General features: G+C 40.0%; 1 protein-coding gene across 6 annotated transcripts; it reads left to right on the plus strand.

Moving 5' to 3' along the window:
- The first annotated feature begins 1878 nt into the window (after positions 1–1878).
- WDR11 (WD repeat domain 11) lies at positions 1879–56274 on the plus strand. Of its 6 annotated transcripts, none has more exons than XM_089898246.1 (29): positions 1879–2060; positions 3043–3154; positions 9400–9553; positions 10521–10694; positions 12885–13071; positions 15674–15839; positions 16266–16380; positions 17231–17426; positions 17765–17865; positions 20916–21092; positions 23855–23939; positions 29688–29794; positions 32157–32232; positions 36701–36809; positions 38707–38831; positions 39530–39677; positions 43853–43959; positions 44386–44500; positions 44881–45052; positions 47390–47498; positions 48440–48502; positions 49631–49696; positions 50491–50668; positions 51298–51393; positions 51916–52081; positions 52598–52695; positions 53137–53282; positions 54011–54132; positions 55330–56274. In XM_089898246.1, exons 1-29 carry the CDS (start codon positions 1975–1977, stop codon positions 55485–55487), a joined length of 3714 nt encoding a protein of 1237 aa, XP_089754372.1. In that variant the 5' UTR covers positions 1879–1974; the 3' UTR covers positions 55488–56274. The 6 variants fall into 6 exon arrangements, 5 of the variants coding, with proteins under 5 accessions (XP_089754372.1, XP_022424300.1, XP_022424299.1 ...); XM_022568592.3 differs by having other exon boundaries at positions 1883–2060; positions 54053–54132; XM_022568591.3 differs by having other exon boundaries at positions 1888–2060; positions 17762–17865; positions 54053–54132.
- The last annotated feature ends 15815 nt before the right edge of the window (positions 56275–72089 follow it).

Consider the following 72089-nt stretch of genomic DNA (forward strand, 5'->3'; position numbering starts at 1 on the left):
AGGATGCTCTGAGCCCACTTTACCTGGCCTTGGAGTTGACGTCATTGGACGTGGAGTGAAATGGTAGTTTTTCAGGCATAGAAGAAGAGCTTAGGTTCCTTCCCATGGAAAGAGCAATTGTCCAATGTGTTTACTCTGTCTTCCACACTGGCCAAGACAGATGCTTCAGAGAAAGCCATAAAAACCCAGGAAACATACTTAATTCACACTCTTGTACCATGGGAGACATATTACTGTTCCAACCCCAGCTGTTCATCCATCCTTTTCCCTGAATATTCAACATTCATGTCCTCAAGGCAGCTTACAGATTCAAACTAATTAATTCCCTTACTATAAGAGGGTTCCCTGCCCCCTTCTCCATCTGTGAGCTTCTGCACTGACTCCTTACTGTCACCTCATGCCTGGTTGACCTTATGCTCAAGGCCATTTAAAACTCTTGCACCATCAGTCATTTATTGAGGACCAGGAAGAGTGTTGGGCGTTGGGGTGAAAGGAATATTGAGATTTGGTTCCTTTCTGAGAGGAGTTCTAAGTCTACTAGAGTGTATTTATTCTGCTATAACACAGTTGCCTAAAAATGTGTTAGTCTCCCTTGCTAGACAAACATATCTGCAGATAACAATAATGTAGGTTATAAATATTGAAATAGCACAGAAGAACAGCACAGAAGAGTGGTTTCTCAGAGGTCACTACACATTTCCATTTACATCTCATTGGCCAGAATTCAGCCTTATGACTTGATCTAGTTGTAAGGGAAGCTGGGGTATGCATTAATTTAATGGAGTGATAATGTGCCTGGAAACAAATTGTGGTTACGTTCCTAAGAAAGAAGAGGGGAATAAATTCTGGGAGACAATTAGCAATCTCTGTCACAGGAGGCACCAATGATTTTTAATAAGGCAGTGGTATATTTAGATCTGTGGTTATGGGTATCTCTGCTAGCCCCAAAGTATCATCAGTAGGGAAGGATGTGGGGCAGGGAAGGCAGGACAGCAAGGGAAGGGAAGCAGCAATTGCCGGAGAATAACTAAAAGCCAAAATGTATTCATTAACTTTAACAACTAAGAGGACGTTGTCGGTAATCGTTGAGAAAGCCGTTTTATAAGAGTGATAAGGTGGACACAACGACCCATGATGACAAAATTACCATTATTTTTGTTCCTTTTGTTGATTAAGGAACTAGCAGTGTATTTGGGGAGAGACAGAAGACTGCAAAAATTGTAAAGAAATCATTGTGTCGAGTGTTAAAGGATAAAAAAAAGTGTGGAGTACAGAGGAGGGAGTCGTTGAGTCTGACTTGAAGGAGAGCAGCAGAGGAGAAACTGGCAAACGAAAGCTACCCCAACAAACAGACACAGGCAAAGGGCACTTGGCCTCAGGAGAAACGCTATTTTGTTGTTGCTTTGTAAGTATTTCCAAGGCCAGATACGGAGTATTCTCCGTATTTGCAAATTTTTTCTGTTCCGGCCATTCTTCTCATTCACTCTCTCCATTCATCCAATTAACTTCACACATGCATTTATTCTATCAACTCCAAGAGGGCGGAGACTTTGTCTTCTTCATCAGCACATCTTCCATGCCTACAACAGTGTCTGTCATTGGTAGTTGCCCTAAGTGAACTAATCCAAGGCAGCAAGGCAAATTGGGGCTTTTAGCTCCTGCTTTTCACCATTTCCACCAGGGCACATAGGTCTACGCAGTCCCAGTCTGAACAAACCGGACGTAACCAGAGTCAGCACCTCTTTCTTCCGGGAACCACCGGCTCCTACGCAGAGCTGCGGGACCGCTACAGCGGCGGCATCCTGAAGTAGCCGGAACATAGGCGTGGCGGAACCTGAAGGAAGCCGTATCTGGGGGCGGTGGAACCAAAGTGCGGCGCCCACGAAGCCACCCGGACTCTGCTTGGAACGGAAGCGTAGTGGCCGCCGCTTCCTGGTTGCGGGTCGGCGCCGAGGGCCGGCCTTAGCCGCAGCGATGTTACCCTACACGGTGAATTTTAAGGTGTCGGCGCGCACCCTCACCGGGGCCCTCAGTGCCCACAACAAGGCGGCGGTGGACTGGTGAGGGCGCGGGGCTCCGAGGTCGCCAGGCTCGGCCAGGAGTTTGTGAGGGGAAGGGGACAAAACAAGAGGTTTCACCCCCCCCCTCCCCGCTTAGTTCGGCCTCGCAAAGACTGGGTGCCGCCCTCACACTTGGAGTTTTTCATTTAAATGCTGGATTTTTGTTGTTACGATAAAAGCTGTAAATGCCCCACGTGGGAACTTTCCCTGTGCGGATATATTTGCCCTCGTTCTACCATCTCTGTTTCTCTTTGCTCTTTTCCCCACACCTTCCTCACCCTCCCAGTCCCGTCTCTTAACCTGTCTCCAGTCTCCAGCCTTCTCTCCCCAATGTCAATTCCCCTGACCACGTTCTCGTCCCCATTCTGTCTTCTTTCTCTTTCATCCCTGTTTCTTACCTTTATTCATTCAACAGTGTGCCGGACCCTGTGCCAGGCTCCGGTGCTCTCGCCGGCACTTCATTTCACCTTTATCGGTTTACTGTGAAATGACACTGCAAATTGACAACTAGACAAATATAACGCAGACTGCGGTAGCTGTGGCTACTGGGAACGTTGGCAAGAGTACCGAAACCTCCTGTTCACTGTTTGTCTTTTTTTTATCTGGTGGGAAGGACCGGGGCTAATCACAGATACCGGGGAGCATGATCCCACGCACTTTGTGGATGCTCAGTATTAAAAGTTGAATAAGACAAGGTATATGCCCTCAAAGACAAATAGGCGACAGGAGTTGCTTTATACGTCTTCACGGCTCTACGTGCATGTCTCTCAGAACCTTCTTTTTTTATCTGAAAGAAAAACTAAACAAGCTTTTTAAAAATTTTATTTAAATGGTATAATGTCAAATACTAGCCTTTGGGCTTAAATAATTTTATTAATGGTGGTGCATGTTAGTTAGATTTCTCACTTATTTAGGCTGCCTCTTGGCAAGAGAGAAGTTGCTTTGCTTTGCTTTTTACTTAAATTTTAACACTTTTTGTTAGGGGCTGGCAAGGTTTAATTGCTTATGGATGTCATTCGTTGGTGGTAGTGATTGATTCCAATACTGCTCAAACGCTTCAAGTTTTAGAAAAACATAAAGCTGATGTTGTTAAGGTAAGTCAGATCCCACTTTGACCCTATAACATGTCTATTCTAAAGTTTTAAATATCGCTAGAATCTCAGTAAGTCATATGTACACATGTTGAATAGGTTTTAAGTATGATAATCTATTTGGGGTAGCCTAGTATTTCCATATATAATGTCACATCAGGATGAGCTAGTATGGCTCAGATGAGCTAGAATGAGCTAAAATGCTAGTTCTTAGGTCATTTCAAAGCTGGTGGAAAACACTAATTCTACCATGTACTGGACCACTCATTCACTCATTAATTTTGAGCACCTAACATGTGCTAAGGATATAGAGATGAAAGCCCTCAAGCAATTCATTGTCTAGCGAGGAAGAATGAAAAGAAAACATACAAATACAGTGTGGTAAGTGAGACCTGCCTAATAATGCTGTGGAAAGACAAAGGAGCTACAGGTCACCTCGTTTTAGGGATCAGAGGAGGGTCTCAGAAGTCTTTTCATTTTAGGGACTGTAAACAGTAGTTGGCCAAGTGAAAATTGGGAGAGGTGCACTGCAGGAAAAAGGGAGGATATACACAAAGGGAAGTAATATGTGTAAGGATGGCTAAAAGATGGGATACACATATAGGAGTGATGAAAGAAGGCAGCTGGAGAAATTCACCTGCCCCAAAAGGTTTGTAAGATTATGAAGGAATCTGGATTTTTAAGTAGGAGATTGATATGATTGTATTTGCATTTTAGAAAAACTCATTCTGGCAGCAGTGGAGGATCTGTTGGAAAAAGGGAAGACAAGGCAGTGGGATCATTTAGGAGAATTGCAGTAGTTTGGGCAGGAAATTCTTAGGGCCTAAAATAAAGCAGAGGCATGAAGGAGTTCCATTTAGGAGCTAAGAGGTAAACTTGATAGCCTTTATAGTAAACAATCTTAAGGGAGAGTCAGAATAGAATGACTCCAAGGTTTCTGTTTGAGTAGTTGAATGGCAGTGTTGCTTTGATGAGGTGAATGTATGAGAAGTCGGTGAGTTTAAGTGTTTAACGTGCAAAGTGTGAGACACCTGGGGCAATTGAATTATACTGATCTGGAATTTTAGGGGAGCTGTTACAATTGGAGATAGAGTTTTGGGGTCTTTTTCATTGTTAACAGGTTTACTGAGATATTCATACCATTTAAATTCACCCGTTTAAAGCATACAATTCCCTGGCTTTCAGTGTATCCACAGAGTTGTGTAGCTGTCACCACAGTCAATTTCATAACCCCCAAAGGAAACCCTGTACCCATTAGCAGTTGCTACCCATGCCTTTTCCCCGTCCCCTTCATCTCTAGGCAGCCACTAATCTACTTTCTGTCCTGTAGATTTGTCTGTTCTAGACATTTCAAATAAATGAGACGATACAATATGTGCCTAGCTTCTCTCACCTAGAATAATGTTTTCAAGGTTCATCCATGCCGTAGCATATGTCAGTACTCTGTTCCTTTTTATTGCTGAATAATATTCCACTGTATGATATACAACATTTATTTATTGATGGACATTTGGGTATTTCCCACTTTTTAGGTATTATGAATAATACTGCTGTGAACATTTGTGCACAGTCTGTTTGTGTGAACCTGTGTTTTCATTGCTCTTGGGTATATGCCTAGGATTAGAATTGCTGACTCATGGCAACTCTATGTTTAACTTTTTGAGGAACTGCCAGACCATTTTCCAAAGAGGCTGTGCTATTTTACATTTCTATAGCAGCGTATGAGGGCTCCAATTTCTCCTCATCCTGAACAACACTTGTTATTATATGTCCTTTTGATTATAGCCATCCTAGCAGATATGAAGTGGTTCTCATTGTGGTTTTGGTTTGCATTTCCCTGCTGGCTAATGATGTTTAGCATCTTTCCATGTGTTTTTTGGCCATTTGTATATCTTCTTTGAGAAGTGTCTGTTCATTCCTTTGCCCATTTTAAAATTGTATTTTTAAAAATTTTGGAGTTGTAAGAGTTCTTTATGTATTCTAGATACAAGTCCCTTATCAGATATATGGTTGGCAAATATTTTCCCTCATTCTGTGAGTTATCTTTCACTTTTTTGATAGTGCCCTATGAAGCACAAAAGTTTTAAATTTTGATGTAGGGATAATGTTTTTCTTTTGTTGCTGTATCCAAGAACCATTGCTCTTCCCAATGTCAATAAGATTTACACCTTTGTTTTCATCTAAGAATGTATGGTTTTAGCTCTTATATTTAAATTTCAGATCCATTTTGACTTAATTTTTGTATGTAATGTGAAGTAGAGAAAAATACAGGTGATTTTTTTTGCGGTACGCGGGCCTTTCACTGTTGTGGCCTCTCCTGTTGCGGAGCACAGGCTCCAGACGCACAGGCTCAGCGGCCATGGCACACGAGCCCAGCCGCTCCCGCGGCATGTGGGATCTTCCTGGACCGGGGCACAAACCCGTGTCCCCTGCATCGGCAGGCAGACTGACTCTCAACCACTGCACCACCAGGGAAGCCCCAGGTGATTTTTTTTTTTATAATACTAACATGTATCTTGTGATCTTGCTAAACTTGTTAGATCTAGTAATTTGGGTGATTTTTTTGTTTGTTTTACATAGACAATCATGTTACCTTCAGATAATGACAGTTTAGGTTTTTCACTGATAATCTGGTGTCTTTTATTTCTTTTCCTTTGTGCTATTGTGTTGACTAGGACCTCTACTACAGTGAATAGAAGTGGAGGGAGGATACTCTTGTCTTATTCCTGAGCCTAGGAGGAAAGCATTCATTCAATTCTGATGTTAGGTATAGGGGGTTTTTTTGTTTTGTTTTTTGGGTTTTTTTTTTTTTTTTTGAGAAAAAATATATTCTCTCCCCCGCCACACAACATTTCTGTCTTTTTGGCATTTCTGGAGTTTTCATTTCTTAGTGTAGATCTGTGTTTCAGTCTGGCATCATATTCCTTTTGCCTGAAGAATTTCCTTTAAGTCCTTGAGGCACGTATCTGATATTGGTTGATCCTTTCAGCTTTTATTTGGCTGAGAAACTATTTCACCAGTTTTTTTTTTCTTTTTTTTCTTGTAGTGCTTTAAAGATATCACTCCACTATCTCCCAGCTTGGGTAATTTTTAATGAGAAATTTTTGTCTTTGTTTCCCTGTATGCATTGTATCTTTTCTCATCTCATCTCCTTACGTTGATTTTCAGCAGTTTGATTATGCTGTGTTTAGGTGATTTTTTTTAACATTTTTATTGGAGTATAATTGCTTTACAATGGTGTGTTAGTTTCTGCTTTATAACAAAGTGAATCAGTTATACATATACATATATCCCCATATCTCTTCCCTCTTGCGTCTCCCTCCCTCCCACCCTCCCTATCCCACCCCTCTAGGTGGTCACAAAGCACCGAGCTGATCCTCCTGTGCTATGTGGCTGCTTCCTGCTAGCTATCTATTTTACATTTGGTAGTATATATATGTCCATATATACACTACCACTCTCTCACTTTGTCCCAGCTTACCCTTCCCCCTCCCTGTGTCCTCAAGTCCATTCTCTAGTAGGTCTGATTTTTTTTTTTAATATGTACACTGCTTGACGTTTACAAAGATGGAATTCAAGTACTACACACTCACACACAGACACACACAACAATAATTCTTATCCATGGTAGTTTTATTCTGTAAAGTTGTTGCAAACACTGAGTTAACATATACTGAAACATTCATGGCTCCTCAGGGAAATACACGGTGTGGTTCCGAGTGAGCCTTTAGTCACAATATTTTCATCAACTGATTGATACATAACCTTGTTTTTTATGTGTTTCTGTTAAAAGACATTTATTATATATTGTTGATTTATTATCATTGAGCTCATGACTGATAGCACTATAATTCATGCCTGGACAAAGGTTATTTCACGTGTCTTTTTTCTGTAAGGCACGTCACAACTTCTTGTGCTTAGGAGCACTAGAGAGCACTTCACCGCTGCGCTTGAGGACCATTTTAAACAGTGAAATCGTCAACAAGAAGCACAAAAATGCAAAAAACATGGTACTTAATAGCCCTCAGAAAAGACATTTGTTTACATTATGAGAACTGGAACAAGAGTGCCTCATTAACCACAGCTGGGATGCGGTTGCATGTTGAGTGACTCAGATTTTTCACTACCCTGCACATGTCCATGAATGACTGCAAAAGCACTGCGAATACTGATTTCGCAAATAAAATCACAAATACATTTTAGCGAGTAAGCAAATTCACAAATACAGAATCTGCAAATAATGAAGAGGGAGAGTATACATACATTCATACATGTGAATATATGTATATACACATTCAAACATATATGCATATATATATGGCTACGCACACATTTTATTTAAAAAATTCTTGCCTGAGGAAAAGATGTGTTGGAGTAGAAACCTAAGGCTTGTTTAACACTGGAGTTCAGAAAACTTTTTGTTTCCATCTTTTTCACGAAGGCTGTTGGAATTGGTTAGCATGCTTCCCTAACCTAGCATTTTCTATGAGTGCTTACTTACAAATACACACATCTGTGTGTCTGTGTACATATGTCTACATAGGTATATATTTGAAGAGTCTGTGGTGTTAAGATCGTTTACTGAACACATACTCGAACGTCAGCTGCAGGCACTGTGTTAAGGCTGGGGGATAGAAATGTGAGCGAGGCCTTGGCCATCCTGCCCTGTGGAGTGAGATTGGTGATAGGGTTGGTGATAGGTCAAAAGAAAGTAAACAGAATAATTACAAAGTGTTGTGTGGGAAATGTTCTGAAGTAAGCAAGTAGGTTGCTGAGCTAGAGGGGAGGGGAGGTTGTATCCAGGGAAGGCCTTGGCTCGGAGTTAGGACTCTGTGTTTTATTCCTTACTCTGCCAGTATTCGATGCTCAGTTAATTTCTTAATTTTGTGCCGGGATTCTTGTGTTTTTTATTTTTTTAAAAAACTGTTCTTAATGATATTACTAAAACTATGATGCACAAATTTGTTTTTTAGAGAAAAAACTGTTAACGTTATTTTCCAATTTTATGAGAGGGATAGCCAGAGTTTTTGTTTGCTTTTGTTTTTTCCTTTGCAAGGTTTTTGTAGCTGTAAGTTGTCTCCTTTTAATTAGAAGAATAGAATGCAGGAAAAGATTCTGCTTAGCGATTTAGGATTTTACATGTTATGTCAGAATTAGGTTTTATGGTTATTACTATGATCAAATGATATACCAATGATCATACCATTTTAAGATATGGTATTCTGGAATTTTTTACCTGAATTCCCCATATTATTAAGGTTGTGCATCATTTTTCATATTTTAAAGGCAGGAACATTGTGATGTTTTCAAAAATATTTTAATTGCAACTTTTAAAAAATATAAATAATAAAAGTCTGACTTTCAAGATGGAAGCTAGTTTCCTTTTTTAAAAATTTTTATTGGAGTATAGTTGATTTACAATGTTGTGTTTCTGCTATACAGCAAAATGAATCAGTTATACATACACACATATCCACTTTTTTTTTTTAGATTCTTTTCCCATATAGCCCATTACAGAGTATTAAGTAGAGTTCCCTGTGCTGTACAGCAGGTTCTTATTAGTTACCTATTTTATATATAGTAGTGTGTAAATGTCAATCCCAGTCTCTCAGTTTATCCCTCCCCCTGCCCTTATCCCTTGGTAATCATAAGTTTGTTTACTATATTCGTGACTCTACTTCTGTTTTGTAAATAAGTTCATTTGTACGCTTTTTTAAAGATTCCGCATATAAGCAATATCATATGATATTTGTCTTTCTGTACCTGACTTACTTCACTCAGTATGACAATGTCTGGTCCATTCATGTTGCTATAAATGGCATTATTTTGTTCTTTTTTATGGATGAGTAATATTCCATCGTAGGTACGTACCACATTTTTATCCATTCCTCCATTGAGGGACATTTAGTTTGCTTTCATGTCCTGCCTATTGTAAATAGTGCTGCAGTGAACATTGGGGTGCATGTATCTTTTTGAATTATGGTTTTCTCTGGGTATATGCCCAGGAGTGGGATTGCTGGGTCATATGGTAGTTCTATTTTTAGTTTTTTAAGAAACCTCCATACTGTTGTCCATAGTGGCTGTACCAATTTATATTCCCACCAACAGTGTAGGAGGGTTCCCTAGTTTCCTATTTTTATAATATAAGTGTAGAATGTAGTTTGGGTTCCAGTTGGCGTTTTATGAAAATTATGTATAGTTTCATCCAGTGCAAGTATTTACTTGATTTGATTTCTTCTCGATACTAGGTTAAATGGGCCAGGGAAAATTATCACCATAACATTGGCTCGCCATATTCCTTGCGCTTAGCTTCTGCTGATGTCAATGGAAAGATCATCGTTTGGGATGTAGCAGCAGGAGTAGCTCAGTGTGAGATCCAAGAGCATGCCAAGCCTATTCAGGGTGAGGAAAGTCTGTACTCTGCCAAGCGTCTGTATTAATACACTTACTCTTAGAGTGGTTGGTTTTTCCCTTTCGTTTAATTTCATCACTTCTCAGTTAACTCTTGATTGTGTTTAGCCTGTTCTGCTGATCCGAATCTAGCTTTCTTTTCCTTATCAATACGCTTCTGGGCTTATTTCCTCAAATCTCAGTTGATTTGTGCTTTGGTAAAATGCATTAATTTCAGTCTTGCCCTCAGTTGAGCATGATGAGAAAAATTAAGCTGCTGTAAACAGTCTTGTAAATGTAAGCTAGAATATAAGTAAGCTGGCCCGAACTGCTCTTTTGAATTAGCCCTCAGTGCTTACTTTCTCTTAATAGAGATAAATTTTTTTCTCATTTTCACATAGATCATTTGTTTGCTTGCTTATGTTACTGACCTATAATCAATACAGTATTCCTGGGCTCTTCAGGCTTTGACTGAGTGGCTCTCTTGACTGAGTGAATCTTTTAAATGGCTATTTAAAAAATACTTATCAAGTACTTACTGTGCTATTGAACTAGATCCTTATCCTCTTTATTGTTATGGAAAAACATGAAATTCTGTAAAGTCCCATTAAGTAATTCCACAAAAACATTAGGAGAGTCTGACATTGATCATGGCTAGGACAGTCTTTGACATAAAGTTTTAAATAATGAATAGTGTAAATTGCTTTGTATTTTCTTTGAAGTAATATTTCAGATTACTTGGAAATTTTGACCTCTAGATTCTAATGTCCAGACAGCTCATTTTTATATAAAATTAGCTTTTCCTATCAATCCTGACACATATATGCAACATTGAAGGGGGGTAGTTAAGATTTTAAGGACTATGTAAACACACACACACACATACACACACACACAACTAGATATCAAGGACACATTAGACAAGTAATTTGAAGTGGGTGATTTCTGAATTTTGCCTTTATTTTTCTGGTCTTTACAGATGTTCAGTGGTTATGGAATCAGGATGCTTCCCGAGATTTATTGCTTGCTATCCATCCACCAAATTATATTGTGCTCTGGAATGCAGATACTGGCACCAGACTCTGGAAGAAGAGCTATGCAGATAACATTCTTTCTTTTTCTTTTGATCCTTTTGATCCCTCACATTTAACTTGTGAGTACTAGTTTCTTGTGGAAAATGAGTTGAGGTGTTTGTAACATATATGGTTAATGCTACACACACACACACCCTTCATACACCTATAATGTTAAAATGAGAAACACATCTAGTTCATATATTTTCAGCTCTTATTAGAGATACTATGATGGTTAGAAATTTAAATCAGCAAGCCAGACCTTCACTGTGTGGAATTTGTGAACAGAATTAGATTAGTCAGAGAAAGAGTAGCTGTGTTACTCTAATTCAGACTTAATTAAATTTTTTTCTAGGAACATCGAAAGAACCTGAGTCAAGGGTTTCATTTAGTCTGTGGCCAAATTCATTTCTTCCTTTTTAAAAAATTGCTTTAATTCATGCCGTATATTTTGAGTGCCATAAACAGACGCATGTCAGGAAAAGACCAAGCCCAAGGGATTTTTTTCTCGTGGAGGCTGTTTTTCCCAGTGTGCTTTTGATATTTTACTAAGCTACTGATCTAAAAATCAGATTCTAGACAGATATTTTTGTGACTAAATTATGTAGAAAATATTTTTTATTCAGTTAGCCAACAGATATTTCTTGAGCTATTGTTATATGCCAGGAGTGTTCTGGGAACCTGGAATATATCAGTGAACCAGGGCAAGAATTCCTTCCTTCATAAAGTTTGCATTCTAGTGAGGGAGAGTCAGATTGTAAACTATGAACATAATGAATTAATAAATTACAACATATTAAGAGGTTATAAGTGGTATAAAAAAGTAAAACAAGGTAAAGGGAGTGGGGGAATGGGAGTGGGCAAGTTGTTGTATTAGATAAAGTGGTCAAAATAGGCTTCATTTTGATATTCGATCAACGACTTGAAAGAGGTAAGGGGATTAACTATGGTAAAGAATGTTTTCCCTGGATTTGAATGACTCAAAATTCTAACATGTATCCACCAACATTTATTGAGGGGTGTGTGTGTGTGTGAGTTGATGGAGGGAGAGTAGGTGTATGTGTGAGTTGATGGAGGGAGAGTAGGACAGACAAGTAGAAATTAAAATGGGAAACACAGCTGTATAAATAATTGTAATACAATGTGTTTAGGCTTTGTATATATAAATGTGTGTATATGAACGTATGTGTACACTCACTCACTCATTCACTCACTAGCTTGCTGTGAAATGCAGTGCTGTGGGAGCACAGAGGAGGGCTGGCCTAGCTGGCAGCGTCAGGGAGTGAGGGCATCACAAAAGAAGGAATGACTGGGACCTTGAAGGGTGACTTCTGTAATCTGAAAGGAGACAAGGCTTCAGGCTAATATACTGCATCTCTGTAATTTGGTTGATGAAAGTACTATATATTTCAAAGCATCAGTTGACCTAACATGTTTAATTTGCTCATTGAATGTGCCGGGGTTGTCATGATTCTTGAATGCTGCTTTGTTCCCTGTGTTTAAAGCAGCCTTGCTGATTGCCAGGATAGATAAGACTTTTATAATCAGATACGTATTAGTATTAGTCAGCCCGTTTTGAGGGGGATTATTTTTTCATTCATAAAAAGGCATAATTTGTATTGTTAAATGTGGTGCTGCCTCCTTGAAATTCATTTCCGTTTTCTGTACACTTAGTAAACCGCTGTTGGCACTTTACTTTTACTCTAGATGTAAAGAGAAAAAGAACACTTTTTACACATCCCGAGGTTCAATTTGATATGCAAGAAGAAAAAGGAAAATATATTTAGACTGAGCAGCTCATGAAAATGATGAAAAATTAGTATCATCAAGTCAAATATTTGAACTTACCAAGTGTGGTATGCAGAGCCTCTTACATATGGGATTTTTTATTTCTTCTGTGAATTTTATATTCTGAAAGTCTTTGGATTTTGAAGTTATGGGATATAATGAGGAAAGGTTTTTAATGAAAGTCCATGCACTGAATATATTTGGAAGAACAAACATTTGTTCTTTCTGCCAGTAACCTTCTGGTATCTTTTTAATATAAAACATTAATTTGGAATGCTGAGCTTGGAGGCCTCTGATGAATTGTAATGGACCACCAGTTTCACTTTAACTTGGAGAACATTCCCGTTATGTTATGACTGCATAACACTGCCAGTTCTATATTATTAAAATTATCATTACCTTGCTCTCAAAATTGTATTGGAATAAAACTCTATGCTATACTTGATTAAACTTTAATTAGAGTTTTGCTTCTCTCAATACAGTACTCACCAGTGAGGGCATTGTATTCATCTCAGACTTTTCTCCATCCAAGCCACCCTCAGGCCCTGGGAAAAAAGTGTACATATCCAGCCCACACTCCAGCCCAGCTCACACCAAGCTGGCTGCAGCCACAGGGGCCAAGAAGGCTCTTAATAAAGTGAAAATCTTAATCACTCAAGAGAAACCTAGGTAAGTTACAAGTGTAAAACTAACAGCAACATTCATTTATTTATTCAACATTTATCTAGTTATCTATTCATGAAAAAATCATTTTTGGAGATGTACTAAGATTAATTTTCTTCTTCATGTTACCCTTTCTTGTTTGTAGTTTTGAATTTATAAGAGGAAAAATGTTTTTTGTTTCTTCCCCTAAGAGATTTAGCATTAACGTGGCTCCTTTGTTTCCAGTAATGTGGTAAACATCCCCCATTGATTTTGACACACGTAAAGTTTTGACTTCTGAAAATAAGAGATAAAGATTCTAAAATTATGGCCACTGAACACATTAAAAATTGGGGGACCAAAGCTGGATTTTCATTTTAAATACATTTTCCTGACTTAAATGCTGTGTAATCTTATTAGCCAATAAAATATAGGTGTTTTTCTCATGCATGTAAAGATGTTTCCCGTACTGGTTAAGGGCCAAGATTCTAAGGGAAGCTGTAGTTCTGTGACTCAAAGTATAATTTAATCTTGGTCAAATTTCACTCTCCCAATCTCTAAGATAGTGTTTGAAAGGATTTCTTAGGGTTGTAAGGATTAATAGGTGCAATAGCTTAAGTACTGAACATAGCGTCTGATACTCAATAAGCATTCTTTTGGTAAAGGCTAGCTATTATTGTTTATTTCAGAAATTTCAACTGAGTACAATTTTATTTTAAAGAACTAATTTTATGCATTAAAAATAGATTTCTGTCTTTTTCCTAGTGATATGGTAGTTCTTATATTTTTATTGCTTTGGTAGGTTTTTTGGCATTCTTTTTTTTTTTTTTTCCTCGCGGTACACGGGCCTCTCACTGTTGTGGCCTCTCCCGTTGCGGAGCACAGGCTCCGGACGCGCAGGCTCAGCGGCCATGGCTCACAGGCCCAGCCGCTCCGCGGCATGTGGGATCTTCCTGGACTGGGGCACGAACCCGTGTCCCCTGCATCGGCAGGCGGACTCTCAACTACTGCGCCACCAGGGAAGCCCTGGCATTCATTTTTTAAAAGCTTTTATTTTTAATATGCTAAGATTATTCTATCTAGACTTTGTGGGTAATTACCTAAAAAATGTAAAATACAAATTGCTCTACAAATACATTCTGAATTTATATGTAAATATAATTTTTATATAGTAAACCATAGGCTGATTAAATTCACTGATTTATCCCTCACCCTGTGCTGAAATAATTTAAGATTACTCCTTAAATATCTTGAGAACTTTTTATTTACTTTGCATTGATTCTGTGTCCTAAATAATTATTTTTTGCCTGCATAGTTTTATAAGTTATGATTTATATACATTATATTTTCTGTCATGTGAATCATATGTTCATCTTGAGTACTGGGGAAATGCATTATTTATCCCTTCAAATAGAACTACTCTGGGTACTTTCACATACATTATTACATATAATCTTGCTACAATCCTGGGCAGTAGTACTGTGCCCACATTATAAATGAGGAAGCTGAGTCTCACATTGTTTTAAATATGCTGCTTAAGCTCACCCAGCTAGGAAGTGCAGAGCCAGGATTTTAATGCAGTCCACATCCCTGTCTCTAGTCCTCTAATCTAACTTTATTTTAAGTTTCAGAACCTTTTAATAAAATTGTTGTGTAAGAAAAAGGGTACATAATTGTATCTCTCTAACAGTCTTTATAATCCTCATATCATTTCATCTCTTTTATTTACACAGAAGAAAATGCTGTGGTAAGTGAATAAAGTACGAAGCTTTGTTTCAAGAAAGCTTTAAGACAGCTGAAAAGTGCATGAAGGCGGAGTAGAGGAAGTGCCTTCCTTGCCCAAGCCGTGCAGATAGCGCAGTGACTCCTGACCCAGTTGCCTAGCCCTAACTGCCCTACGTGCTTTATGTTATAGTCCTGAGGCTTCATTTCAGCAGTCTATCTAGTACTTCTAATTACAAAATAACAATAAAACTACTGTCTTAAGAATGCCGTATAGTATTGTCACTGACCATCTCATACCACAGACTTACTACTTTACTTTACATTTTCACATATTCAGAAACATGTCTCTATCCGACCTATACAGTATCATTGTCGTAATTTGGATTTTGGCACAAAGAAGAGATCTAATTTTTAGATGCTAGCCCGTGTTGGTCATTTCAGGAAACAGTTGTACATTCTCATTGACAGTTATTATATGGAAAGTACAAAATTCAATTCTTTTTTAGCTTTTTCTGATATGAATAAAGTCTGACTCATTTTTTTAAATTGAATTATGGTTAATTTACAATGCTGTGTTAGTTTCTGGTGTACAGCAAAGTGATTCAGTTATACGTATTATATTACGTGTTCTTTTTCAGATTCTTTTCCATTATAGTTTATTACAGGATATTGAATCTAGTTCCCTGTGCTACACAGTAGGACCTTGTTGTTTATCTGTTTTATATATAGTAGTTTGTGTCTGCTAATCCCAAATGCTTAATTTACCCCTCCCCTACCTGCTTCCCCCTTTGGTAACCATAATTTTGTTTTCTGCTTCTCTCAGTCTGTTTCTGTTTCATGAATAAATTCATTTGTGAGTCTGACTCATTTCTTGGTGCCTGAAGTAAATGTTTACTTTTTTCAGTGCTGAATTCATAACTCTCAATGATTGCCTTCAGTTGGCATACCTGCCTTCCAAAAGGAATCACATGTTGCTCCTCTATCCTCGAGAGATTTTAATCCTTGACCTTGAGGTGAATCAGACAGTGGGTGTGATTGCAATAGAACGAACAGGAGTTCCATTTCTGCAGGTATCTACAACTTATAAATTATATTACCACAAATTGATTATGAATTATATAGAGAAAAACCATAATTTTGCAAAAGTCCTTAGTCTCACTTTCTCTTTTTCTATTTATTTAAAGATTAACAATGTTATTTTACATTCCTTATTTTTCTGCACTTTAGATTGGTTTGATTTAACCCTAGAAATTCTTCTGACTGATGTGGAGATATGTACTGAACTATTTGAGTTACATGGATAAAGACAGATTGTTTTAGGATTATTAATGGATATTTTAAATGTTCATTTAGTTTTAAAACTAGGGGATTATATGTGTATTTTTGTGTTTTGGGGTTTTTTCTGCCCATATTCTCTAAATATGAGTTTATGAATCTCAAGGTATATACTTTTAAAATCTATTGTTTTTAAAAACAAATACATCATCTATTTAAAGGTAATACCCTGCTTTCAGCGTGATGGTTTATTTTGCCTACATGAAAATGGTTGTATAACCTTACGTGTTCGAAGATCTTACAATAGTATTTTCACCACTTCAAATGAAGAACCAGGTGAGTTTATATCTCACAATAATGTTAATTATATTTTTCTTCAGAATGATTTTATAAAGCTTCATGTGGCAAATACTCACCAAAGCATGGAGTTAATAATAATCCTTGCCTTAAGAAAGTAGAATATGGTTATAACATGAGGCATAAAAAAACCCAGGCCCAAGATAATCTCTGAGTATTATAACAGTGCACCTCTTGTAGGCTGCAAAGATAGTAATATTTTGTAATCCCTTCTTGATTATATCCATGAGCTAAGTGGATGTTATCTTTTGTGATTATTTCTTTAGCGCAAGTCCAACCTTGTATATACCTCTTTGACTTCTCTGCTTTAGGATTTCCATGGTAAAGTAACAGGTTAATAAGTCTCCAGGGCATTCAGTTGTCAGTTTCAATCTTATCCTGGAGAACAAAACTAATGTTTTTATGGAATGATGTACTATGTAAAGGTGAAAGTGACTTTCACATCTTTTATAAAGTATAATTATTTTCAGGCTTATTGTAGACCACAGTAAATTATGTTGGGCTACAAGTGCACTGTTAATTATTTAATCATATATTACTGTTGATCCTTTTTCAAAGAATTTCCTTTATTTTAAAAATATTAAATAGACTATTTTGATAATAATTGTTATTTTGGAAATTAGACTTGGTGTAGACGGTCATTAAGTAAATTTTCTTTATATCCTGAAGAAATTAGTAATTGTAAACAGGGAAGCCATTTTTGTCAAACTTTGCATTAGTGAAGGGATGATATTCTTTTTGGTTGAGGTATTATTTAAATTAAAACAAGTAGCAGTGACATTGATATGTTTGCTCTCTAATATTTAAAAGAAAACTATACTCTGTTAAGATCCAGATCCTGTCCAGGAGCTTACCTATGATTTACGAAGCCAGTGTGATGCAATCAGGGTGACAAAAACTGTCCGTCCCTTCAGTATGGTGTGTTGTCCTGTCAATGAGAATGCAGCTGCCCTCATAGTGAGTGATGGCAGGGTTATGATATGGGAACTGAAGTCTGCCGTTTGTAATCGAAATTCACGGAACAGGTAAATGGACCAATAGGATCTCTTTTCTGTTTTGCTTTGTTTCCCCCTTTCTTTAGAGTACCAGAATCATATAAAAATAGCAGGACCTTTTTTCTGAAAAAAATATTTTTAAATTGATAATTAAGACTTTAGATTATTAGGAGATTATGTAAACCTGCTAGAGATATTTCACCTATGGGTTAGATTAATGAATACTGTAAAAATTGATAGAATACTATGATCTAAAATTAGTATTTTGAGTTACTAACATGTGATGCAGGTTTTAAATATGTAAGAACCAGGTTTTAAATATGTTTTAAATATGTAAGAACCATCTAATTATTATGTCTTTGCAGTAGTTCTGGCGTGTCACCTTTATATTCACCCGTGTCTTTCTGTGGAATTCCTGTAGGAGTGCTACAGAATAAACTCCCAGACCTCTCCTTAGATAACATGATTGGTAAACTGCTTTTTTTTTTCTCTCACTTTTATGTTAGGTATACTTTTTGAAGGGCAAAATTAATAGTCAGTGGTTGTAGTTATTGTAAAGTCAAAGTTAACACTTCAGAAAACTAAAATGTAGACTTATTCTTTCCTAAATAAATCAGAGGGGTATAAAATATTTAAGCATAACAGTACCTGAAGTAGTATAGACTATTATTGTAGTGCTGGAATTAGAAAATGTTCGTTCGTGAGGGACTCTGATCTAAATGAAAGAGATGGCATGAGGCATCTGGATGCTGCATATATAGCCCTTGCTGGTCAATACCATACCTCCTCCTCCATGCTCGCTGCTCCTTCAGCTCAGAATTGAACACACTCTTCCTCTCTCTCCCTTTCTGCTACTCCTTATTCAAAGTTCAGCTCAGGTGTTGCTTTCTTTAACCTCCCAAGCCTGGTTTATGTGGTCCCTCATAGTCATCAGCTGATTGTAGTTGTGATTTTACTTGTCTGTTTCCCTACAGTAAATTATAAGCTTCACAAGGGTGGGACAGTGCTTGATTCAGCTTTGCATCCCCAGCGCTCAGCCCAGGGCCTTGCACATTCTAGATGTGTGATAAGTATTTATTGAAGGAATAAAGTAACTGAGCAGTATTAGAAAAAATCGTCTTAACTTTTTGACTTACATTTTCTTATTTTCACGTTGGGAATTCTTATTTCAACAAATATTTATTTGCAGATAATACATTGCTTCAAAGTTAATTTAATTATTAGAGGACCACTATATATTCAAGGAAGAATGAGGATTGGTGGTTTCAAATATATACAACTAGAAATTGTAAATATGCCAAGCAGTGCTGATGTCTAATTCTTTTAAAATTGTGGCTAGTGGTTTATAAAGGATTTTCTTTATCACTGTTTGTTCTCCCACAATGTAATTGAAAATGGATATTATTTACTAGGTTCTTTTGTTTAAATGCTGTAAAGATCCATGATATACTAGAAAGAGCATTAACTTATTAATCTTCTTAATCAGAGATGACATTTATTGAGTGCTTAATACTATGTTAAATACTGTGCCAAATTCTCTTTAAGTATTAGCTCAACAACCCTACAAAGTAGGTACTATTATTATTATTATTATTTCCATTTTATGTATGTGGGAACTGAGACCCAGGGGGATTAAAAAACTTGCCCCGGACTACACAGCCAATAAGTGGAAGTGTGAACCTAGTCATCCCAGTCTGGAGTCTGCTCCTTGGCCATGGCATCTAGTCCCGGCTGCTTCACCGTAATCTAAGCAAGACCTCTCCAGACCCTGGTATTCTCACAATTCCTGCCAGCTGTGGAATCCTTGTGCTCAGTGACACTAACTTTTATACTTAAAATTCTTTTCACCTTCTAGACATAAATCCATATGAGGAAGTTTAGACACATAATTGTTTTGCAAAATTTATTTTATTAGTTACACAATTTTCCAAGTTAATTGACCTTGTCTGCACTTAATATAAAATATTAAAGTGAAAAGAATTATAAACACAGATGCACAGAACTAATCAGTAATACAAAGCCTGTAGGAGTTTGTAATTTTATGCTGTTTAGGTATCTAAGTGATATAACTTACATTTTTTAGGAGACAAAATGATACAGATTGTATAGCAGTTCTTGCCAGTGTTGTTGATTTAAAAGTATTAAATAAATCTTTGTTACTTGAAAACATTTTAATTAAAACTTTTAATTAAACTTTTAATTTGAAATTCACTATGTACTTAGTGGTAATTGAAAGCAATTCAGTTAAATACAGAGGCCTGATTTATATTCATTGGGTAAAGGCTGCTGCTTAGTAAGGCCTAATCTGCCCTACTTTGTGAATCACCTCACATGGAAGATGCTTGGAGAGAAATATGGCAGTTTCTTGAAGTGAACTCCAAGCTGCCAAGGGTTGGTAAACATGGTATACCTACCTGTAGAACTTGCCATTCCTTTAGACCCCATCTTTGTTACTAAGATTGATACCAGTTGTATGGCTTATCCTAAGGAATCATTTATTTGGATTCAACTGATGGCCTTGTTTTTCTGTATATCTTACCGATTTTACAATAACATCATTACTAAAACAACTTTACAGCTTTAAAAGGTTTAGTTAGAATCCCGTCACCCACTTCTGGTAATTATTTCATTCTTCCCTTTCACAGTGTGTGTGTGTGTGTGTGTGTGTGTGTGTGTGTGTGTGTGTGTACATATATATATACTCACACATATTCCTGATATGTACTTTTGACAACTTTATCCCAGTATTCAGTAGTGCTTTAAAGGAAGAAAATTTTTATACCCTTATTAGTGAATGGTTTTGATTTTGTTGCACACTTTGTATTCACATTTTGTGAATGGTTTTTATTTGAATCATCTTTTTAGTTTGAAATTTGATAACCTAAGTACGAACGCTGTATCTAAAAATAATGCCATTTAAGACAACTGTTACTAGTGACGGTTTATATATTAATTAGTAATTATAAGTATGTATTTAAATTTTATTTTACTTATTTATATAAAAATATGTAATTATAAAGCTTAAATGTTGTAATTACATTGACACATTAAGATTTCTTATTAGAAATCTAAATGAGTTCTCTGAACCTGCTATTTGTGATTACCAATTTTATGTGCACTTTAAAGAGCATCAGATTGAAAAGTAACCCTTTAGAAAGGCAGTAAGACAGGAATGCTCTGTAATAGCTCATGCTGCAGAAACTGTTCTCTAACCCTAGTCCTCTTGATTTGCCTTGGGTGCCCTAATACCAGGAACTTTGGCTAAAATGGTGTTTCTTAGAAGACACAGGTCCCTGAATTCTGGATAGCAATACTCTGCAGTAACCTATCCTTTGAGATATTAGATGATGCAGTTTAAGTCCCATAGCCAAGTAAGACTTGGTGTATAGATACAGGCACTAGAGTGCTACATTACACCTTCTAGACCTGAAGAGTATACTTCCACTGTAAAGTGCCTTTAGATTTTTAAGAACAGCGTATGTTACAGTTAGCATATTTGTATTTTTTATTACAAATCAGGGCAAAGTGCAATTGCTGGGGAAGAACATCCCAAAGGCTCCATTCTGCAGGAAGTGCAACTCAAATTCCTGCTAACAGGTCTGCTTTCAGGACTGCCCTCACCACAGTTTGCTATCCGTATGTGCCCACCATTGACCACAAAAAATATCAAGATGTATCAGCCATTGCTTGCTGTTGGTGAGTATTGGACCTGTTCTGTTTTTAATTCTTAATGTCTATTTTACATTTTTAAGATATTTAAGTTTCCTGGTTACTAGAAAATCCTTTATTCTCCTTTAAAATGCTTTAAGAGAAGCAAGAGGCTAAATGAAATTGTATAAATACTCATCTTGAAATACTTTTTTTTCTGTTCTATTAATCTTTTTTAATCACAATGATAACTCATTCACCTGACACCAGATGATAGAGACCCTGACACCATGGGTACATCTCTAAAATGTCAGGAGGAAAGTCCCTGTGTAATGCTGAAACCAGACTCCTTGTCTTTTCTTGGACCATCTCAAGCTCTTCGTGTGCATGTCATTTTGTTATTAGTTTTTGTTAACTAATAATATAGTCACACTTAATAGTTTAATAATAGCAAGTTTCTTCATGTGCTAAGAATTGTATGTTAAACCTGGTTTTATTGTGTTTAAAGTGGCTATTGTCTTTATAAACTAAAGATTTGCCTTTTGGGTTGAAATTGCATATTTTTATGTTGTAGATAAAAGAAATTGGTCTGGGTTTCCAACTTGCTGTCACAGTAATTTCATGGTAATGGGATTAACCTGATTTCTTTTACAGAGAGGACCAAATTTCTATTTGCTACTAAATACATAAGGTTAAAATTCATTTCTCTAAAATTTTGAACAATAATATATTTGTTTGAAATTGTCAACATTTTTCTTAAGATGTTATTGGTTTGACTTCTGGCTTTTTCCCAGAAGGTCTATAAACATGTGATTTGTGATTCTTTTTTTTCCTAAAATGAAAACCCGACCTTATGGCCAGTGTGTCTCAACTTAATGGCTGACTTGTGAGCCCTAATGGCTCATTTGAGTATTACTGTTTGGCACTACTCTTATTTTCCCATTTTTTCCATTATTATCTTTTGAAAGTGATTTGAATTTTAAGGTTCAGTGGTCTGCGTTTACAGGTGTCCAGATTTATATAAATGCAGATAGATGTTTAATTTTTATTTTAGAAACTATTGATTCATATTAAAATTCTCATTGAGGTTTCAGTTGGGATTGGTCAGTGACCATAGTATGTACATCTCTGTACAATGTCAGTATACCTTCTCTTTCAATTTAGGAATTTATTCATTTCTTGGAGAAAATTACTTCTTGGGATAGCTAGATAACAAGAGCTGAGTCAGGCTCTGAGATTTCCATTGTAGAATAAGCTGTATTGTGCTGGTATATAGTGAACAGCAAGTCATTTATTGAATTTAGTATAATAACAAAGTAAAAGCAAAAAATATAAGTGCCTAAAGTCTTGCAGAGTCATTAGAAAAGAGAAGCAGAGTTCAGCCAGAATTACTTCTTCTTGGGCCCCTTAAGTATTAAATCATAGTTTCAACATCATCAAAATGTGCAGAATGTAGAAATCATATGATTATTATGAACATCTGATAATTGAAAAGTTTTAGTAATTCTTTAGATATTTTCTCAGTACTAGAAGATACTGTAGAATAGGTGATAAAAGTAAGCAAGTGTAAACTAGAATAGTTTTGCAAGAAATTTCTGAAGCTTTAATTCAGCAAGTTAGCTAAAATTGGAAATTGCCTAGCATTTTTACATTTATTGTTATTATATTATTATTATTTCTACATTCTATTGCTTTGTATGAATCCATTAATTCTTTTAAGTCATGTGCAGTGAGAAAGTGATTGTGCAACCACTTACATTGTTCACTTTTCTTGCTTGACTTATAAAAACATGTTAAGGGCTGAAACATTACTTTCTCAAGAAAGTGTTACTTTCACAAGTGGCCATGTCTCTTCTAATTAAAATTTAGACATATTACCTGAGGCCACGAAAAGCTTTAGGCATAATAATAACTACAAATCATAATTACAGTGATAACAGAAATAGTAATAATCATGTACTTACTTTGTGCAGAGTGTTGTACTAAGTGTTTTACGTATGTTTCTCATTTAATCTCCAACAAATAGATTTTCCATTATTCTCATGTTAAAGGGATACTAACACAAATGTAGTGTGGGCAAGTAATTTGCAAAAGTATAGGGCAGAGCCAGGGCTTAAACTCAGGCTTCTTTAACTGTAAAATCCACAGTGAACCACTGTACTTTGCTTTACTTTGTGATGTATTTAATGTTAAAGACAGAACAAAACCAAAATCTTTGTAAAGAAAACTAGAGAAATCTGGTTAATGAGTTCTGCTAGGTTGCCTTTTTGAGGATCAGTTATAATAAACATTCAAAAAGCTTAAGAAGGTGCATCTTCAGATTTTGTGTGTATTGAATTAGGTTGTGAAGTCTTTGAAAACCTGTCCCTGGATTTAGGTAAGATTACAGAGCACATGAGATTAAGCCTTTTTTTTTTTTTTTTTTTTTTTTTTTTTTTTTTTTGCGTTACGCGGGCCTCTCACTGTTATGGCCTCTCCCGTTGCGGAGCACAGGCTCCGGACGCGCAGGCTCAGCGGCCATGGCTCACGGGCCCAGCCGCTCCGCGGCATGTGGGATCTTCCCGGACCTGGGCACAAACCCGTGTCCCCTGCATCAGCAGGCGGACTCTCAACCACTGCACCACCAGGGAAGCCCTAAGCCCATTTTTGATGAGAGGGAAGACAGAGAAGTTTATTCTTTCTTCACACCTAGCTTGGGTTCCTTTCATAAAATATAGATGTTGTAAAATAATTGAAATCTTGAGAAAAGACTTTTGTTAGATTTGGAACTTCCACTAGATTAATTCTCCTCTACTATGTCATTTTAATAGGTACAAGTAACGGTTCTGTCCTGGTGTACCATCTCACCAGTGGGCTGCTGCACAAGGAGTTAAGCATCCACTCGTGTGAAGTCAAGTGAGTCTGTCATTGGGATATTGAGATTATAAACATATGTAATACCAGAAAAAAGTTCTTGTGGACTTTTCTACACTGAATACTCTGCAGTGGTGATTATTTGACTGAAAACTTTGAGTAATGCATATTCATGTCCAACTAATGGCTATGTTCATTAAGGATGAGTACTAATTGTTTACTTTGTAGAGAACATTATGCAGTGGAGAATTTTTTTCTCACTTTATTTCTGCATCTTATTTATTTCTCCTAAGGCCAAGGCTATTTTCTCACTGGATATCACTCTGTTCCCTTGTTCCAGTTTATATAGTTTGTTTTCCTTTTCTGTAAAGATCCCTCAGTAGGACTGCTCGTGAAAATTTTGAATAAGGTCATTTAAATTGTTAATTAATCTCATTTATTCTTTCATTTTGAGATGTGATCTGTTTTATGAGTTCTCTGTATGCAGAGGTATCTGAGGGAAGGCTAACAGAACAGAAGGATGACTCTTGCTTTCTGTTTTAAAGTACATACATGCCACTCCAATAAAAATTTTTTAAAAATAAATAAAAATAAAGTACATACATACCTGCTCCATAGCATTATCTTGCTGATCACATGACTATATTCCTTTCTTTGCCCTGGCAATGATGGATTGTAAAGTTACACATATATAATATAAATTTATTAATCTTCCAGTATTTTTTGATGATGTTGGAACAGATGTATCCGAAAGGCCATTTCTCACTTCTGTACATTATATTATAGTTATGGTTCTCATGTGTACGTTAAAATTCTTAGTGAACCCTTAGGGTGCACATTATTCGGAATAAATGCGTTTTCTAAATGGGGAAGGGTCAACCCTTGAAGTATCACAACTTCTGATTGTGATGGAAGTTTCTGAAGAGTTTATGTTGCCTTATTCTTTCAAGTGCATGATTTTTTGGTACAGCCTGAGTGACTGTTTATCGCCACCTTATGCTATGCCCCTACAGTATCTCCCTAAATACATCTACATGGAGGAGTAATGTCTTCAAAAGTGTTAGGCTTTTGGGGTGCAGAGACACAGGTAACTGCTTGGATCCTTCTAGGCTGTTGTTCATCCTTTCTCTCTCCTTCCAGTAGTCCCTGCTGCCACTGATACCTTCTCTCTTCCTTTCTTTCCTGTCTGCGTTTCTTCTCTTGACATTTCCTTTCACCCCTGGCTTTTGTTTGCAGTGTTCCCTTTTATGGCAAACACCAATCAATCAAAACTCACAATTTAATCAGCATTTGTTCTAAGGATTATGTTAAGTGTTAATACTTTTCAGGCATTGTTTCCTTGAATCCTCACTAGAACTCTATGCAGTAGGCACTATTATTATTCCCAATTTACAGAAGAAGAACTGAGTATTGTGGAGTCATGAAAAGCTACATGGAATTCAATCCAGGCGTTTCAGGCTTCAGAACTGAGCTCTTAGGATACATGTGCTAAATCTCCAGCTAAAATATTCACATAGATTAGTTGGAAACATTTTGGCAATAAGATAAAAATGTTGACTAAGCCAGGATTAATGCCAGGAATTTGGTACATGCTTCTGGAAAATCAAGCACATTGTCATTTTTTTCGGAACACTGAAATCTTATTTATTTATTTGTTTGTTTATTTATTTATATTGAGGTACAGTTGAGATATATTAGTTTCAGATGTACAGTGTAATAATTCAATACTTGTATATATTGTGAAATGATCACCACAGTATGTAATCTCTAATAAAGACAAGATAACTAGTAAATCAGTGAGCTATTTGCTGTAAGTAAGATTGTTATCCTGGATTGTTCAGGTCATAGATGTCACTAAATACATGACTTACACGTTATGATAATATTTGTTATTGACACCAAAATTATTTATAATGTGTTACTTGGGGTACCAAATAACTCTAAGGGGTATGCTACTCAGTCAGGCTAGTGTTGTGAAAAATCATGCAAGTATGCTCCATTTTTTTTAAATATAAATTTTCCCTCTTAATTGCCATTTTGAAGATAATTCACATTTTACATCCAGAGATGGTGCCCAAAAGGATGCTAAAATACTGCTCTCTTTGTGTTTCAGTTAATGCAATTATAGTATTACAATTAAAAGCCATTATGAAAATTTCACAGATGTGCTATAAAAATTGCTGAACTTATTAGCAGTAAACCCAGTATGTTCTAGATACTCATATGCAAATTAAAGGCCAACTTTAGAAAGTTGTTTTTCTACTTAGTACTAAAAGTGTTTTTAAAAACCACTTCATCTTAAGTACTTCAGTCTTTAGCATACGTATGGCCTGGTGCTGCCTAACTACAGGTAGTTGCATCTATGCGTTTTTTGAAAGCTATGATGTTTTAACCAGTTACGCTTTACAAATATGAAATATATATTGAGCCTCTTCTGTATGCCTGTAAACAGACGAAACCTGGGAAGCTTATAATCCAGTGGAAGATACCTAGAAGTAAATAATGTAGAGTGGTACATATAGGTTTTCTTAGATTACTAGAGTTCTTATATTATTAGTTGGTGTCTTTGTCCAATAGGCTAAAATTACAATAGTATAGCCCAATACTATTTTCAGTGTCAGAAACTGTTAAAACAGTAGTTTATATGGGTATCAAAACACTGATTGACTCAGTATTGCTTTGAGCACATTGAGTAATTTGTGGAAAGTAACATGATCTCTATTTTGTCTGTCTGTACATTTGCCGAAGTTAGTTTCATAAAACGGTAGGACTTCAAGACCTTTCAGAAAGTGTTTGCTCCCCCCAGCCACCCAGTGTTGAGAAGTAGCTAAGGTAGCATCCCCAATACAGGTGAACAGGCCCAACTTGGGAATCTATAGGAGTCAGAACACTGAATCCCTATTGGTAGATTCTAAGGTTACAATTGTTCAGTAGCAAGGAATGCTACAAAACAAACTTAGACTGAGTCAGAAAATGAGCTGCTGTTCTTAAGAGTTTTTATAGAGCTCAGTGTGTGGTTAAACCTAGACAATGGTTTTCTAATCCTGGAAGCAGTGTTGTGCTCAGCTGTGTTTGACAAGAGTTTTCATTCTTTTCTTTTGAGAAACAATCCCCTCCTTATCTAATGCACTTTGAAGTCCAACTCGATTTTTATTTCTTTAGTTGATCAGTAGGAGTCAGATGTACGGGCTGCTGCTGGAATCTGCTCAAAGGCAGCACACTTGTGGTGCTCGATTATAAATAAGCAGCCCCCCGTGTTCTGCTATATCCTGAACACTGGGACATCCTGTAAACTGGGGGGAAGGCACTTCTCTGAATATGTACGGCACTTAGAAACATAAGGAGGCATGGTAGGCTTTTTTTGGACATCATTCTTTTAATCTAACGGAATTTGCTGAGTGCCTGTCACGTGCTTAGAGAGACAGGGCATGGTACCTCCCTTCTAAGAGACTACAGTCTACTGCAGAGCTTCTCCATCAGTCGCACTGTCGTTTCCACTGAAAGCTGTTGAGGCTTTCAGGCAAAACCCTATTTGCCCTTTGAGTCTCAGCTTTAATGTTTCCCCAGGAAGCCCAGCCTGGCCCCTGAGACCAGATTCCATGTGACTCTTACAAGCTCCTGTTGAACTCAGCACTGTTCTCTTTTGAGATAGATAATACCGGATGCACTTGTATAATGTCTCTTTTCTGCTAGATTGTAGGCTCCTGAAGGACAACAGTTACCTCCGTCTCATTCACAGCTGTATTCCCTAGCCTGGCAAAGTCGCTAGCATGTACTGGGTACTTAATAGCACAGGCACCGGCATATATGGGGTACCTAACAGATGTATTTTTAAAAATAATAAATGAAAAGTGGGAGGACTGAAATTTTTACTGTCCAGAGGTAGTGGCATTACTATACTGGAGTATAAGTAGTTCAGATTGCCAGCAGCAAGACTTGGAAAGTATATTGTAAGGTTTCTGTGGGTAAACAGATCTGATTGAAGCTACCAGACTTATTTAGAGAACAGAAGTTCAAAATGATTCTTGTCTCCTTTTGTTCACTCTCAGTAGAAAAATTAATGAGTACTGTGTGTTAGGGGAAAGAAGGAGAAACAAGACAAATGGACTTTTCCAGTGAATAATTAACCAACTTATATTGTAGTCTCTATAGGTGCAGTTTGAGTATAGTAAATGAGGAGGCCTAGTGAAGAAAATAGGGCTTGAGTTAGATCTTGAAATAAGAGTAATTATTGATGGTGATTATGAATACATACAGTGCTTACTCTGTGTCAGGCCTTCTCTATGCACTCAGTGTTATTACTCCTGCACAGCAGATGAGGAAACTGAGAGGTAGAGGAGCACAGAGCTAGTAAGTACTGGAGCTGAGACTTGATGCTAGATAGTATTTGAAGAGGGAAGGAGAGGGGTCGTTCCAGTCATGGAAGTTCTCAAGAGTTCTCCGTTTTTAGCAGCCTAATCTGAGTGTTTCAACACAACTTGACATTTGAAGAGTTATAAATTGATAACTACAGTAATTCCCTGCTGTTGCAAATATTATTTTCAGTTCTCTTGGGATTATCTTTGCTCCTCTGAGAAAAGACAAGTAGGTGGGTACACAGGGGTCAGTGAGGAAAAGCTACTCTAGTTAAAATAGCAAGGTTTTTAACATCTGAACCTTTTTAACACAAGGTTCAGATGATTGAGAGGTAAGTTTCATGCCGAATGGCTTTGAAAGTCACACAGAAGAGTTTGGATTTGATGCAGGAGCCATTGTATTGATACCTTTTCTTGGGCAGGTGAGAGACATGTTCAGAGCAGTATTAATGCTAAATCTAGCAATAGCATTCAAATTGGAGTAGAAGTGGAAAAACTAGATCAGAGGTCAGCAAACATTTTCTGTAAAGGACAGATGGCAAATATGTTAAGCTTTGTAGGCCATAAAATTTCTGTCACAGTTACTCAGCCCTGCCATTGTATCGTGAAAGCAGCCATAGACGTTATGTCATTGTTAAAAATGGTTGTCCTGTAAATGCTGATGAGCAATTGCATATAGAACAGAGGTTTAGACTTGCCTCCCAGTCAGCTCTATTACCTTGTAAGCAATGCAGGGTAATAGTAGTGTTTCTCACTTCTTTTTGTGACTCTGATGAATTCCCTTGTCCTGGGTCCCCCCATTTTCCATTGATGGTGAAACCAGTTATGTTAGTGGGAAAAAAACATGGACTCGCCTACTATCAGTCCCAAATAAAGGGGACTCCCAGGACATTAGGTTGATAGGTTACTGTCTTGTCATACGTGTCTGATTTTTCTTTTATGCTTTTCTCTAATTGACATACTGTTTGGAACGTTCATCCACTTCCAAATCTAATAGCTCAGTTTGTATTGTTTGCTTCAGGAATTTCTGCTTCCTAACCAACTAAGAGTTTTGATAAAATTTGGTAAAGTTCCTACGTGTACTCAACTTTAAGCAGTCTGCTCAGAATATTTCTGTACCACTTGTTTTTAAACAGTGGAATTCTTGGCAAATACTGTGATGTGACTCCTTTGCCAGATTTTAATAGCTATTTTAGTGCTATGAATTCTGATAACCTGTCTTTTTATTGGATTTGGAGATAAAGTTTTATTAGAAATAATTTTATATATGTTGGAAATGTATGATAATATAGCCTCAAATAAATGTCATATTAATATAATTCCTTAATTAACTTGTATAATAAAATTTAGGTCATAGAAAAAACTTATTTTTCAAATAAATTTTTCAGACAAAAAAAGAATATTAGATTAATCTTTGTTTAATTTCTCATTATAGGGGTATTGAATGGACGAGTTTAACTGGTTTTCTTTCTTTTTCTACCTCAACACCAAACAACATGGGATTAGTGAGGAACGAACTTCAGCTGGTTGATCTTCCAACAGGTTTGTGTATTTAGACTATTAGGATATTTAAAATGGTACCATCATATTGATCAAAGATGTTGCTATTTATAAAACATGTTCCAAAGTACTTTCTTTCACCTTGGAATTTTTTCTCATTTATATATTCATTTTTATATATTCTATGTTTATATAGTCATTTTTTGGTTGTTCTATAATAATTGCCTTGGAAAAGACTCATCATTGTATGCAGATTATGTTAACACGAGTGCATGGTAAATAGAGTACCATTAGCCTGAATGGACAGATTCATAAATACGGCATCAGTTGTACTTTCAAGTACATTGTTGTAGATAACCAGAAGTAGTTTTAAAATCAATCTTTGTAGTTACACTTCATTAGATTCTCTTTCAAAAATTTTGGCCTTTGCGTGAAACCCTTAAAAATCTTATAAATAAGGATTCTTTTTAAATGCTTAAATTTAAAACTTTTGATAATCTCTGGCTGGCTAAATAGGAAAACTTAATTTCGGAGTTTAAAGACTTTACAATAGGAAATATTCCAGTAAAGTAACCTGTTCACGATTGTTAAAAACCTATAGCCCAGTGAGTTTCAAAATACGAACTTGAAAATAGAGTAAGGTGAAGGTTTTATATTATTTTATATATAGCACATGGAATGATTTCAAATAGTTTTTTTTTTTTTTTTTTTTTTACAAAATTGTGGGGAGTTTTTTTTTAAATGGCTTAGCAATATGAATATATGTAGATAGTTTTAACTAATAAGTTACCTGTGTGTATAATAAATCATATATATGGTTGCTTCCTTGTATTCTCAGTATATATTTCTAATTTATAGTTGTTCTTACTTATCAGAGTATGTTACTAAACCTCAGAGAATTAGCCCCACTTTAGTCCAGTGTTGCTCTAGTCAAATTGGAAATGACCTGCCTGGTGACCCCTATCCCTACATTCCTGAGTTGCCAATAAACTGGCACTGGTCACTGTAGGTACATGGTAGCCCAGGGATGAAATGCTGTTCTGTAGTATCATTCACTAAAAAAATGCCTGTTCAGTTTTTTCTAATCAGCTTAGGTCTAGGACTGTTAGATAACTTAAAATCTGTCTTTCACAGATTTATTTTTGAGGAACAAATTTCTAAGTAATAGTTACTGACTTTTTAGGTGGGACATTTAAATTCATAGATTATAGACTTTTACAGCCTTGTCTTCTAAGGAGGGCAGCCGACTAGCAGAGCCAGGAAAGGATGTAGGGTGTTTGGCGAATAATAATAGTGAGCTTCTGTTTGATGGCGTTGAAGAGCAGGGAGGCATATAGGCGTCCACTTGTCTTTGAATTGAGTATGTTCTCTCTTTTGTTTAATGTAATAGAAATCTAGGAAAAGAGATTAAAATATATTTGTTCAGGGACTTCCCTGGTGGCACAGTGGTTAAGAATCCACCTACTAATGCAGGGGAAACGGGTTCGATCCCTGGTCCGGGAAGATCTCACATGCCATGGAGCAACTAAGCCCTTGAGCCACAACTACTGAGCCTGCACGCCACAACTACTGAGACCATGTGCCGCAACTACTGAAGCCTGCACGCTCTAGGGCCTGTGTGCCACAACTACTGAGTCCGTGTGCCTAGAGCCCATGCTCTGCAACAAGAGAAGCCACCACAATGAGAGCCCACACACCACAATGAAGAGCAGCCCCCGCTCGTCACAACTAGAGAAAGCCCACGTGCAGCAACAAAGACCCAATGCAGCCAAAAAATATGTATATTTGTTCAAACATAAAGTAGAACTTGCATTTTTTAAGTTATAGAAAACCATTTAGCTTCTTTGGCTATTAACTAATTCTTAATATTCCCCAGTTTCAGTTTATAGAGACCTTTTGATAGGAACATGTCAAAATATTGTAGTTGAGTATTTTGCACATGGGACAAGAAATCTTAAGTACCTGTTCAAAGAGTGTTTTCTCCACTAATTAGTATTTGTAAACATGAAAATATTTATACTGCCTTGAATGTACCAGTAGTTTGTACAGTAAGCAGTTGCTTTACCATAGATGCATTAAAACTTTAGAAATTGGCATTTCTAAATTTCTAAGATTAAATTATTTGAAAGAAACCACAGAAGGACTTCAAGAAATTCTATAAAAAAAGAAAATATCTTTTTATAAAGTAGATATTTGAATGTAAGTAATATACTGTTGGTCTTTAACTTGTAATAGTTTTGAATACTTGAGAATACTTTTGAATTTAGATTATTAGAAACAGCTTAGAAGCAAATGGAAGAGGGAACAGGAATAGAGGGTAGCACTGATCAAATTACATTGGTACAGCTTTTAGTTTCTTACATGTTTTATGTGCTTTTTTACCTTTTAATATTTGCAATTAAAGGTAGGAGCATTGCTTTTCGTGGTGAACGAGGTAATGATGAATCGCCCATCGAAATGATTAAAGTATCTCATTTGAAGTAAGTGTCATCCTAAAAAAAATTCTCTGGTCTTCTCACAAGGTAATCTCAAGGATTTTTTTATCTTTAAGAAAGTGAGAGTATGCATGCCATGCATATAGAATTTCTTAGTGATAGCAAACTGTGATGTGCAGCCATATCAAAGAAAATATTTTAATCGCAAAATTAAGTTGCTATTGCTTTTAATTCTCCACTTCTAAAAAGACAAGGTAACTTATCTGAACCTTAACATTTCATTAGATTGCTAAGACCAGTAACCCCATTGTGTTCCACTATAGCTATGTTGATATAAATGCCTGTCACTCACTAAGAAATGTTACTTGTTATCTGGTGAAATTCTTATTTCAACTTCCACCTCAGTTTGGGTTTACTGAGTAAAAGAATTCATTTTCCTTATTTGTAATTTAGATCTAATTCCAGTAAGTTTCTGAGTTTTTTGTTCCAAGGGAAAATAAATGTAAAGCAGGATTATTGACAACAGAGACTGAATGAAATTAATCAAAAAACAAAGAAAGAAGGAGCAAGCACTCTGAAATTGTTTTTAAAATTGCTTTAGCTTTTCGAGGCTCTTTGCATTTCCATATAAACTTTAGACTCAACTTATCAGTTTTACCACAAAGCTTCCTAGAATTTTGATTTTCATTGCATTGCATCCATGGATCAACATGGGGAGGAATTGACGTCTACCGAGTTTTGTGATTCGTGAACGTGGTGTATCTCTCCACTTATTTAGTTCTTTAATTTCTTTCAATAATATTGTGTAGTTTCCAGCTTGTAGGTCTTACACATCATTTGTGAATTATTTTTTGCTTTTTCTTTGATGCTATTATAAATGGTGTTTTTCTTTTTTTATTTCGATTTTCAATTATTATTTATATACTGAAATAGTTAATTTTTTACTGAGGTAATATTTATTTATAACATTATGTAAGTTTCATGTGTACAACACTGTATGTATACTTCTGTGTACCCTACAGCGTGCTCACCACCAAAAATTTATTTTCCATCGGTCACCATACATTTGATCTCCTTTACCCATTTTGCCCTCTTTCCTACCTCTTTCCCTCTGGTAACCACTACTCTGTTCTCTGTATCTACTTGTTTATTTTTATTTGGTTTGGTTTGTTTTTTTAATTTGTTTATTTTTTTATATTCCACATATGAGTAAAATCACATGGTATTTGTCTTCCTCTGACTTATTTCACTTAGCATAATACCCTTATGGTCCATTCACATTGTTGCAAATGGCAGGATATTCTTTTTATGGATGAATAATATTCCATTGTTTTATATATATATATATATATATTTATATATATATATACCACATCTTCTTTATCCATTCCTCTGTTGATGGGCACTTAAGTTGATTCTGTATCTTGGCTATTGTAATTAATGTGATGATGAACATGGGAGATGCAGGTGTCTTTTCGGATTAGTGTTTTTGTATTCTTTGGATAAATACCCAGAAGTGGGATAACTGGATCATATGGTAGTTCTATTCTTAATTTTTTTAGGAATCTTCATACTGTCTTCCATAGTGGCTGCACCAATTTACATTTCCACCAACTGAGGGTTCCCTTTTCTCTGCGTCCTTACCAATACTTACTTCTTATCTTTTTGATAATAGCCATTCTGACAGGTGTGAAGTGATATCTCATTATGGTTTTGATTTGCATTTCCAAGTAATTAGTGATGTTGAACATCTTTTCACGTGCCATCTGTATGTCTTTGGGAAAAAGTCTGTTCACTTCCTCTGCCCAGTTTTTAATCAGGTTGTTTGTCTTTTTGTTGGGGAGTTGTATGAGTTCTTTATATATTTTTGGATATTAACCCCTTATTGGATATATCATTTGCAAATATCTTCTCCCATTCGGTAGGTTGTCTTTTTTGTTTTATTTATTGTTCCCTTTGCTGTGCAGAAGCTTTTTATTTTGATGTAATCCCATTTGTTTATTTTTGCTTTTCTTTCCCTTGCCTGAGGAGACATATCTAGAAAGATACTGTTGTAGATACATGTAGATGCCCTTTATCAGGTTGAGGAAGTTTTTTGTTCCTAGTTTGCTGAAACTCTGTATCATTGAGTAGGTGTTGAATTTTGTCATATGCTTTTTCTGCATTTATGGACATCATCATTTGGTGTGTTTTTGTTTTGTTCTTTAAGTTGGCTTAATATGGTGAATTATATTGCTTGATTTCTCAGATGTTAAACTTGACATTCCTGGGATAAACTCCACTTGGTCATGATGTATTAGTGGGTTTGATTTGCTAATATTTTGATATATTGTTGGGTTTGATTTACTGATACTTTATTAGGGATTTTTGCATCTGAGTTCATGAAGGATATTGGTCTAGTTTTTGTGTAATATCCTTGACTGGTTTTGGAATCAAGGTAATGGCCTTGTAAAATGCGTTGTGAAATATTTACTCCTCTTCTTTTTTCTAGGCGAGTTTGTGTAGAATTGATATTATTTCTTCCTTAAATAGGGCGAATTCACTGAGGAACCCATCTGGGCCTAGAATTTTTTTTGCAGTAAAGTTTTTAAATATAAACTCATCTTTCATAGATGCCAAACTATTCAGGTTATATATATATATTTCTTTCAGTACGCTTTGGTAGTTGGTGTCTTTCAAGTAATCTGTCCATTCATTTCATTGAAGTTGTTGAATTTATTGATATAAGCTTGTTCATAATAATTCCCTTATTCTTTTAATGGCTGTGTGATCTGAGTAATGTCTCTTTCATTTCTGATAATCAGTAAATTATGTCAATTTTATTAATTTTTTCAAAGAAACTTCTGTGGTTTCTTTGATTTTTCCCTGTGGTTTTCTGTTTTCTGTTTCCTTGACTGCCATGCCTATCATATCCTTTTGATTCATTGACTTCTTTATCATTGTTAATATTCTTTGTTCAGAAGTTTGTCCGATTTGTCTGATTAGTATAGCCACTCTAGCTTTCTTTTGATTAGTGTTTGTATGGTATATCTTTTTCCTTCCTCCTATTTGTAACTTATCTCTGTCTTTAAAGTTGATTTCTTACAGAGAGCATATAATAGGGACTTGTTTTACTGTTTGATCTGATAATCTTTGCTTCTAATTGCATTGTTTAAATTATTCATATTTAATGTAATTACGAATATGGCATATGTTTTCATCTACCATCTTGGTAGTTATTTTCTCTTTTTTTCATTTTGAGTGAATTAATGTAGTTTATAATTATATTAGGTTTAATTTCTCATATGCAAAATATCAGTTAGTATAACCCACATAAGAACAGAAGTTCTTTGGAGGAGAGCCTCAATAATTCTTTTAAATGTAAGGGAGTCCTGGGACTAAGAAGTTTGAGAATTGTTCAAACTGTTTGGACTCCAGTCTCTTCTATTTCCAGTCAGTCTTGACTCTACACAAGCCTGCTAAATTAATACATCTTAAACAACTGATCACATTATCACCACTGCTTCAAAACTCAGTGATCTGCTCTTCTCTGCGGGATGAATCTCTGCACATGCTAGCATTGCATTTTAGGGTGTCTTAGGGATTTTATAATGTGAATCCAAAATTCACATTTTAGCCTTCTTTCTCTTGATGATTGCTCTCACATACTTTGCATTTCAAACAGCATGTTCCCCCAAACACCCTGTGTCCTTTCCTGTCTTTTGCCATTTATCACACTTGTAACTCTGCCTAGAATGCCATTTTCCTATTGTCAAAATTAATCTCAACTTTCATAGTGAATCTTTATAGCATTTACCAGATTCTCTTTTATATTAGTTATTTACATACACGCCTTTACTTGTTTTTATATTAGATATAATAAAAAATGTAACATTTTGCATTTGTATAATCCATCACGGTTTATAAAAGTCTTTCATGTGTGCTGGTCGTTTTTGTTTATTTTTATCCTTACAGTATTTAGTGAGGTATGTAAGACAGGTGTTGCCATTTTACAGATAAGCAGAATAAAACTCAAAAGGTCACATGGTTTGTCTGAGGTCACATAATTATCAAGTGGGAGTCCTTTGATAACACTGCGCTACAGGGATCTTCCTACTCTGTCACATTTCCTCACTGTCGGCATGATAGAAACTTTACTTACTTTTTCATTTAATTTTTACCGTAACCTGCATACCAATCAATCCATTGATGTAAGTAGTGGTATTTTCATGTGTTGATGAGAAAATTGAGCCTCAGGAGGGTTATTGTAATATGTGGCACCAGGATGTGAACTCATGCCTTTTCTCATCATTCTGAGCTGGGCTCCTTGCCTAACTTATGGCTATGTGGCTCTCACAGGTCATTTTAGAGCTTTACCTTCTTAGGACTGTTAATCATGAGGGCTAAAGGTTAGTTTAAATTCTCTTTGTTTAGAATGTGTCATCTGAGTTTTCTGATTTACTGAACTTTTTATTTGCACTGCTTGTGAAAATTTTGCAAAAAGAGGTTTATTTAGTAATTTTGTTTATTTTAGACAGTATTTGGCAGTTGTATTCAAAGATAAACCCCTGGAGTTATGGGATGTTAGGACCTGTACCATTCTTAGAGAAATGTCCAAAAACTTCCCTGCAATAACTGCTTTGGTAAGTTACAATTTAAGAAGTAAACAGTTTATTTAGGTATGTATATACGTGATGAATATTTTTCTTTAGCTTGAATTGAAATCACTACTCCTGTGTATTTTCTTGTCAAAAATGTGTATTCAGAGAAGATGATCTAAACAAATGGAGACAACTCTTATTTTCTTGGATGGGTTAAGCTAATATTATATTAAATTCCAATTAAAATTTAATTTAGATATTTTGAAGAACATGATAAACATATTCTAAAATATTTATGGAAAAATAAAGGTCATAGTCAACCTTGAAAAAAGAGGAGTAATGTAGGCAGTATGGGTGGGGGTCGGACGCATCCTACCCCATACAGTACATATTATTAAACTGTAGAAATAAAAGCAATGTCATATTGGCCCAAGAAAGAGAAATGGATCAGTATAATAAAGAGCTCATTAACAGACCCATGAATGTTTGGAAACTGAATGTACGGTAAAGTAGCTCACAAACCCAAGAGGAGGGACAGACTGTTTAGTAGGCAGTATTGGGGAAACTGTCTCACTTTATGGAGAAAAATACTCGATCTCTGCATAATACCATATTCAGAGGTGGGGTCCACAGGATTAATGACCTAAATGTAAAAAAAAGTAAAGCTATAAAATTAATACAAATACAGAAGAATATTTTTCTATTCTGGGGCAAAAGAGGATATCTGAAGCTCAAACCAAAAGGCAAAAAAATTGAATGAATTTGATTATATCAAGATTGGTGCTTTCTATTCAATGAATCAGACCATTGTCAAGGTTAAATATAGAAGACAAGTTGAAAAAAGAAATTTTCCAGTGTCTAAGATGGACAAAGGGTTAACTAATCCCTCTAAGGGATTAGTATTGTGGGAACTCCTGCAATGAAGTGACAGGAGCCCCAGTGGAAGGACGAACAAGCATGTGAACAGTTAATGAATGGCAGGGAAACCTAAAAGGCCAAACAAGCATGGGAAGAAATGTTCAAACTCATAGGTTTTGAGATGTGCAAAGTAAAATAACCATGATGTACCTTTTAGACGAACAAAAAGTGGAAAGCCAGGTAGCATCCCATGTGGGTGTAATATGGGCTATAGGAATTCCTTGGCGCTGCTGATAGGTATCTAGACCAGTGAAGCCATTCTGCAGAGCAAACTGGCAGCACTTAGGCAAACACAGACATCCTCTGTGTTCCAGCTGATCAGCTTCTGGTCATACAGGAACTTTTGTGAGGATATTGACTGCAGTGTAATTTGCCGTGAGGAGAGTATAGAGACAATCTGGGTGTCTTTTGCTGGGAAACTAAACTAAACTAAAAACTAGGCTAAAAATTGGCAGATGTACCTATGGAGTGTTATGTTAATGCAGATCACAAATATGTGCATGTAAAATAACTACATGTTAAGAATTTATACATATGAGAGGATGTTAGATTAAATGCATTAGAATAAGCAGGAATAAATAAATAAAAGGAGAGGTTTGGGGTGGACCTACAGATGGTAATGGGCCATGATTGGAGGAGTGTGATCATCTCACCTTGTGTACCTAAGGGGGAGGTGGGGAGGTAAGGAGTGGGAGATACCATAATTAAATGTATTATTTTCATTCTGTAAAAAATGAAAGCATCAAAAGTTTAAAACCTGTTGGAGTTGGCCATTAAGCTCTTTTCCCTTAAGCTGTAATTGAAGATTAGAGGTAGATCATTAAAATATTCTACCATAAGCTGTAATGAAGATGCATTCATTCAACCTTTCTGAAAAAAGTAAAACCTGAGAACAAATTGTGAATTCATGTGTAGTAATAATAAGTGACGCTGGGCAATGGCGGGTATGCCCAGCTCTTCTGGAAGCGTTCTTTGACAGAGAAACTGATCACTTGCGGGCATGTCTGTCTTTGCTTCACAGGAGTGGTCACCTTCTCACAACTTGAAGAGCCTAAGAAAGAAACAGCTGGCTACCCGAGAGGCCATGGCCCGCCAGACCGTGGTCTCAGATACAGAGCTGAGCGTTGTTGAGTCATCTGTGATCAGGTACCCTGTTTCTGCCCCTGTCATTTGTAATAGCCAAGACATGGTTGGGAAATTGACAAGTGTCATCCCAAGGCACCTCTAGTCTGCTTTTGAACATACGTTGGTGTTTCAGTACATGCTCATATTACTATAGAGTTAGTTTTAGTATTGCATTGCTTGGTGCAGTTTGCAGCAGTAACCTGTGCAGTAACACCTACACATCAGCACCCGTTAGTGAATATGATCATTCTCAGTGCCCTTCTGCTCCGTAAACTTCAGCTTCTGAAATTCAAATGAATGTAGCATGAATATCCAGATGGGTCACATTGTCATTTATGTTCACCAAAGGAAATGTATTAGGGATTCTAACTTAGGTACCACCCCGCCCCCATCCCCACTAAATTTACAAATAAAAAACTTCAGAGAGAATGATGAGTCGAGGTAAGGCCTCTGTTCTGCAGCAGAAACAGCAAAAAGGATTTTTTTCTTGTGTGAGGTCTAGATCACCACATTTTTCTGTGCAGGGTAAGTGTTCACTCGTGGCATTCGGAGTAATTTGTGTTTTCCTGTTATTACTAGGCAAAGATTAGTTTCAGCCTTTCTTTTTTTTTTAAATGGTTTTGACCCCCTGTTAATGCATCTGTATTTGGGGTGAGTTAATTAATTATGTCACTTGAGGGAAAAGAATTATCTTTATCTTATTTTCCTCTATCCCAAAGCTTGTTGCAGGAGGCTGAGAGTAAATCTGAACTCAGTCAGAACATCTCTGCCCGGGAGCATTTTGTGTTTACCGATAATGATGGCCAAGTTTATCATCTCACTGTTGAAGGAAACTCAGTGAAAGATAGCGCTCGGATTCCACCAGATGTGAGTCGAACCTGTGATTAAATCTTCATTAAGATTTCTTATTAAGGTCCTTATTGGTTCTATATCCAGTGAAGCCATAGTTGAGTGTGAAAACTATCTCAGAAAAGTGTAATGTAAATAAACTTTACTAAGGAGCTATTATCACTGATTAAACTTGTTCCATACTGCTAGCGAATAGCATTATAACTGTTTCGATTAAATACTTAACCGTGTGTTACTCATTTTTATCACTATAATAATCCATGAGGAATTATTTACATTTTATCTATGACAAGACTGAGGGAGAGTGAGTAACTTTCCCCAGGTTGCACAGCCTAGTGAGATGGCAGAGCAGCATTTTAAAGCCAGGTCTGTCTGTCTGACTCTAGTTTCTCTTCTTTCCATTTCAAGCATTATCCTGAAGGATTTGAGTAAAATCTAGTATTATTTTTGGGTAATAGTAATCAGTTGTAGGTATAAAAATATTTATTAATATTTACTAACATATATATCCTCCTGTGGGCTTGTGGAGTTCTCTAACCAAGGTTTTGTAGTTAATTGTGTCAATGTGTATCTCACAGGTTGTTTTTAATGGATGGATGAAGAAAATGTTTTTGTTAACGAATAATACTATAACCGTTAACTGGAGGATGAGATGGTTTTTTAAATATATATATATTGATTTAAAATTGCCATCTAAAAATGGAATGTTGTAGGTGAATGCCAACCCTCATGAGATTGCAGTGAGGATGTTGGCTGGGGCAGGGGATCCCCTTCCCACATGGCTCACTCACATGGCTGTTAATGCTGACCGTGATGAGAGGCCTTGGTTCTTCCTCACATGAACCTCTCCATAGGGCTGCCTGAGTGTCCTCAGACATGGCAGCTAGCTTCCTCCAGAGCGAGTGATCAAAGAGAGAGCAAAAGAAAGCTGCAATGTCTTTTAGGACCTCGTTTTCAGAAGTCACATTTTCACAGTATGCTGTTGGGTCACTGTTCATTGTGAGAGGTGACTACCAAAGGACGTGAATACCAAAGGCAGAATCAGGTAGGGGGGTGGGCCTCTTAGGGGCTGGCTACCACATCTTCCTTATTAACAGCTTTAGAAGAATTGAGGGCATCCAAAAAACCTTCATTGATAAAAATTGAAACTAGCATGTGAAAGTGCTTTTCAAACTGTAATTACATTTTTACTGTTATATAGAACAATTCATATCTGAGACTTAGTAATGTCTATTTTAAACTCTCTAATATTGCCAAAAGTTTTCACTAGTGTGAAAATAATGCAAATGTGAAAAGTTGATATTTGGTAGTTAAAAGTAGGAGCAGTAACTTTAAGTGTGTAGCAAGAAAAGCTACGGTTAAAGGGTATGGGCATAAGAGTTGCAGTGTAATGATCTGTCCTCTGGAAAGTCAGTTTGCTTTCTTAGTAATATTCAGAGCTCCTCTAGACTCCAGAGAAGGACCCATCTGAACTCCGATAGTGGCACTTGCAAATAGCTCAGTCTCTTTGTTTTCTAATCACGTCACATTTGAGATTAGAATAGAAATAATCCAATAATTTTTGAGATTCTAGTTCCCCCCCACCCTAAAAAAAGTTAAAAATTTTTGAACATTAGACACATGAATTTTTCTCTTTGTAACTGCTTCTTTCAGGATTATTGCACCACACAGCTTTTAAGATTCTACACTGTTTTATGGAGATCTGAAGTCAGGATATAGCAAGTCTCTATTCTGCCTGCCAGACCATTTTATTCCACAGCTAGAAGCAGCTTCCTCAAGGAATGACCATCCTAATAAGGATCCAGCCTTATTAGTGAAATTAGTGCGTATTTTAGAGCAGATTATTTTTAGGGAAAGAGAATTAAGCATCTACTATATAAAACATGAGAAATAGGTTTTGGTTCATTATTTTTATTTGCAGTAATCAAAATATTTTTCAATGACTAATAAATATGTAGAATTTAGGCAGAGGTTTTGTTTGTTTATTTTTTTATTTTTTATTTATTTATTTATTTATTTGCGGTACGCGGGCCTCTCACTGTTGTGGCCTCTCCCATTGCGGAGCACAGGCTCCGGACGCGCAGGCTCAGCGGCCATGGCTCACGGGCCTAGCCGCTCCGCGGCATGTGGGATCTTCCCGGACCGGGGCACGAACCCGTGTCCCCTGCATCGGCAGGCAGACTCTCAACCACTGCGCCACCAGGGAAGCCCTGTTTGTTTATTTTAATCTAATATTTATCTTACCCTCCTCCCAAATGTAAAGTGTTAAACATTTGTTTTGAGTTGAAACTTCCCCTGAGTTTTGGCCCCAGAACTAACGGTATATAAAAATGGAAAAGAAGCAGAAAGCTTGACATTTTAAATTATGTTCTCATGGAGAGTTTATAGTTGACTGACTGCCTTTATTCAGAAAACCAGAATAGCAGGAGAGAATGAATATCTTTGCTTTGCTGCCAGCCTTACTTCTGATCTTTTGAACATCATATTTTACACGTAGGCAACATATCAATGTCAACTAATAATACTCTATCATAGAGTTTTAAATCTTACACTGGTTCTCTTGGGATTATTTGGAGCCACAAAGCGAGTTTGTGCCACATCCTCTGAAAGCACCTTAGACTTTCCATATGGTTTATATCCCATCAACAAGCTCTTAGGTAGAAAGGTCTGAGTTGTTTAATTGTGCAGTTGTATTAATACATCACTTGTAATTCTAAGCTGGTAACACTGATTTCTGGGCAAATTTAAACTTTAATATTCTAATTTTTAGAAGTTAGAAACTAAGATTATAAAATGTAAAAAAAAATTTAAGACTGAAAAAGTAAATTTAAAGGCAAATTCTTAAACATTCTGTTAATATGGTCAGGAGAATAGAAATAAGATCTTTATACTATACAGAACTCTATTTAACATAGCTTTCTAAGTTTTTTATTAATTGAATTCATTAAAATACTTAATCCAATTTTTTCTTCTGTTTCTTGACTAACATTATGATTTACGCAGTATTTGGTGTGTGTGCAAGTCTACTAATAGCCAATTTGGCAAACCCTTGGAGCTTTCCTCCTTCTTACTATCGATGGCATGAGAGCTAAACACGTGAAGTTTTACATTGTTCTATAAATTAAGAAACAAGATTTCTTTTAATATAAGTAGAGAATAAGTAGAAAAGTAATTGAGCAATAATATTATTTAATAGCTAACATGTATTGACTGTTTACTCTGTGGCAGGCATTGTCATAAAGCCTTTACCTGTAGAAATTTATTAACACTAATAGGAACTCCTCAAGTTCTGTGAGCTTAGCATACTTTATTGATGATAAATTCTAGGCACAGAAAGATTAGTAAACATGCCCCAAATCACACAGCAAATTAAATGATAAAGCTTGGATTCAAGCCCAGGCAGCTGACCCCAGAGCCCAGGCTCCTCGGCTCTCCATCACATGACCTCTGTGCATGTGTTAGATCTTGAAGCTCCTTTCTCCCCACTTGGATTTATTACAGTAGTGTTTCATTCTTATATTTGTGTTTCCCTGTGTAACTTCTCTGCAGAGCCTTCTGTGATTTCAAATTGTGCAGATGCCTTTAATACCCAGTATCTCTTCACCTTCTTTATTCCAGAAGGTATCAGTGAAGCTCTGGATCCCCTTTTTCTTTCTTTTTTTTTAATTGAAATATAGTTGGCATACAATATTATGTTAGTTTCAGATGTACTACATAGTGATGGATCCTCTCTTTCAATAGAAAAATTGCTGAACAATTAGCTGTGAAACAGCTTTAAGTTTCCCCCAGAATAGATTTATTTATCCTTTTGCAGTGAGGGATAACTTGGAGACAGGAGCTCTCTTGAAAGGGTGTCCTTTCCTTCTCTTTTTTTCTTCTTTTAATTTTCTTTTCTCTGAAGTAGTTCTCCCTCAAAAGACATCCCTTTTCTATAAACCTAGTTCAGATAACAATGTCTATCTAATTGAAATCTCCTGGTTCTTCCTAGTTGAAATCGAAATGCTAGGTAGCTCTCGTAGTGTCTGAACTCTGTTAGTGTTTGATGACGTTCTTACTAAAGCAAAACCGTTTTTAATTAGGTTTTATTAAAATATCGTAATTATTTTATCACAGTTATTAAATAAAAATATTTCTCTGTTATGACTGCTTATAAGTGGTGAAATTGATGTGTATTTGTTGCTGTTGTTTTCTAGGGAAGTATGGGTAGTATTACCTGCATCGCTTGGAAAGGTGATACATTAGTTCTTGGAGATGTGGATGGAAATTTAAATTTTTGGGATTTGAAAGGCAGAGTATCCAGGTATGAGTCAAAAATGCAATCGTGTTATTTGGTTTAAAAAAAAAATCTCTTGGTATGGTTCCATTGGAGGCTTGTGACTTGGTAATAAGCAGGGTCACCAAATATGGTCATGTGGAGCTTGGACCATTGGGTCTCTTGTCACTGAACTTGGGAGGAAGGGCCTTGAGCCAAACTCTGGAACATTCATAGAAGACCCTTATCTGCAGGTGGCTCATGCAGAAGTCCTGGGACACTATTCCAGCCATTGTTAAAGAGCAGACACTTTCTCTTATACGTGGCCCCTGTCCCAGAAAGCAGAGATTCTCCTGTCACATCACTAGACCTTGTCAAAAACAGAGATAGAAAGAGACATTGGACATATCTCTTGATGATGAGATATTACTCTACTTCATATTGGTGTTTTGGTTTTTGTTTGTTTGTCCTCAGAGGAATACCTACACACCGAAGTTGGGTGAGGAAGATTCGTTTTGCCCCTGGTAAAGGAAACCAAAAATTAATAGCAATGTACAATGATGGAGCTGAAGTATGGGATACTAAAGAGGTAGGCCCAGCTCCACGTGGGTACACTGCAAATGAAGCTGCTGGCCACAGGAACTATGTATATTTTTCTTCCTTCTGATTTAGAAATGAAAACTATGTAATGGGTTTGTCAAGCTTATTAAAAGTTTTCTTCCTTTAAAATTTTTCTTTCACAGTATTTCTGTTTTAAAGGTGATAGCTCAACAGATTTTTAATGTTATCACTATCTTTGGGACCTTTAAAATGCAGTCTGCATGTGGAAGGTAGACTGCCAAAGACCGTTCAGTTTTGAACGTAAACTGGACCTTTGCCACAGGCGCTGTCTTTCCTTGACTGTTTAATCCAGAATGATTAACATCTTCCTTTTCTTTGTGAAAGTGACAATCAAATTCACTCTTGAAGGTTCAGATGGTGAGCAGTTTAAGAAGTGGAAGAAATGTAACCTTTCGGATACTGGACGTGGACTGGTGTACATCAGATAAAGTGATCCTGGCTTCAGATGATGGGTGTATCAGGGTCCTGGAGATGTCCATGAAGTCCACCTGTTTTAGGATGGATGAACAGGAGTTAACTGGTATGGAGTTCTAGGGAAAGGATGCTTGGAAACCTGTCTTTATTTTGCACCAGCTGCTCTCTTCAGGGGAGAGAGATGCTTCTGTTTCATCTCAGTCTTGCTTTCTAGGAATCTGAGTTTAAGAAAATATTATATATTAACTTAAAGCTTGAGTGTTTTTATTGCTGAGATGCTAGACTCTTTGTAACTGCAGACGTCAATCATTCCCTGACTCTGGTCTACCAAGCGCCCCTTCCTTGACCCTTTTCTGAGTGCTCTGCTCTGTCAAAAGATCAAAGATGTTTACATTTATAAAAATGGCTTCCTCAGACTTTAGGAGAACTCATTAGAGGACATAAATCTAGTGATAAGGTGCTGCTGGCTTTTTAATAGTGAGCCTTACATCTTTCTCAGCCATGCATCATGGAGAAATCACTTTGGAAAGTGTTCTGAGTATCATGAATTTTGATGCCCATCTCATGGGTTGTTAAAGGCCAGTCAAAACAAAATTAGATGATTGCACTACCTTACCCTTTTTCGTATGGTTTTGTATGGTTTATGCTTTGAGATTGTTTTTTCCAGAATGAAAAATATTTTAGCAAAAATAACTGTGACTGTAAAAGAAGGATGAAAAGTTTGTGAATGCACCCATCAGTCTACTCGAAAATCAGACTTCCTTCATTAAGTTTTCTCCAAGCATATATTTGGTGTACACTTTAAGCTATCTGATCTGTAAAAAATTTCATTAGAGAATTGTTTAGTCATTTATTGAGTTTCATCTTAGAAACTGTCAGCTCTGGGAATTGTCTGTACCTTTGTAGAGTCAATCTTTGGCACATTCAGAGGCAATAGTGTTTTGAAAACCTGCCCCTTCATGTTATGTTTGTGCTTGAGGCACTACCAAGTTGTTGTTCATGTTGGCTGGGCTACCTTACATTAGGTATGCTTTTGTTTTTGTCACTGTCCCACCCTGCCACTGTATTTGGGAACCACCGCTTCTTATTCTGTAACCGTGTCTGCCATCTGCTGAGGCAGAAATTGAGCATTGCATTCCCATATCTGTCCTTGAGACACCTGCCAGCTCTGCAGAAGTAACAGGACTTCCTCCTAGGGAAAGACAAGCATAGATACTATTTTAAACATAAAGTTATTAAGGAAATGGAGGGAATTTCAAGGATGATTTTTCTTTTAGTTACTAATTCTAGGTAAAGAAGTGTGCAAATATAATCTAAATGTTTGAGAAGCTTTTCTTTGACCTTTAACTTAAAATTTGTATCTAAAAATCTCCATAGCCAGGGTACTTATTTTTAAATTAAACTGACTACAGAATTAGAGCCCATCATTAGCACATGTTTAATACCATACCCGAACGGCTGGCCTGCAGCCAGATTTTAGATTACATTTTTCTTTTAAAGTTTTCCTAATACTAAAAAAAAAAAAAAAATTATTCCTATCCAATCTCTGTTGGTGTGACCTCAGCCAGAAAGGGAAAAATTTTTAAATAATAATGGGGAAAGGACAATAAAATTGTGCATATTTCCACATATTGAACTTTAAACTCGGAACAACACTCAATAAATGTTAAAGAATAAAAACTGGTGAGAGTGTAAATATGGAGTTAGGAAAAAGATGTCTGTGTTTGCTGCCAGATATGTGCTGATTTGAGCTTGGAAAAATATCAATCTGTTTGATATAATATATTCCTATTCTGAGGAATTAGAAATGTATTTTGGACTTAACTGATGTTGGATAAAAATAAAATCATTTGAGGTCATGTGCAGTGATATAATATTTAATATATTTTCTTCAATTCTCCTTGATGACAAGTAGAAAAATCATAATACATTGATTCAAATACGTTTTCTTAGAATAGCTTAGATAGTCTTCTTCTTCCACCTGGCCTTTATTTGCATTTGTCTGATACCTCCCCCCACCCCCCATAAAGGGGGAGGTCAGACAAATGCAGAAAATTGGAATCCCTGTTTTTGAGTTGGAGAATCCTTCTTGCCCACACTGCCTATTATCAGGGGCATAAAATGGCATAAAACAATCTTAATATTCTTTTTAGCAGCATCTAAAAGGAATTCAAGAGTATGAGACTTAAATAACATTTAGTATGATGCTGTTTCCAAGCACTTTAAATAGTATCACTATGGTGTCAGAGACTCTTCAATCTTGCTTTCTTCCCAACTCTTAGCCCCTGTGTCGTAAGTAGTGATTACATTGAACATACTCTCTGAGTTGCCACCAGACTTACACACCATTCTCTGCTGACTTCTCTGTAAACTGTCTATAGCTGAAGCTTTATAGTAGTATAAAATTTTACTTATTAAAAGCAAAAACTGTTTTCTTGTCTAGAACCCGTGTGGTGCCCATATCTCCTTGTTCCAAGGGCCGCCCTCGCCTTGAAAGCTTTCTTATTACATCAGCCTTGGAATGGACGGTATTCTTTAGACATTTCTCATGTGTAAGTTTTTTTGCATTTTTGTTTTCCTTTCCTAATTGATTTAAGATTGAAGGACACCCATGAAAATCAGCAGTGACCTGTCTCCAGGGCCTATAGGGATTGGAACCTTAAAACCGAGCTGAGGCAGTAGTGGCAGACACACTAAAAGAATCACTGATCTGCCTCTTGTCTTCACCCCTCTGGGGACTTTGGGGAAGCGTGAGCCTGTGGACAGCTGTGAGTACGCGTGCTGCTCTCAGGTGGCTTTGCGGTAGTCTTACTGTCTGAACATGGGCATGGCATACTGAGTGTGAAGAGGGCCAGTTGAGGCCAAGAGGAATTTGGGGACAAGATTAATTCTTTTTAGAAGCAGCATGAAGGGGCCTACTTCAGAGGTATTTTATGTTTTATAGTCTGCCTCATTGCAAAAAAATATTCACATTATTAGTGGTTATTAGTTAAACTACCACAGGTGTTACGGGACTTATGCCATGTGGAATGCACAGATAGGCCTGGGTTAGGGGAATTAAAAAGATAATAATATGATGAGGTATCTTTTCTCCAAGAAGTATCTACTTAAAGAAATGAATGGTCATTTTGCAGAGCAGAACAAGCAGATTCCTTTAGTCATTGCTAAGTTCCTTATTAACATGAATCTAAATCTAATAGTTTTTAGAGCTCACTGATCAATTTTCTGGTTTCTTGAAGGCCAAGGGGACTTTCTGTACTCATTTCTTGGTTTTGACTAAATAACATAAAAGCAGACATTAAAGATGATTGGTAGGTTCCTGAGTAGACTGTTGTTGTTTTGGTCTACAACCAGGTTTTTAACCAAGGACTACAAAGAAGTTATTTCTATATTAATACAACTTTTTTTTCTGGTGAAGAAATAAATCGTAAGTGAAATAAAAAATTGTAAGTGAAGAGAAAATGAACTCATTTAAAATCTTTTCTTGGTACAGTGATTATCCAGAAAATGAAGAAATAAAGAATCTCCTTCAAGAGCAGTTGAACTCATTGTCTAAGTAAGCACTCTAACTATGTTTTATTAGAAGATAAGAATATGAAAAAGAAAAGCATAATGATTTAGGCTTTTTAAAATTAAAATAAGCTTTGTTTTAGAAAATATTTAGTGGCCCACGGAGAGACCATTCTGTTCACAGAGGTGTGTTTCCCTTTAGAATCTTTGTCTTGTGGAAGTAAGGTTCAGATTGCTGTGCAGTGGACGTCTTATAGCTCAGCCTGCCTCCAGCACAGGTCCCCTGCGAAGCCTCGTGTTAGAGGGTGTACACAGGGCGATTCTTGTGTGTCCACTTCCCTCTCCTAAAGTGAGCTCTCTGTGTCAGGAGCTGTGTGTGCACTATTCTGGCTAAGAAATTAACATGCTCCCTAGAGCCAAGAGCATTTAAAAATATGTACTGGGAATAATATTGGAAAGGAAGTAGAAAAATATGGGTCCACAAGGAGTTCTTGGTAAAACATAACATGTTTTTGCAACCTAGACTCTGCCACAAGTATTTTAATACTTAATAAATTAACGATAATAGAATATTTTATTGATGTCAAATTCGAAATAATTACTTTATTGTTTTCTCTCTTCCAAGGTTAGCCTTTATGTTTAAATGGAAAAGAATAGATTTAAAGACTATCTTCCCTTCTTCCTGATTTATAAATATTCTATATTTGGCTATTTTAGAAATAGCAATTTATAAAAACACTAGCCTTTCTTCCTTAAATATTTTAATTTTTGAATACGTTCAAGAATAAATTCTGAATGCATCGTCTCTAAAGTATGTACTGTTCCTGATGATTATCAGCAAAATCGTTTTATCAACAATGACATTCTTGTTCCTATAGTTAGACAGCTGTTCATACTTTTAAAAACGTGAGCTGAACTGCTTCAAGAAGCAAGAAGGTGAATCACAATTAGAGCCTTAAGCTGTGGTGGTTGATGGGTACTGCTTCTCCAAACCTAGATACACTCTAAGCCCTGTAAGCTTTTGCAGTTTCAGGGTCACAGCAAAGTGACTTCTTTTGTAAGTTCTAAGCATACCCTTTGGGTAGGATGTTTCATTTTAAGAGTTACTGATTTATCTCCTTTGTTGTTGGATTCAAAAATGTTGTCTTGCCTTTGTCTGGATTCCTGTCCACAGTGACTTAAAGAAACTCTTGCTCGATCCGGAATTTACTCTCTTGCAGAGATGCCTGCTTGTTTCAAGGTAACTCTGTTTGAAATGTTTTGTGTAAGACACAGGGAATTTCAGGTTAACTCATTTCTTTTATTAAGGTTGTTTGTTAAGACCAGACTCTTTCGGATTTTAGAAAATATATCAGTTCATCCTTTATAGTTGGCTTACAATTAATTTTGAAAGTAGTACTACAAATAGGAAAAAAAACCCCCACATTTTAAACATGAGATCTAGGCCTTCTCTATTGAAAAGACTCCCTCCTACAGACAGTGTTTTAAAATATCAGCTACAAAGTGCATAAATATACCTATATATATTGGTGTACCAATATTGGTATTAAATGTACCAATAACTTATATTTAGAAGTAATAACCTCTACATTCTTACTGTACAGTAGAGTTGTCCCTTATAAAAAAAGACATTTCCCTCCACTCCCCAGAGAATAAATAGCATATTATTTCCACACCTTATCTAGTCAGTTATTCCAGAGGAACTTCTTCCTTAGTTGGTCCAGATTGAAAGGTATGCTAATGGCAAACCAGGTAAATAATGGCCCAGGCTTCAGAACCATGGTGTTCCTCTTAACACAGAACAAAGGGGGATTTGGGTCTGAAGGGGCCTCATGCAGTCAGAGCCCTGTGCCGTTCGAGACCCAGTAACAGGGCTGGAGGACTTGCAGCTTCACCTCTTCCACCCAGCCCAGCACGTGGTCTTTCACATGCCAGCACCATGCTCCCAGCACTTGAAGCTACTGTGGGAAGCCCCCATCCAGGCCCCACTCTGCTGTGTGAGTTCAGTGGAAACTTTGGTTTCACCCTTGCCAGGCTTTACGGCGATGAATCGGAGCTGCACTTCTGGACTGTCGCTGCCCACTACCTGCACAGCTTGTCCCAGGAGAAGGCAGCAAGCACACCAGCTGCTAAAGAAACTGCTCCTCGAGACAAAGTGAACAACCCACTAGATATATGTTATGATGTGCTCTGTGAAAATGCCTATTTTCAGGTATTATGTTTCATATATTAAAAACCTTTAAAGCTCTGTCTTTGTAAGTATCTTAACCTTGGGAAACTTTCGCACTAAGTAAAGGTCCATGTAATAGAAATGAGTCCCTTGGCACATTCACATAAAAAAGGATTGACTCAGTACTTGAAAAGCTCATAAATGCTTACAGAGTTTTTTAATAGACATTAAAATTTTATTATTAACAGTTCTAATTTTTTTTGGTCTTAAAATTTTTTTTCAACTTGGTTCATTTTAATTTTCTCATTTTATTAATTTTCTATAAATAACAAACAATTTACTTGGTTTAAATTTGCTGTTCTGTATATATAAAGGTAGTTTCGTAATTTTTTTAACTTCCAGTAGAGTACTAAATTACACATAGAGATTTTTTTTCCAGCTCTACTGAAGTGCCAGTTTCTGTAAGCAGGCAAACTTGCACACAGATTAGAATACATTTCAACATTTTTTCTTCTTAGATTCTTATTAAGCTGTTAGATTTCTATGAAGCTGATTAATAACCTCAGAAGTCAAAGTAATGTTTACTAAAATGACTTTAAGTATAATTTAAATAATTCAAAAGTTTTAAAATCCAGCCTCAATTTTCTCTCTCTTTTATTTTTCTACTCTAGAAATTTCAGCTGGAAAGGGTTAATCTCCAGGAGGTGAAACGGTCAACTTATGATCATACCAGGAAATGTACAGACCAGCTACTTCTCTTGGGTCAAGTATGTCAGTTTTTATAACTCTTTTCATGTTTCAGGGAGTTCCTAGTTGATTAGTAATTTACAGCATTACTTATACCACACACACACACACACACACACACTATATAGTGTTTCCTTAAAAGTATAAAAGTATAAGTATAAATTATGCTTTCTTTCGAAATAAGACCAACAAACATTCTGAGAAAGCAAAGATATATATGGTTAACCAGCTTGTAATTTTGGCTTCCATAATGTCACATGAGGCCTAACTAGTTTTGTTTGGTTTTGGTTTTGTGTCTTTGAATTGACTGGTGCAAAGCTTACATAAGCACCTGTATAAACCAGAATGTGGTTTTACATTTGTCCTAAAGAAGCAGTGTTGTACTTTTGTTCAACTTGTATATACGTAAACAAAGTGTTCATGAACATTTTTGAGAAAAGTCCTCTTTAAGCTGAAAACTTCAGTGTTCCAAATTATGAATTTTAAAAGGTTATGTTGGAGGAAAATGGCCTCGTAATTAGAAGAACTGTTTCTCTTATTAGACAGACAGAGCTGTGCAGTTGTTATTGGAAACAAGCGCAGATAACCAGCATTATTACTGTGATTCACTGAAAGCCTGCTTGGTCACAACTGTCACCTCGTCAGGCCCCTCCCAGAGCACCATTAAGCTAGTGGCAACTAATATGATTGCCAATGGGAAATTGGCAGGTAAGGCATGTTTTGGGGTATGTTCGTTAATACTCTGGAAAATCAGACCCACTCCTGGAAAGTAATTGGTTATTAGGGATATTTCTTTCTTTTTTATAGACACTTGAGAAAAGTAGAAAGATTATTGCTAGCAGTTGATAAGATGACCATATAATTTAATCATCTAGACCAGAGTGCTTTTTAAAGAGTAAATGGGGCACTATTAATAATTGCCAAGGCAATAGGCATAAATTGGATAAACCTGGGCACCCTAAATGCTGAAAACCAGTGAGTGAGGTAGGCTTTACTTGTTTGTTTTCTGGACTGTGTTTGTACTTCCAACCCTGTTCATTTGAGTGGTAACATTGTAAAGCCCTATTTTAATATTTTATTTTAAAATTTAAGTCAGTAATGTCTCCAATAGGTAGGTATAAAATGTCCAAGACCAGATGAAGTCAAATGGTGATTTTACCCTTTAGTGACTCGTCAGAAAGACAGCTCCAGTGTCACTTGTGGGGCTGCTGTTTTGTCTTCCAGAGGGTGTTCAGTTGCTCTGCCTGATAGACAAAGCTGCAGATGCCTGCCGCTACCTGCAGACCTACGGCGAGTGGAACCGGGCAGCGTGGCTTGCCAAAGTAGGTGATTCTAGTAGGTTCCTTGAACATTTGGGATAGAAAGTTCAGTCTTGAACTTTGGACTCAAGATTTAGAAGTATTTTTGTGGCTGCAAAGCGGCTTTGCGAATATTTTCTTGCAACTTTCATCCTCTTATTCTTTGAGTATAAATTACATTTCTTATTGCAAATTGGAGGTTGCATTCGTAGCAGTTAAGTGAAAGCAGCTGCCTCCTCTCCCTGCTGGGGTGGGAGCCCAGACTCAGCCCAGCGGCGCCGCCAGGCCTGGCGGTCCCGAAGGCGTGGGTCCCCGCCACTGCTGGTCGTGATGCTGCGGCATCAGGGGGTGTGTAATAAAGCAGAGCCGAGCTTTGTTTCATAGGTACAGATCCCATTTCGATTCCATTCTTTTCCCTTCTGTAGTGCAGGATGTCTCTGTTTTTAACGTGGGCGTCTTTCCCAGGTCCGTTTAAATCCAGAAGAGTGCGCTGATGTTTTAAAGCGCTGGGTTGACCACCTTTGCTCCCCTCAAGTGAACCAGAAGTCAAAGGCCCTCCTGGTCCTCCTCTCCCTGGGCTGCTTTTCCAGCGTGGCTGAGACGCTTCACAGGTACACCCAGTGTCCACAGCTGGTCAGGACCACCCGGGATTAACCACCTTACGCTGTCCTGAGGCTCTGCCGGGTGGAGGGTAGTCCTCGGTGTCGGGAGTGAAGGGAGAAGCATACATTTTAGGTTTATTTAAAAAAGAAACCTAAAGGGATGGAACAGTCTGTGTTTATTAATTCTTCATTTGGTCTAGGAACTGTGTTATTTTCCTGCCAATATGCTAGTCACACCTAACAGGTACCTGTTTAAAAAGAATATTAAAAAAGTCTTCAGAGAATTGGGGACAATTCATCTTTGAGTAGAGCAACTGAGATGAAGGCTAGAAGGCAGTAGGAAGGGTGAAGAAAGTGTGGCGAGTTGGAGGTGTCCCCTCTGAGAACCTTGAAGGGTAATTAATACTCATCACTTGTTATAGGACATTTTATTTATTTAAAATCTAAGGGAGGTAGGTTGAGGCAAATACTACAAAAGCTTACTTGTTAAATCTGGGTAGTGGGTATGTGGATCCTTGTCCTATCTCTGTAGATTTCTGTGAAATTCAGCGATTTCACAGATTTTTTTTTAAGTATTAATAAAAAAGAGCGGGAGGTTGGGGCGTGAGAATTCTCCCTTCCTTTCCTCTAAGCCGGGGCTGAGAACGGTGCTGGTGTGACTTACGCAGCACTCGGGCTTCCGGGGAGAGTGTGTACAAGTCTTTACATAGAAACACGCCCTGGGACGGTTCTCTCAGATACCGTAAATTACAGCACCTAACTCGCGTTCTGTTGAGCAGCATGAGGTACTTCGACAGAGCGGCCTTGTTTGTGGAAGCTTGTCTCAAGTACGGTGCGATTGAAGTCAGCGAGGACACAGATATCCTTTGCCGGGGCACGTGTGCTGAGGAGGAAGCAGATGCCGTAGCAGGTTTTAGAATCTCTCTCGGTTGTGCTGCCGGGGAAGAGCTATTCTATCGAGAAAGATCTGTATTCTGACCCTCCAGAGCCAGGAAAGAGGGAGAAACGAGAGGGACGGAATCAGAGAGAAGGTTGTTGCATCACCGGCATCAGCTGTGAGATAGACGGAGGGTCAGGAAGGGCTGTAAAGGGGAGGGAGCCCGAATTTTGTAATGTTTTGTTTGAACTTAAAAAGAAGATAGAGGAAGACTAGTTTAGGAAAGGTAAAGGAGGCTGCTACTGGAATAAATGCATATTGGAACAGAATAAAAAGAAAGACTTGCTGTTATCCATAGGGACAGTCTAACATGGAACAAGACACAGCAGCACTTCAGAGAGACGTGTCGTGCAGGCAGGTCCCTGTGGTCCACGTATGACCAGGAGCATTTCAGTTCTACACGTCACTTGAGTCACATGTGTTTCTTTGAAAAGAATGAGCTTGAGAATCCAACTCCCAGGTCCTTGTTTTTGCAGAGGCCTTGTTGTTATATCATTGCACTTTTTCTTGAATTGTTACATTGTGGCCTCATTTCTACATGACATGGTTTTGATTTCCTGTATAATTTTTTACAGAAAATTAAGCTGAACTCAGTGTCATATATCTAGGCACTGGGGAAGTTGGCTCTAGTTTGAAGGAGCCATTTTGGATATCAGAGCACAGTGGAACAGGGCTGTCTAAAATCCCAACACCCAGCTATCTGGAGCTCTTGCCTTGGGGCAGGCTTTGTAAATAGAACCTCTCAGTGAAGCTCATCTGCCTCTTAAACCACCAGCCTCTCCGACTTTCGAATGGCATGAGGGCATGCACGTGAGTTTCACTTCTGTCATCCTTCTTTCTCCAGTCCTTAAGTGCATTTAGACCTTGGAGAATCTGGGAGCATGTTAGTTGGGTCTTGTAGAAGGAGAGGCTCTGGGCTCAGCTGGTGCAAGTGCAGGGACATTACACACTGAAACATCGCCTCCCCCCGCCAGGAGTTGCCCTCCCCCAGGGAAGAGGAAACTGTGCTTCTCCCGTGCTGCCCTCCCGTGGACACTCCAGCAGAGCTGGTCATTGTTTCCGGCCTGTGGGCAGCTGGGGGAGCCCTTTTTGCCCTCCTTTTCCTTAACTGTGGTTTACAGAAACTCGTCTCCGCTATATATGCGGATTATGCCCGAAGTTTGAAGAACCTCGGTTTTAAACAGGGAGCGGTTTTTTTTGCTTCAAAAGCTGGAGCAGCTGGCAAAGATTTATTGAATGAGCTGGAGTCTCCCAAGCAAGAACTGACTGAAGAGTGACAGGTCGGCATGTACCATGGCACGCGGCCTCGCGAGCAGTCGGCCGGGGCGTTGGTCTGGCTGTGGACGGTCACAGCCCAGGCTCATGACGATGCCGTCCCTGCCGGGGTCCTTGTGGGCTGTTTCACTACATGTGCACCGCAGTATGTGAACGTTTATGCTGTCAGGAGCAGGTTCTAGGACCTGTATTTATCTCAGACAAAGATGGGAACGCTTCAGATTTTGAAAGTATAACATTTTATACTTTTGGAGACAGTTTTAAGAGTCCCTGGAAACACTTTTAATTTTTTTAAAACTTAAGATCCAAGCAACTGAATTGCTTTTCTCATTGACTAGATTTAAATCTATAGCAAAAGGAGTTTGTGAGACCTATTCTGAAATCTGTGCTTTGCCTGTGTTTATATACAGTCATTCCAGGTACAAACAGAGCAGAAACATTTAAGCAGTAAAGGTGACTTACCATAGCATTCCTTGTTTTCTTACCTTGAAAACAGAACTGTTGATTTCCTGATTTGGGCAATTGCTAAATTTTGTAATTTCAGGTTCATAGGCTCATAGAGAAATTGTAAGCTTTATGTTTTGTTCCAGTATGTGGAGTCTTGTATATTTTGGATTTTAACTCCAGTGATGTGTTACAGTAACCTCCTCTCTGAAGGCACTCTTCTTTAGTGTTCTTTGTTTTCTTCCAATGACTGAACTATATGAGATGTGACTGCTATAAATTATTGCTAAAAATTTAAATGTGTATAATTTACAGAAATGATAAATAAAAAGGGACTTCATCCCAGCCAGGCCTTTGTGTTCTCTGAGCTGCTGCGCACCAGGCCGGGTGCTGGGCTGGTGCCTCAGGAGTCCGTCGAGCTGCCGGCCCTCCAGCATCCGAGCCGCTTTGCTGAACCCGGAGAACCTGGGCTGCGGGGGCTCGGGCCCCAGCATAGAGCTGCCTCTGAGTTCCTGGGCGGGCAGGGCTCGGCTTGTGGCTCTCAGAGGTGAGGAAATGGCCTTCCTGTCTTCTCCTCCTGGATGTCCACAGTGGCACATATCGTAACACCCACCAGGAGGTGTTTTTAGATAAAATCGTAGTCTCTACCCTTAGATATCAATCAGTCTGCCCCATCGGACAAGGAACTGAGATCCATGGAGAGGAAGAGCCTGTCCTGGGAAAGCACAGGCCAGTGCTTTGGCTAAATGTCCTAGAAGAAACCCAGGACCCATTCATTGGTCCTGTGATTGGCTAACCTTCTTGCCCTTTCTTTGCCTAGGTAGGTTACATAGAATTTTTGAAGGCCATGGGCAAACCCAGCTCTCTTTATATTGTTTTTTAGTTAAATGCTTGTCAGGATAGACTTTATTAATTCAACCGTCAACTAGCTAAAGGAGAAAAGAATGCTGGCCTTAGTAAGCAGAGAGAAAAAAGAAGAAATTCCGGCATAGGGCATCTTGAAAGTTTAATGTGCTTTGGATTGGAGGCCAGCAAATAGGCAGTGAGCTGTTGCCTGACTGTGGGAATGGAGGAGCGGACCAGGCGCAGCTCGGCAGCAGCTGAGCAGAGAGGCCCGAGAGCCTGGAACATGTCACAGACCGGCTGGTGAGGATGGCAGCCAGTCTGTGTCAAGACGCCCCTCTGGTGAGCATTCGAATTCAAGGGCAGCTGAATCACACTCACAGTCAGTCTTTCTGAACCTCAGCTTGCCTTTCCACGGAAGGTCTTTAAGCACATTGTGTTATCAGTGCATTAGCAAAGGAGGCTTCGCTTCCCAGGGTGACACAAGCAGCGGGAATTGGGAAGGAGAGTGACCGTGACTTCAGGTCAGCAGGTTTCTCCCTGTGCAGATCCCCACAGGTGTGCTTGTCAGGCCCTTGGCCCTTCCCTTGGCAATGAAGGAAGCCTGGGTGGAGGGGAGAAACCTGGTCTGGTGGGCAGGGGCTTCTGCGCAAGGGAGGCCCCATGTGAGACCACTCCTCTGGCTGCTCTCGCAGAGCCATTTCCTGTCGCTCACTGTTACCTTTTTCCTGTTCGGTTAGTAATTGTTCTGCGGGTGGTGGCATGCTCTCGGCCAGGGTGGAAGCAGAACCTTTTGTTCTTCTAAAATAGATATCAGAGCAGCATCAGTACAAGCTTCATGTCCCTCCCAGACGCAACTAATCAGAAATTCTCTACAGAATAGACCTCACCTCCATATGAAAACAGCTCCTCTCTTGACTGTTTGTTGCCTGGAGATTTCCTCTTGCATGAAGACAGCATTAGGTTTCAGTGAATCCTCAGCTCGTGGTCACCCGTAGTATTGCATTCTCCTCGGCAGCACTCCATGATTGACGTGAAGTGTTCAGGTACAAACTTGTAGTCATGCTAGAATAAAAGAATTCTGCAAGGCAGAAATGACAGACAAGTGAGAGTATTCTCTGAGCCAGTAGGGCTCTGTTTCTTTGGGATCTATTTTAGAAGAACAAAAGCTTCTGCTCCCATCTTGTAACTGATTTGACTGACTCAAAACAACTTGTGAATGAAAGAAGCCTGTCAGTTAAAATGTAAAGGGATTTTTAATTGGTTATACTTGAAGGTGCTGGTGTTTTAAAAGAAGAAAAGCGAAGGAGCTGGGCTTTAGGAATGCAGTTCTCCTGAGAACTGCTGGAATCCAATTAGATGGGCAGGCCCAAAGGGCACTCGGATGGGCACATTGCCCCACTTGCCTTTCTTGTCCTTAAAGGCTCCTTGCATGTGTTTGCTCCGTCAGCCATGCCGGGCCCACGCAGAATAATGCCATGAAGGCCCCACTTCTCTCCCACTCAGACTTTCAGTGACTGCGGCTCTCAGATGAGTCCCTGCAGGCATTTTGCCTCAGCATTTGGCTCTCAAACCGAAAAAGCCCAACTAAACACCACCGACCCTCCTTATTTTTTTCAGTGACATTGAGAAATATGACTTGGTCAAGGTGAAAGTAACTGTCCTAAGTACAAGAGAAGGAAAGACATTCTAGGTTCCGTAGGTGATTTGGGTTTGATATTTAGCTTTTCCATCTTCCATATTTATTTTTAGCAAAGCCAAGTGCAGTTAGGCAAGAAGGCAGTTAAAAACCCTGTGATGTACAGCTTCAGAAAGATTGAACAAATTAGTTAAGACTTTAAGGTTAGATAAAAAGACATTCCTCAGTCACCGCCTTAAAAACGTTGCTTGGGTTCGTTTTCTCTCGTGTTGACTGTCTTCTTGAAACTGAAGTCGGTGGGCTGGTGTGGGGCAGCAGTGCGGGCTGGCGGGGAACGGGGGCAGGTGGGTGGGCTGCACGGGAAGGGGCCCCTGTTCCGGGACATCCTCAAGATGAAGAGCTGAAATTGCGGCCTGCAGACCTGCCTGTTCTGTAAACAAAGTTTTACTGGAACAACCATGACCATTTGTTCAGTGTCTGTAGCTGCTTTCAATTCAAGAGATTTGAGTATTTGCAACAGATACTTTATGTCCTATAAAACCTAAAATATTTACTGTCTGGCCCTTTACAGGAAAAAGTTTACCCACTCCTACTCTAGGTCCATAATGCCAACTTGAGATGAAATTTCAGATGTCCAGTTGTCTTTTCCGGGCACAGATCAGTGATCCTTCTCTGACTAGGTACACTAGAACTTAGCTCTTTTCAGAAACATGTTGTTATAAGCGTCATCGCATCCGGCTCCTTTATGGGCCCCAATTCCCATGGCAGTGGGTCTAGGAAACTACGTACAACATGTATCACCTGGGCTGACCTTAGTCTTATTTCTGACAGTTCTGAGATAAATAGATGGTATATATACGTCATCAATCAATGATAGATGACATCAGCAGACGATAGAAAATTTATATCCAAGAGCTGTTTCATTACCAGCAATTTTAAGCAAATCTCAGTCTTACTCCAGACACCTCCTAACATGTTCTGCTATAATAAGACCTCATTTTATTCCAGTATTTTGACATTCTACCATCTAGAGCTTTCATGCTTCAGGCAGGGTGGAAGATGAAAAATCGTTACACCCTAAACCTGTGGTAGGCATTACTGTTGCTGACGTGAGTTCACAGGGTACAGATGTTTCTGGACAGAAACCCTGGGTGGGGGGAGTCTCAGCACCTGATGACTCGGGCTTCGTGTAATCCCATGTGGATGAGCCAGGAAGTGCGGTTATCAAAAGGGGAGGATGGATAAGCCTGCAACCTAATCAAATGGAGAAGCTCAACTGAGGAGGAAACTGGCAAACTGTAAGTTGGCACAGATACATTGTGGGAGGGAGTGAGGGAAGGAGGAAGGCCTGAGAAACGAGATTTCTTAAAGGCTGATTTGGGGGGAAATGATTCGGATCGTTTTCTTAAGAACCATCTGTCCAACAACAAAATTTAGTTCTGTGGATTAGGTTCACTTCCCAGTGGTCTCGAGTGCGCATCGGGAATGTAATTGAACAATAGGCCCTTGCATGTCTTAAGTTGCTAATATCTGTCAAGAGTAGGACAAGAAAAATAGACCGTGTCCCGTGAAGCAGCTGGAAAGCTGTCCTATAGAGGATCGTGTTCTAGCAAGAGTCTAGCATTAGTTAATTCAAGGGATCTTAAGAATCTGATTTAAGTTTGTGCTCTTGGCAATGCCATTGCACATTGCAGAGGGTCTGCTGGAGCCACACTGGCTAGCAGAGTAACTGTCAGCCAAGCCTTGGGTTTTGCTTTTTGCTTTTGCAAAGCTGCTCAGCAGTGGTTCTGAGTGCCAGTGCCCAAGGTTTGGAACAAAGAGGAAAGCGTGGCCTCGGGATGGCATGTCCCTGCCATCTAGCTGCCTGACCTTGGGCAAGCTGTCACGTGAGCCTCCTTTGTAAGAGGGGAATAATGTTGCCTGCCTCCCGGGGTGGTTGAGAGAAAGATGACAGATGGGAGGGCTCATCAGTCCAGAGGACGCCCGAGTCCTTAGACGTTATTCAGGAACGTGTGTGTTCTGTCTGCGTCGCTGCTCATGGGAAGATGGATGAGACTGTCAGCTTTCGTTCAGGACGGGGAGTCTTAAGGCTTGTGAGACACAGACCAGAAGGGTTAGAACACGCCGGGAGGAAGGGGGATAAAAGGAAGACGGAAAGTGGCTCTCGGCATCCCTAACGTCTGTCGCCCACTCTGGCATCGCGGAAAAACTTGTTCTGAGCAGAAAGAACTTGATCTGGAGCCAGGGTGGACCACCTTCTCTCCATGAGGCATCTCCAGAAACCTGCTCCGTCCACGTCCAGCAGTTCCTCCCTGACCGTCTCCCCCATACGCAGCAAGTCTTCTGCCTGAGACTCACATCACCTTCCTCCACCCCAGCCCTCTGCTGCCTCCCCAGCCCCTCCCTGCCCTGTCCTTACCCATGGGAACCGCCAAGCTCCAAGCGTGGACTGAGCCACCACCTTCTGTGGGAGGCACTTCCCTACAACTGGGTGAGGCTGGGATGGAGGAGAGAAGTGAAGAGCAGCCCTGGGCACGAGGGGACGTTCACCCCCGACAGCGGAAGGACTGAACAGAATCCACCGGGAGTGGCCGTGAAAGGACACACGGCCAACAGTGGAAGACAAACCAGGAAAGGCGCACAGCAGGTGCAGTGGGGTTCAGAAAGGACAGGGAGCAGGTGACTCACTGGGGCCTCCTGGGGAGTAGGTGTCAGCATGGCCCCGAAAGATGGGCAGGAATGAGCCCAGCCGGTCCAGGCAGGCGAAAAGCGCAAAGAAAGGTGTGGTTGTGGAAACTGACCTAGAACCAACACCAGCAAATGGTTCCATTTTTCAGCAGTGTTGGATACGTCCCCTGGGGCTGGGTGGGAGGAGCGTGTGGACCAGCTCAGACGCCCGTGAGGGCCCAGCTGGGGCCCGGCCCTGCGCACTCTGCTCACCAGAGAACCGGCCAGCGGCTCCCATCAGTTGCTCCAGGTAGCGGGGGAGCTGCGTTCTCAGAGCCGCATCGCTGACGGTGGGTGAGAAGGAAAAGGCAGGAGCTTCTCTGTCACCATGTATAAACCCAGGAAAAAACATTTTGGCCACTTCTTGAAGAAAAAGGTAAGACTCAGCAGCCCTGGTTTCTCACCTGCATGGTCTAAGGGCTGCACTGTGCACTGTAAATGCCACAGAAGGCACTCTCCCCCCAGTTCAGCCAGAGAAAGCAAGTCACTGTCAAATCTTCCATTGCTTTTGATAACGCTTACCTTGCACCAGTGAGCAAAGGAACACATACAGTGTACACCAGGGAACTTGGAAATGACCAGCAATGTCGAGGTCAACGGCTTTTTTTTCTCTAGATGTGCTTGTGGTTATGACATTTTAAAAATGAAAGCACACAGTGTTGCTGTATTTTTGACTAGTTGGTTAGTATTGTTTGGCTGGTTCCTGGGACAGAATGAAATGTACCCATATTTCTGGTGTTGCACAAAGAGCTGTGAGCAACTGGATTTGTGTTGCTTGATTTTAGTAGATTAGGTTCAGATGGACCCAAACTTTTTCTTTTATGAATGACTGGGATCCACAGGCTCCAGAACAGATCAGAAAGTCAGTCATAAGTGCCAGTAAGACCGTTGGGGTGCAGTGCTGAAGCCCACCCTGCGCAAGGGGGTCCCATGGCTACAGGCTCAGGAAGGAGAGCAGTAGCCACTACTCAGCACCAGCTGCCTCTTGGCACAGAAGCAGTGCCATTGGGGCACCAAGTGTCAGATCTTTCGATCTTTCAAAAGGAGCTGCAAGTCGAAATAGCTACATGAGATATCCAGATGTTTCAATGTTGGCTCAGATTTCCAAAAAGCCAGTTCATGCCCAAGAAAATACATCTCTGGGCCAGAATCAGCTCTGGTGCCAATAGTTTGTGACTGCCATGATCATAAAAATAAGAAAGCATCAGCATCACACTTCATTTACTGGCTTCACTTTGTTAATAGGCAGAGAGAGCTAAAGGATATCCAACTCTTCGGAGCACCATGGTCTCCCTGAACTACCGAGGGCCCCTCCTGGATGCACTCGGGCTCTGAGAGTAGGGTCCCAGACAGTTGTGTCTCACTCCAGGTCGCCTGATTAGTGTCTGTAAACTTTTTAAATAAATTCATATAACCACACAGCCTTGTTCAGTTGGAGTCTCAAGAGCTGGGGTCTGAGCATCGAGGTTTGCATAGCGCCCCGAGTGATTTTAATGTATGGTCAGGACTGAGTTTACTTGCTTATCCCTCTGCTATTCTCGTATCAGAGTGATGGCAACTAAGAACTGATGTGCCCTGGATGGCTACTCCTTTCATCAAAGACCCCGACGGCTTAGAAAGAACCGTCTTCTCAGCATAGGGGTGCGTCCACCTCTTCACAGATATCTTGGCCCACTCTCTGGACCCTTCAGAGACAGGGGAAAGCCCCAGGGTGGGTCTTTCCTCTGTCACTTGCTTGAGCGCTTTGCTGTGTGATCTGAATTTCCCTACTTTTAACACAATCATCATGCTGATACTGATGCAAAATTCTGCGAGCAGCTAATAGGTTGTGAAGTGCAGTGCACGTGCATATGTTGCTTTTCTGAGCTTCCTCCTGTCCCCAGACGTCTCTCTGTGTCCTAGTTCTTCACCTGCCCTCTGCACCCCCAGCGGGTACCCCCATGCTGCTTCAAGGAGACCCTCACACTGGGAGCTGTTTTCCTCCCTCGCTCCTGCCTTGCTGTCACCAGAACCTCGGTGGAAGGCTCTGTCACCCTCAGATGCTGAGTCCCAGGGCCGTGTCTGGTCTAGGGCACAGAGCTGACACGTGGCTCTGCTGCTGATTGGCAGCCTGTGGGAAGAAGCCTTTGGTCCTTGTTACTGACGTTGACCCCTCGAGTGTCTGTTCAGAGAGGTGAGTGGGCGGTGAGCGCTGCAGCCCCCATCCCTCTGCTCCCCTTCCAATCAGGCTCTGCCTTTCCCAGTGCGGTTCCCCACACAGTGCTGTCTCCCTGCCCCTACCCTCCCAGTCTCTGACGGTGCAGAGCCCACACTATTCTCCCCCTCTTGCCTGGAGCTCCCAGATCCGTATTTTATGCTCCCCTGCCCTTGGGGGATCATTATCTCTGTAACTGTGTAATGATTTTCTCACAGTAAGCCCTACAACACTGCCACTGTTTTCTTAAAGTTACCACATCTTTAATAAGAAAATCCCTCCCAGTGGTTTGACGTGTTCGGGGTACACTTGGGGGCGGGGAGACAACCTGATGGGTATTAGAATGAAAGAAGCATTGGATGCACCTGAAACAGCCAAGTACTAGCAGAGTGGTACTCACACACAAACAGCGGGCAGGAAGAAAGAATGCCCAGGTAAATTGTTCATTTAAAAAGCAAATCACCAAACAATATAGTATGATGGCTAGTAGAGTATAGTATAGTATAATATATATATCACATAGATTGACATAAAAATATTCAGAAGGCTCTAGAGCAAACTCTTGTCGGTGGTTACATCTACATGATGTACTGTATTATCTATATTTTAAAAATGTTTAACAATAAAAAATCGTCCCGTAATAAAAGTCATGTTTAAATTCTAATGGTAGAAGGGATCAGCCCGGCAATCCTCAACCTCTGTGATGTCTTTTCTCTGGGTTTCCCTTGTACCCCACCTGGGAAGCTTTGTTTTGAGGCATCCTTCCCTCTCCCATAGCACTCGGGACCACCTCCTTCATAAGACGTGTCTTCATTACTGTTTTATGATCCTCTCTTTCCCTGGGCTGTGACCTCCTGCCTATCAGAGCACCCAGAATGTCCTCTTCATAGAGCTTATTATCATTGTGACTAATTACTTTCAGCAAATTCATTCTCTGTGCAATTTGTGTTCCCACTGGACCGTATCAATAAGGGTAGGGACCAAATGCCAAACAGCCAGCACAGTCTGTAGAATACATAGTTGGTGCTCAAGAAACAGTTGCTAAATAAGTGAATGCGTGAAAGTATGGATGAATGAATTCAAATCAGGACTGTCTCAGAAATCCAAAGCCTGATGCCTCCGATCATCAGATGGGTGTCACCAAAATGCAGAGATCCTACTCAACAGCGGGGCTCTCTGTCACTCAGTGGAGTGGCACACGTGTCACCCAGATCAGAGGAGACTTTCTATCTGTCCACGAGGAGTCTTGTTCTCTGCAAAAGCTTGAATGGAGCCCACCTGTGCGCTGTAGCAATCCAACATTCTCACAGCACCAAACTTCCCAAATACAAAATAAAAACCAAGTAGTCGAACTTCTGAATTTCCATGTCTTATTTTAATTTTAAAGATGCACAATATTTTTTTTAAAAAAAAAGGTCTATTCCTCCTCCAGACTTCTATGTCCAAAGAGATGGCAAAGGTTCTCACCTACCGTGTGCATGAGAATCACCTGGAGGGTTTATTAAAATGCTGAGCGCTGATCTCCACCCACCATTTCTGAGTCAGAAGGTCTGGGGTGAGGCCCGGGAAGCTGCCTTTCTAGAGGCTGCTCCAGGCACCAGGAGGGTCCGTGGGTCAGAGGACCCTCTGCCTGGTTGACGGGGAGGCAGCAGCCCTGCTGTGTGGCCTAGAAGAAATTGCTGCCCATTCTGAGTCTCAGGTAAAAACAAAGCGGTTCTGGGCTGCCACACCTGCGGGTTGCATTGGCCTGTCCCAGCCCATGTTGGACAGCAGAGGGCAGCAGAGATCAGGAAACAGAGCAGAATCGGGAGCTCGATCACCCCACTGAACACCACGTGGACTGAATTGTCTTCCGTTTCAACAACAGCAGTCTGGCGCCTGAGTGCTCCAAAAACCACTTGCCAAACAAACTTCCTAATCCATTTGCTCTCATCTCTTTTGTGACTAGGAGAGGTGAACTGATGCCTTGCACAGAAGTTTTTTTCTGCATCGCCTTTACAGCTCTGGGAAACTGAGGCCTGGAGAGGGAAGAAAAGGCACTCTCCCACCAGTTCAGCCAGAGAAAGCAAGTCACTGTCAAATCTTCCATTGCTTTTGATAACGCTTACCTTGCACCAGTGAGCAAAGAAACACACACACGTACACCAGGGAGCTTGGAAATGACCAGCAATGTCCAGGTCAACAGCTTTTTTTCTCTAGATGTGTTTGTGGTTATGACATTTTAAAAATGAAAGCACACAGTGTTGCTGTATTTTTGACTAGTTGGTTAGTATTGTTTGGCTGGTTCCTGGGACAGAATGAAATGTACCCATATTTCTGGTGTTGCACAAAGAGCTGTGAGCAACTGGATTTGTGTTGCTTGATTTTAGTAGATTAGCTTCAGATGGACCCAAACTTTTTCTTTTACAAATGACTGGGATCCACAGGCTCCAGAACAAATCAAAAAGTCACTCATAAGTGTCAATAAGACTGGGGGTGCAGTGCTGAAGCCCACCCTGCGCAAGGGGGTCCATGGTCACATGTTGGTGGCAGGTCAGGATAGTGCACAGGCCTTTCACTCCATCCTGTTCTAACTTTTACATTCCCTCCTGGAAGAGAATCAGGCTAGGTGGGGCGCTGGGGGCCCCTGGACGGGGTATGCGATGGACACGGGCAGTTTCTGAGCTGGGCCCCATGAGTTTGGAGAACCCTCCGTGTGCAGCTGGAAAAGGGAGTTCCCTACAAAGATGTGACCCCAGGGCCCCCAAACATCTATTCAGAGACAGCAGATAATTCCTAGTCTGCACCTCTTCAACCAGGCTTTAAGCAGAGAGCTCCCGTCCGCTTTCCACGCGTGGATCTTGTGCCACGAAGGGCTCACACTTCTGAGTGCGTTTGAGTCACCTGATTGAGGGCGGGCGAGGGCAAGAGACACAGCTTCCCGAGACCTTCACCCGGGACCCCGTGCATCAGGTCTGGGGGCGGCCCTAGGATCTCACGTTAAACCCAGGCTGGTCTTCTCCATCCATACCTGGAGGATCACACAGCTGAGGTTCGGTCAGGGGGGGATGCAGGAAAGGCGGCACGGACCCACCCACCCCCATGAGGAGGCTTCCTACGTTCTGGTAAATTCCTCCAAGTGTCTCCTAGTTCCCTGACATTTTGGAGGCCAGGACAAGAGTAAAAGTGGAGGCCCCATACCATGTGTTGAGTACTGTCATTAATCAAGATAATAAGGTGTTAGATAAAATGTGTTATTTTTCTACCTTGATAAACATCTTCCGCGTCATCTGGAAGGTGAGGTTTGAACTTAAGAATTGCAGGAGTGGCCCGTCAGAACGCGGCGGTACAGGGAGCCGGGCTGGGACCCCCCCCTGGAGGTCCACCCCCAGCTCTCTCCGGGGCCACAAGGGGTCTTGCTGCACATATGTGTGTTCCCACCAGCCCCACGTGTCCAAGTCCTGTCCACGACCCCACCTCCACTGGGCTCATCCAGCCGCGCTCTCGCCCACAGGGAAAGGGACGAAGCAGGAGAAGCCGGCACCACACAGACCCGGAGCTGGTTCAGGGCTCTGCAGACTCAAGATTACCTCTGCAAGGACAGGACTCAGGACTCAGGACCCAGGGAAGTACCGCCTGCGCCCAGAGAATCCGGCCCACAGACGGGACATGGCCCCAAGGGCAGAGCAGGTCCCCGTTCCTGCCTGGGTCTCAGACAGGACAGCCTCAGGGCAGCAAAGCCTGCCCTGGAAGGCCCAGGGCTCTGCACTGACCACTGTGCTTCGCTCCTCAAAGGGCCGGGCTCCCAGGACCCCACTCGGTGCAGGCGCCCATCAGACCATGGGCTCCCATCAGCTACCAAAGTAGAATGTGGACCTTCAGCTGATTCCTGCAGGCAGGAATAGAGGAAATAGATGCGGGGTCCAGGAGGCTACTGGGGACCCGTGGGGCTCTAAGGAGGTTGACAAAGCCATTGAGTGCCACCACCCCTGCGCAGCCCTAGGAGGCTTTCAGAGGCCCTGGAAAGGGAAGGCCAGCTCCACCCGCCACTGCCAAGGAGACGTCTGGGCCTAGGAGTCTCTGTGCGCTCGGGTGCCTCCACCACGCCAAGCATGGGACCCGGGCCTCCGCCCAGGCTGGCCTGGGCTATGACAAGCTACGGGGGGACTGGCCTGCTGAAGCTACACGGGCTTTGGGTGCCCACAGCCTGACTGCGAGGGCTTTCCAGGACCTCAGGGAGACCTGACAGGACTGAACAGGCTGCTTGGAGACAGGGCTGCAATTCCCCCAGAAGATTCTAGTTCACATTAAAGTGTGATAAACACAACTTAGAAAATTCAGTCAGTGGATATTTACAGAGAGTCCCTTCCCTTGGCACCATCGGACTCCTGTCCCCTGTGGCCGAGAGAAAGCCAGCTCTCCCTCCCATTTTCCCTCCCTCCTCTGGTCTCAACTGCAATTTCACCTCCTTGGGGCACCCTTTCCAAAATGGCTGCCACCTCCAGGCCCTCTCCACCACATCCCCTCACTTAGCTCCTTCTGGACCACAGACACGTTTGTGCATTTATTTTACTCATTGCTGTGTCTCTCCTTCTAGAATATAAGCCTCTGCTCCTGCCCTCAAAAGGCAAGGGCCTGATGTATCAAGATCACCCCTGTATTCCCAGTATTGCTGGCATACGAGGCTCAGTGAATAGTTATCAAATGATGAATGAGGCCACGACGACTTACGGATTCATTGTCTCTTCCAATAATGGGACAATGGGGCAGGCGCCTATGGGAGAAAGAGGGCGTTTGAATGGAGGGAAGGTGTAGGTGGCGGAAGGCCCCAAGCTCTGAGGACCCGGCGTGGCTGGCTGCCAACCCCTCTCCAGGGACGCTCTCCCATGAAAGGCAGAGAGGAAGAAAGATCAACAGAGCTCACGAACGGGGCGTCCTCCCTCGTGAAGAAGGATTCAGGGCTCAACATGCTTCCTGGGGCCGGGTCTGTACAGGTAGAAGGAAGAGGCCCAGTCGTTCCCAGGAGGGACCAGCCCGAGGCCTGGTGGTTTGCAGGAACCCTTCCTTCAGAACCTGCTTGTAGGTACTTGCTCACTGGCGCACCATGAATTGTTTTCTGGCTGCCTTGTTAGGAAATTAGGCTTTCTTTCAAAAAGATGAACAAAAAAGTCTCTAGCAAAAGGCTTGACTAGAGCTGACTCCAAGGAGGGGTGGCAGTAACTGATGGGCACTACATTTGTCTAATTAATCTTCTTGTCAACAAAGTTGTTCTTCGCCGGTGCCAGCCCTGACATCGCCCCGCAAACTTCCCGCACTGGTTCATACCTGACCGCAAAGGCCGCCTCTGACCCTGCCCTAAGTTCACCACCCACCTTCCAAAACGTTGCCCCACGCTGCTGCTGGGCTGGGAATCCGCGGATGAGGACAGAGGTGCCCCACACCCACTCGCTTCGGAGGGACCCTGGGGCATCACAGCTAGAATGAAACATGGTAGAGACCTGGAAGCTTCGGGGGTTCTCCAAGCCTTAAGGAGGCTGGTTCCCAAATAGGACTCAGAGATCCTGAGCTTTTTCTTTAGATTAAACTTTGGGGGGTTTAGTTCTGCTGGGCAGATCACTGCTGTTGGGCTGGGTTGCCCCAAGCAGCAAAGGTGCAAAATCAAATGCCTTTAGGATCTAGACAGCATGTAAATGAGTCAGGGCTTTAGAAACTGGGGGAGCATGGTGGTCAGAGGGTAAAAACTGGTCCTGCACAGGAGAGTCAGACTTTTTCAGACTGTGCAGGTTTTAGGCTAAATTGGGCCCCCTGGTGGCCATTTCCTACCTCTGCATAAGACTTTGTAACACCAAATTCCACATCTTCCAGGCCTTCCCCGACAGTCCCACCTGATTCAGGTCCTCTCTTCTTATCGTATTGTCAGAATCACCCTGTTGATTTCCTTCAAAGCATTCAGCACCGTCTATACTCACCCTGTTTACTTATTTATTGCCTGCTCACCTACCAGGCTTCTTAACCAAGGGTTCTGTGCATAAAATCCAGGAGGTCCCTGAACTTGCCTAGGGAAGAATTTACATCATTAGTCTCGCTAACCTCGAAGTGAAATGTAACATTTTTTTCAATTATGAATATAGGCAACATGTCACAGTGTATTAGTGGCTGTGACTTCGTCACCAACAGAGATTTACATTGCAGTTGATACCTTTTTCTTGATATCATTTGTGCCCATCACTATTTTGAAAAAATGGTAGTTAACATACTGGTCTGTAGCTCTTGTTACATCATGTATTAACAAAGAACATGACTATTTCACAATTAAAAGGAGCCCAGGGGCTTCATCTGACTGGCAAAGACACCTAGCGTGCTCTAAGCCTTCACTTTTATTCTTTTCTGTATCATCTGGAGCCACCTCAGGTCCTGGCAATAGCAGGTGTTCATTACATGTTTGCGAACTGACTTCCTGAGTGAACCATAAAACGAATGAATACTAGCAGAAGCCTTAATGTAACCTTGCCCGGGTTCAGGGACCCATGCATCCCCGAAGGAGCGAAGGTTTCCGGGAGCCTTTATCACCGGTGCTCTTCTCTGTGACAAACCTGCTGCTCTACTACGACAGGCTGGGTGCCTTGCTTCCCACATTATTTCAGGGCGGACCAAGGAGTCCTCGCCAAGTAGGACCCCATCGGGCCATTCCCTTTGCTGTTGCAGCCACACAGGCCGCCCGCGCCCAGAGCTGGAGCCCAGGGGATGTTCCCAAAGGGTGTGGCCGTCCTTCCCCAACCACCGTGATCGCCCAACTCACTCTGGTCCTGGAGAAGGTGGGAGCCGACGGCCCCAGCCGCGCTGCCCAATATGGCCACACGATGGCGCTGTGGGCCCGGCCGCGGAGCCTCCGCGCATCCAGCCCCCGCGCGCGCTCACGCCAGACCCCCCGGACGGGAAATCAGGATTCGGTTCCCAGCTCCGAGCGACCGCGGGGCTCCAACACTAGGAAGGGCGCTCGCGGGTCGCCTCCGGCGTCGCAGCAGCCCAGCAAAGGTTCATCAGTTACCCATCAGTTCCATGGGGCTGGAAATCATGCCCAAGGCGGGAGGCGTGGGAACTCAGGGCGCCCGGGGCCGGGCAGGGCAAGAGGGGCCAGAGGGGCCAGAGGGGCAGGGTTCTCGCTGCCCTTGGTGTGAAACCCCAGGAACCAGGCTTTGAGAGCCTCTAATTCGCTGTATACACCCTGTGTCCACAGAGGGACCAGAGCGTATAGGTCAATTGCCCTGTTATGAGAGCCCAATGGGCTTGAGTTCCAAATACCATCCCTGCCTTTCTGCCTCCCTTTTCTCTTTTGCATTATGGTAATAATATAGTCCCGACCAGTTAGTAGGACTGAAGGAGAGGATGCTGGAAAAGGCTTACTCAGAACAGCACCCTGCGCTCAAGCACACTGGGAAGTCGGCTGATGCTCGTCATCCTTTAACTCAGGCCAGGCGAGTCTCCGGTCGTCATCCGCAGAAGAGGTCCAGTGTCCTCTCTAGTTTGTTGTTTATTTGAATGAAAGGGGTGCAGAGCTCACACCTCGCCTGGCACACCCCGAATAGACAAAGACTGTTAACCTTTCCATTGTTCTGGAGAGTGTACTGTGTGCGGGGACGCTGACCAAGACATCCTGCTGCCTCTCTAATTATGGTCACCCCCAGGTCCTAGAGGTGTGTGCCAGGAAGCTGGGGCCTCACTGTGCCAGGGTCTCCCATGATCTCGAGAGAACTTGGGCGGTAGGGGTTAGGGCTTTCAGGAGGAAGGTGATGAGCGTTCATCCCAAATCCTTTTTTTTTTTTTTTTTTTTAATTTCTTTGGAGTATAGTTGCTTTACAACGTTGTTAGTTTCTGCTTTACAGCAAAGTGAATCAGCTATATGTATACACATATCCCCTCTTTTTTGGATTTCCTTCCCATTTAGGTCACCACAGAGCACTGAGTAGAGTTCCCTGTGCTATACAGTAGGTTCTCATTAGTTATCTATTTTATACATAGTAGTGTATATGTGTCAATCCCAATCTCCCAATTCATCCCACCTGCTCTTTTCCCCTTGGTGTGCATACGTTTGTTCTCTACATCTGTGTCTCTGTTTCTGCTTTGCAAATAGGTTCATCTGTACCATTTTTCTAGATTACACATATAGATCCAAATCCTTTTTCATCAGGAAGATTCAATCTTGGAAAACCAGCTTCTGGTCAGAAGGAGGGTGTTTAGGAGAGCCAAGGGGGCTCAGCTGAAACCCAGGCAAGGTGTTTCTGGAAAGTTGTGAGACAGCCTTGTTCCTGCCACTGTCCGGGATCTGTCCCTGTGCCACGTCCACAACCCCTTGGGCCTGTCCCTGTGTGCCCAGTAACTGGGGCATGCAGGCCCGAGCCTGGCCCTCTCTGACTCAGCCAGGGTCCAGGGTATCCATAATTAAGACACACGTCAAGAATGTAAATTCCTGTGGTTCGAAGCCTAGGAAGGGTTCATTCGTTGCCTCAGGACGATTACAGGCTGAGGGAGTCTGAAAGAGGCAGTGTTACTGTTTAAAGTGTTATCAGTTTAATGAACTGCTTATGAAGTGTTAAATGCATGCAAGTGTGAAGCAGCATCTGAGCTTATATTTTATTTGTAGACTTCAAATTGGGCGCTGGTTGTTTTGAAAATGCCAATTAATGGTGTAAAATCATAATTTCTAATGGGAAGGCAGGTGATGGTTTTGTGATATCTCCCTGGACTATCTTGAAAGGCATCTGAAACACCACCCCCAAA

The sequence above is a fragment of the Delphinapterus leucas genome, chromosome 16, assembly GCF_059928025.1.
Source record: "Delphinapterus leucas isolate spDelLeu-1000000601 "Yukka" chromosome 16, BTC_Dleu_Yukka2, whole genome shotgun sequence".
NCBI classification, from domain to species: Eukaryota; Metazoa; Chordata; class Mammalia; order Artiodactyla; family Monodontidae; genus Delphinapterus; species Delphinapterus leucas.

Coding starts and splice junctions, on each gene's coding strand:
- WDR11 (XM_089898247.1), top strand. CDS start 1,975: ATGTTACCCTACACGGTGAATTTTAAGGTGTCGGCGCGCACCCTCACC. Junction 16,381..17,230: donor CACTTCAAATGAAGAACCAG/GTGAGTTTATAT, acceptor TACTCTGTTAAG/ATCCAGATCCTGTCCAGGAG. Junction 44,501..44,880: donor AAGTATGGGATACTAAAGAG/GTAGGCCCAGCT, acceptor TCACTCTTGAAG/GTTCAGATGGTGAGCAGTTT.